Source organism: Pelodiscus sinensis, chromosome 24 (assembly GCF_049634645.1).
Source record: "Pelodiscus sinensis isolate JC-2024 chromosome 24, ASM4963464v1, whole genome shotgun sequence".
NCBI lineage: Eukaryota > Metazoa > Chordata > Testudines > Trionychidae > Pelodiscus > Pelodiscus sinensis.
In genome coordinates, this window is record NC_134734.1 from 11,558,795 (window position 1) to 11,618,113 (window position 59,319).

The 59,319-nt window shown below is 52.4% G+C and overlaps 3 protein-coding genes across 5 annotated transcripts; all 3 read right to left on the bottom strand.

Moving 5' to 3' along the window:
- Nucleotides 1-1,061: 1,061 nt before the first annotated feature.
- Nucleotides 1,062-25,356, bottom strand: FIS1 (fission, mitochondrial 1). The gene is made up of 5 exons (XM_075907206.1): nt 25,200-25,356; nt 3,812-3,944; nt 3,142-3,218; nt 2,157-2,262; nt 1,062-1,796 (listed from the first exon to the last, which is right to left on the bottom strand). The coding sequence occupies exons 1-5, from the start codon at nt 25,353-25,355 to the stop codon at nt 1,699-1,701; spliced, it is 570 nt and encodes a 189-aa protein (XP_075763321.1). The 5' UTR covers nt 25,356; the 3' UTR covers nt 1,062-1,698.
- Nucleotides 25,357-28,413: 3,057 nt separating this feature from the next.
- LOC102444692 (snaclec alboaggregin-A subunit alpha-like) lies at nt 28,414-46,682 on the bottom strand. 3 transcript variants are annotated; one of them, XM_075907200.1, is made up of 6 exons: nt 44,604-46,682; nt 33,942-34,022; nt 32,779-32,897; nt 31,039-31,185; nt 30,161-30,290; nt 28,414-29,772 (listed from the first exon to the last, which is right to left on the bottom strand). In XM_075907200.1, exons 1-6 carry the CDS (start codon nt 44,701-44,703, stop codon nt 29,702-29,704), a joined length of 648 nt encoding a protein of 215 aa, XP_075763315.1. In that variant the 5' UTR covers nt 44,704-46,682; the 3' UTR covers nt 28,414-29,701. The 3 variants fall into 3 exon arrangements, with proteins under 3 accessions (XP_075763315.1, XP_075763316.1, XP_075763317.1); XM_075907201.1 differs by lacking the exon at nt 44,604-46,682 and adding an exon at nt 36,003-36,707; XM_075907202.1 differs by lacking the exon at nt 44,604-46,682 and adding an exon at nt 34,335-35,584.
- A 4,146-nt stretch (nt 46,683-50,828) lies between these two features.
- Nucleotides 50,829-58,578, bottom strand: LOC106732464 (alpha-N-acetylneuraminide alpha-2,8-sialyltransferase-like). Its single transcript, XM_075907182.1, has 9 exons — nt 58,337-58,578; nt 57,510-57,621; nt 57,164-57,271; nt 56,900-56,977; nt 55,541-55,627; nt 54,994-55,138; nt 54,611-54,723; nt 53,618-53,704; nt 50,829-52,720 (listed from the first exon to the last, which is right to left on the bottom strand). The coding sequence occupies exons 1-9, from the start codon at nt 58,485-58,487 to the stop codon at nt 52,258-52,260; spliced, it is 1,344 nt and encodes a 447-aa protein (XP_075763297.1). The 5' UTR covers nt 58,488-58,578; the 3' UTR covers nt 50,829-52,257.
- Nucleotides 58,579-59,319: the final 741 nt, after the last annotated feature.

Consider the following 59,319-nt stretch of genomic DNA (forward strand, 5'->3'; position numbering starts at 1 on the left):
ATGACCTTACAGTGCATTGCACGGACATGCAGAATGCATTTTAAGGGGACGGGGACCGTAAAAACTGCCTGGCTTTCAGCCACTTTGATTTTGCTTTCATCTTTCTTAACAGTTTCTTGCATGGAATTTCTTACCATTTTTACTAGGAAATAAATTCTAGAGGTGAAACTAACCAAGCTCGGAATGACACTTCAGCAGGGTTGGAACCAAGCCTGCTCTCCCCTGATAGCTGGCAGCAGTAGACAGTTGTTATCTCAAGAAGGGGAGAAATCAGAACTCAACTCCGCTGACTCCTGAGGAGAGAGTTGGACACTGGACCCATATATTGCACGAGGCTGATAGGAGAGGAGAATGCTTACGAAAGGTACCCACCCCGCTACCAACAATCCCAGCCCAACGTAAGACCAGCCTGGGAATGCTGGGGGCAAGGGGGAGGAAAAGGCTTTTGCAATGCTTTTCATTTCAGCCGCATCCCAACAATACTGGGGCAAAGCCAGAACCCCCTAGGCTAATCTCCTGCCAAACAGCGAAGGCTGGCGGCAAACAGTGCCTGATTTCTTTTTGCAGCCATCTAGACCCCAGGACGTCCCCTTGCTCCACACCAGCATCAGTGGCAAGAATGAAATCCAATCACTCTGCAGGGCCCAGCTGGCACGGTATGCGTGAGATACCTGCCTGCTGCGTGAAAAGGACCAGCTGTATCTCTGATTGCCATGCACGCGCTTTTGCTGTTCCTGGTCATAGTCCGGGGTTCAAGGAGAGCCGCTTATCGCCGGAGATAGTTATTAGAAGGGAAAAAAAGCTCTGAAATATGGGAAGGGCACAAGGACAGGAGAGGTGGGATGGGCCCATCGCCCGTGGCCTCATGCCTGCACCGAGAAGGGCGCAGCCAGCTTTGAAGGGCCACTCTGATGAGCCTGCTGGAGACTCCATCAACTAGCTACTGTCCACGTCTTTGGGGAGAATGTGCCCTCTTTCCCAGCCACCGCTTTCCCCCCAGCCCACGCTAAGATGGCTGCTCCTCCACCCGGGAGCAGGTCAAAGCAGAGATTCCCTACCTGTCGAATCAAATAATCTTTATTTACATTGCACAAAGGCAGCAGTTAGAGCGGGGGCAGGAAAGTCAGAGCTACCCTGGTGCCCAACCAGCTTTGTTCCCATTCACGACAAAAGAGGGGAGGGAAAGAGCCCCAGGACACTGGGGCCTGAAACAGACGAGAACCGTGGCTTGGTAAGGCGGTGCCGGTGGCTGGACTTCACAGCCTGCACCCTGGCATCTTCCAGGACCAGCAGCAGTAGAAACACCACCCGTTCCCAAGCACTGCCTGCCATGGGGGAAGGTGGGACTGCATGCTGGGCGGATGACGAACAGGCAAACCCCACAGGCGAGGGCCAGCCAGAGTCAGCTGTTCCGCCCTTGCTGTGGGAGACATGGCCGATCAAGAAGTGCCACCTCAGAGACCTTCATCCCCCTCTCTTGGCCAATCCCCTTGTCCCCCAGCTGCCCAAGGGGATGAGCCTCTTTCCACGGACCTGATTACCTATTGCACTGATTAGTCCAGCAGCCTCCCGCCTCTCCCCAGAGCAGTGGGGGAAATCCCAGGGCACCGAGGAACTGCTGCGGAGGGGGAAGGTTAGCGGCTTGAGCATAGTTAGCGCATGGTCTCCAGAAGGGGGCGCCCTGGCTTCACTGGAGGGTTAGGGTTTGGACTTGGAGATGGCCAATCCGATGAGGCCGGCCAGGCCAGCCACGCCCAGTGCCATGCCGCCAACGATCGCCATGCCAACCAGGCCATCTGTGGAGAGAACACAGGACTTAGTCGGGGGAGGGCTGCAAGGGGCAGAGCTTCCACCAGTCACCCTCCTGGTTTGCCTAAGTGCATGCTGGGAAAATCTAGCCAGCTCTGCCGGGATGCCTCAGCAACGATGAAAGCAAGCCAGTAAGGCAATGCATGCTGGGAAGGAGCGAGCTGGGAGGGGCACAGCTGGAATGACCATGGGTGGGGCCGAGAGAAAGACCCAGAGTCTGGATTGCTGGCGGAGAGGAGTGGGGCAGAAGCCACCCGGAGCCAGGCCGGCAGGATCAAGAGAGCAGAGCCTGGGCTGCTGATCCCTCCCTCCATGGGCAGGGGGAGCCTAGGACGGGATGGGCTGACCTTTCTGCATGGCCTTGTTGATGAGCTTCTCCAGCTCCATGGCCTGCGTGTTCTTGGGCTCTGTTTTCAGCAGTCCCCGGATGTATTTCAAGGCCTTCTCGTACTCCTGGGGGGAGGGGGCAATCAGCACCCATGGTGTGCCCTCCCTCCCCCACCAGCCCCTACCCTGGCAGACAGGGCTCTCAATCTCTCCTGCCCAGCCTTAAGGCACCGGCCCCCCCCAATCCTGTCATCCCATAACCCTCCTTTTGCTGAGCCACTTCGAGCATCCTCTCACCCCACCCTGCCTTTCTTCGCTCCTCCCCCACAGCAGTCACAGACACCTCCCCCTGGTCTTATCTCACCTATTGGCGCCTCGGTGTTTACGAACTACGCTGGCAGAGTCCATAAACCTGGACATAACAGGGCCCCGCCCAGCCCCATGCCCAGCCCAGCCGGGGTTTATAGAGTCTTAGTAGCTGCCCTGTGATAAGGCGGGTATGTCACTTGCCCGTTCCCCCGCTGGGATTCAGTGCAAGAGCCAGAGCCTGGCATTCCCCAGCCAGGCAGAATGGTGCCTGGCACAGAGCAGAAGTGACGAGGCTGCATCCATTTCACCCTGATGGGGGCTGTCGTGGCCAGGAAAGTTAATCTGGAAGCGGCTCCCCTCTGGGTGCGGTCAGCCCCACAGCCTGCTCCCTGCCCTACCCTGCATTCTTCTGCTGACCAGGGCACAGTCAGCCCCTCAGCCCATCTCTGAGACACCCCAAGCATCCCCAGTCCCAGCTCCCTGGGGCCCATATACCCACTGCCTCCAGCGCACCCTAGACTGCGCTAGCTCCCAAGAAACCTCGTCGCAGGGCCCTGTGGCCACTGCCCCACACACAGCTCTCTCTAAGCCACCCCAGCCCACTTACACCCTGGTGCTCCCCCCCCCCAGTCCTTCCAACAACCACAGCTGTCTTGACAAAGAGCTCCCAGAGGGCAGCCATGCCCCCTCGCTCACCTTCAGCCGGTAATTGGCCACGGCCAGGTAGAAGATGTAGTCCCGTTGCTCCTCCTTACATCCTTTGGGTACCAGCTCTAAGGCACAGAGTGGAGATGATGTTACCAGTGTTGCTAACCCAGGGGTGGAGGGGGCAGGGATGCAGGGCAGGTAGTGGGAAGACCCGCTTGGGCTTTTCCGGGCTACAATGCAGAGACTGGGAGAACCAGCCGGAACCTTGGAGCGGGGGAGTGGGAGGGGGCCGGGCTGATTCAGAGGAATGCAGAAGGGAGAACAGGGCTCACAAACAGACACCCAGCAACCCACCTAGGACAGATGGACCCACAGCTGCTTGGCTGGTAGAGCCTCGGTGCTGGCCAGTCTAGACCGTCTTACTCTGTGCTTCTCTACGCTAACCTAAGGACCACCCTGCTAGGTGGCACAGATGGTACATTGGCCCCAGAGGAGCGGGCATGTCTTTACAGGGGAAGAGAAGGCAGGGTGAAGCAAACGCTCACTCTTGGGGCGCTGAGGCCACACGACTGCCATTGGAGCACCGGCACGTGGGAGGGGTCCCCCCAGAAGCCTGGACCCTGTAAATCCATGATGTGCTCCGCAGCCGGGGTGGGGAGGGAGCCCAGCAGAGCCGTGGGGGCAGGTCGGGAGCTGGCCAGTGCTGGGTGCCACTCACCCTCCAGCAGAGCCACACCCTTCTTGATGTCATCAGGGTACTTGCTGCGTACAAGGCACCAAGCGTACTCGAACTGCGTCCCCTTGGAGACCGTGCCCCCGCTCAGCTCTGCCTTGTATTTCTTCTCAAACCGCTGTGGGGAGAGGGCAGACAAGAGTGTGGGTAGCTCCTGCGAGCCCTGCCCGCCAGCACCCGGCTCAGGGACAGACACGGGGCAGACAGAGTACAGGACAGGGCCTGGCACATCCCAGGTCCCCTCACCCCAGGCACACACAGGGGAGCGGAGATAGACACTGCCCCTGCTCAGATTCTGGACTCTTGAGTTTTCTCCCTGACTGTAGCAGGGGAGTGTGAGCTGGTGGTTAGAGCAGGAGGGCTGGGAGCCAGGACTCTTGGGTTGTCTCCCCCGCTCTGGGAAAGAAGTGGGGCCAGCTGGAGAAAGAACACAGCAGAGCTCCCAACCCCTCGCTCCTGCTGCTTAGCCATGCCTATTGGCTCCAGCCACCCACCCTGGCTTATCCCAAAGGGCAGCTGGCACCTCCTTTAACCATACCTTGCCCAAATTGCCCCTTGCCTCGCTCCAGTGACAGGATGGGAAGAGGGGGCTGTGACCCTGTCTTTGTGCCATCAGGCCAGGCTCCCTCCCCCTGCTGGGCAAATTCCCAGGGCCCCTCCAGCCCTGGCACGCTCGGTAGCCTGCTCCTGATGTCACCACTCAAACCAGAAAGGGGCATCTTTGGACATGCTGGCTCAGCCTGGCACCCTGTAGCTCTTCAGTTCCAGGTCCCTGGAGCCACAGGACAGGTCAAGGTTATGGGTGCTGGCCATGGTATGCCCTCACCTTGTCACCCTGCCCGTGGCATGGGACCCAGGAGTCCTGGCTCCCTGCCCCCATTCCCCTCCCAGAACCCGAGACAGCACTCTGACCATTCCAGGCTGACAAAGGAGCAGCACCGGTCCCTAGCCAGGAGCATTTCTGTCCCAGAGCCTGACTTCCTCCTGGGCTGGGCCTGCCTCCAAGAGGAACAGGCTCCCACCGATTACTGGGCTCTTATGTCACATTCCACCGGAGCCAAACCACAGAGTCAGCTACTGCACCAGGCACAGCCAAGCCTCAAGCTTCTGGCGCTGGAGCAGAGCGACCCCCGAAAGCCAATGCCACCCCCAGTCGGCCCCGGAGAGCAGCTTCTGCAGCCCATGCCAGATCCCCTCCCACTAGCCTTCAAACTCTCCCTGTTGCCTGAGTTCTGCGGACAGAGCCGCAGGCTAAGTGCCCCCAGGTCATATCCTGCACGTTACCAAGCCCGGAGGGGGTGGTGAGTGCTTTGGAGGGCAGGATTAAGATTCAAAATGTTCTGAGCAAATTGGAGAAATGATCTGAAGAAAATAGGATGAAAATCAAATCAGGACAAATGCAAAGATCTCCACTCAGGGAGGAACCACTCAGTTGCATACATATACAATGGGAAGTGACCATCCAGAGAGTGCTGCAGAAAGGGCTCTAGGAGTCACAGTGGACAAGCTAAGTAGGAGTCAAAAGCGTGACACTGTTACTAAAAAGCAAACGTTCTGGGCTGTATTAGCATGTGCATCATAAGCAAGACACGAGAAGTCATTCTTCCGCTCTACTCTGCACTGACAAGGCCCCAACTGGAGAACTGTGCTCAGTTCTGGGCACCACATTTCCGGAAAGATGTGGAGAAAATCCAGAGAAGAGCAACAAAAATGATAAAAGGGCTAGAAAACATGAGCTATGAGGGAAGATGGAAGAAGTTATCCGGAGAAGACAGAGGGGGGGCATAGTAACAGTTTACAAATACATAAAAGGTTGTTAAAAGGAGGAGGGAGAAAAACATGTTCTTAACTTCTGAGGCTACAACAAGAAGCAATGGGCATACATTGGAACAAGGGAGATTTAGGCTGGACGTTAGGAAAAGCTTCCTGTCAGGATGATTAAGCACTAAAATAAACTGCTCAGGGAAAAGATCAAATCTGTTATTGGAGATGTTTAAGAGCAGGTGAGAAACACCTCTCAGGGATGATCTAGATAATATTTAGTCCTGTCACAAGTGCAGGGTCCTGGACTAGATGACCTTGAAGTCTTTGCCAATCCTAATTCGATAATCATCATTCAAAGCATGCCCTGTGAAGGATATTTGAGGAAAAAAACCCCGTAACTCTCAGATCATTACTACTCTTGCGTGATGTGTACACGCAATGGCATTAAGCCTTTATGCTAGTCATGCCTAAAGTGTTTGCAAACCAGGTATGGTAGGGCGAGTCATTCAATAGGTGCGCCCTCAAGGAAGGTACGTTCAATTGATTTGCTGACCAGCCCGATATTCGGACAAAGACAACGAAGGGCCATATTTACCTATGAGCAGAAACAGGACCATGGGATCTGTGTGTCATCAAAAATGAACACAAGGCACGTTGTCTTTCCTGCATTTCCTCATTCGGTATTGTTAGGGAAGAACAATGCGCCAGATTGATTGAATAAAGTTGGCGGGGATCAATATGACAGAGAGAGACTTAAAGAAAATGCCGTTGGCTCAGCCATGCAAATCTGGATGGGGGTGAACAAGCGGAGCAAAATATCACCTTTCTGAGAACAAATATTTGCTATTGACGTTAAACCTTTTTTTAATTGCATCTATCCATCATTTGTATAGGGGTCAGTCACTATAGAATTTAGTGATAACCAAGCTACTGAACAAGGATTACAGACCCCTATGATTTCCCTCTGACCCTCAGCAATGGGGTTTAGCTACCACTAGCTTGCTGTGTCAAATCTTCTAGAGACTGGGAAAATGTGATTTATTTTTCCCAGCCAGGCATGTGTAGGGGGAAAATCGTCAACTGTAAGACTGCCAAGGCAAGTGATGGGTTCCTCCATCTTTTAGGGTCTTCAGACCAGACCAACCAGATCTAAGCTTGGTAGAAGATGTACCAGTGACTGGGCTCCACAATTGAACAAGCTGTTACACAGGTGGTCGGCCAGGATGATCCAACATAGTTTCTGGCTTGCACATCTATGGACCCACAACGCTTAAAAGCGGCCAGGCAGCTGGCACACTAAGACCACTCCTGCTGCCTCATTGTCTCCCTGCACTGCACTGCTGGTCCACCTAGCTCTTTATTCACACGCCTGGCATAAACCCTGACATAACAAGTGTCTTTCGGGTCTTAGGCGTCAGGGTTAACCATTAAATTCACCGTTAGACCTTCACAGATCAGTCACCCCCAGCACACTGCAGGGTTAGAAAGACTCAAAGCCAGTGAGGTTCTCCGAGCAGTCAGCGACTGTAGACTCAACAGCTCTGAAAGGACATAGCGATTGTGAGCTCCCAGTGCAACACTGCAGCTGTGAGGGCTTGTGTGGGCCTGAGCTGTTTTAATTTTGAATGGGAGCAGAGATGATTTTCCTCCAGGATTTGGGCCTGGTGCAACTGCTGCTGGACTCCTGGCACCACAATTCAAGGAGAATGCGGCTGCCTTGGAGAAGATCAGAGAAAAACCAAGAGAATTATTAAAGGATTCAGGACACCCCTTGTGGCAAGAGCCTCCAGGCGCTTGATCTGTTTAGCTTAGCAGAGGGAAGGTTTGGGGGTTACTTGATCCCCATCTATAAGGCCCTGCTGAGAGATTGGATAATGGACTCTTCAGACTAGCAAACAAAAGGCTCAACACAACCCAAAAGCTGGAAACTGGACAAATTCAAACTGGATGGAAGGAGTGGATTTTTCCCAAGGAGGGGAATATGGGGGATTTCCAATTGCCAGCCAGGTTTCCCATCCAGAGGGACTGCTTTTCCTCTGATCTGCTTTAGTTCAAGTAAGAATTCAAGGCAGCAGTCCAGCTGACATTAGATAGGAGGGCAGACAGGTGGGTATCTGTGGGGCCTTCAGTTCTTGGGAATCATGATTAAGAGAGCCCATAAAGCCGCTTTGAACGGGACAGCCTGCCAGCAGGAGCCAAATAACCGTGTCGAGTGGAGGGGTCAGACTAATTCAGGAAAGAAAGGGGGCATGCCTGCTTGAATTGAGAGCCATGGCTGGGGCTACTTGAGCTCTGTAGCCCTCTTTATCCATGGCCAGCTGCTGGTATGGCCAGCAGGAACCTGTCCTATCTCTTTACTGCAGAGTTAGCCAGGATCTTATTCAGGTGATGTCCTGAACCCCCCACCCCATCCAAACATAAAAACACCTTGAACCTGAGCGAGAGGATTAAAAGCTCTGTTGTCCCTTTCCCTCAGGCTGGTAACCTGCCCACATCACAGTGAGGATGTAGGCTAAGCCATGTGGGAGCTGACAGTCCTCAAACACCATCCCACAATTCCCAGGGAAGGGATCAGGGACTGGCCTCAGCTCTCCCTGGTGCAAACAAGCATGAGATGTGTCTCCTCAAAGTCCTAGCAACACTTATAGGGTGTTACAGCCCCAAAGAGGGCATAGTAAGTCAAGCATGGCTGGTCAAGCATGGCTGCTCGCAGTGTGGTGCCAATCCCCAGGACTAATACTTCAGAGAGACAGGCCCAAAGAATGGGGCCTCCACAGGACTCAGTTGGGAGAACCTGTCCATACACCAGTCCACTTACTCCCTGAACTATTGCAATTTGTCACTCCAGGAGGGCACAGGCTAGACAGTCACTTCTGACCTTGGAAAACCCCTTCCTTCATAGGCCATGAGGGAAAAGGATTGCCAGCACTGTCCCCGCAGCTCTGTATTAAGGCTACAGCTCTAATCTAATCTCATGCTTCAGGTGGTCACCCACAAAGATCAGGAAGGAAGGGCTTCCCCTTGACCATAGGCGTGCACAACACATTTCATTAGGGTGTGCACACCCAAAGAATTTTTTTAAATGCACTTTGACCCCCCCATTAACCACGCCCCTGGCCTCCATTAGCCACGCCCCTGGAGGTAACCCTCTCTGGGCAAGATGGGCACCTGACCAAAAGTAAAAAGTGTTATGTGACCCCCAACCCAAGGACTTTTCCCACCATCCTCCTACCAATAGGGATTAGTTTGGCCCCCACCAACCCTCCCCCCCCATGCAACTATCCTGCAATTGCATTAATCCAATGTGTGTGACATTAATGCGGGGGTGGAGAAGCAGGGGGAGGGGTCGGGGGGAGAGAAGTGTTCCCTCTAAGAGTTTCCTCCCATGAGCAGAATAAATTTTGTGTTGTGCACCAGTACTGAATTCATGTGGCTTGTTTGGATGTGACACTGACACCCAAGTTATTAATAAATATCTACCTTTCCCCTCTGCTGCCATGTCTCCTCCCCTTGCTCCATCAACTCCCTGGGTGCCTGCTGCCCCCCAACCCCTCACCCTTCTCTGCTGTCCTGACTCCTGCCCTTCTCACTGCCCTCGGCCTTCCTGAGACCTGCGCCTCCTCCACCAGCCTCCCCCCGCCCCGTGCCCACTCCTCCTGTAGCCCCACTCTGATCATGTGAGCTACCCCTCCTCATAACACCTCCCTCACCTCTCTCCTCTGGTGCTGGTCCCTCCCCTGCAGGTGTCTGTCCTTCTGCTTCACCCCCAGAATCTTCTGGCACCTGCACCTTCCCTTACCCCTGCACCCTCCTGGTGCCTCCCCCTTCTCTCACTGCCCCTGCCCCCTTTGCCCTTTTTTCCCTGATGCCCATCCCCTCACCACCCTCTGCCCCCGTTCCCCTCATGCCCCTGTGCCCTCACACGACTTGCTCCAACCCCACCATCCTCATGCCTACCCCTTCTGTCAAGCCTTCTCCCAGCACCTCCCCCTCCAATCCCCAATGCCCTTACCCTCTCCTCTTCCAGCATCACCCTGTCCCCCCTCCCACGGACAGCTCCCCTCCTGCCCTTTTCCTCATCGTCTCCACTTCCCCCCCTAGCATTTGTGTCTCCTTTACCCTGTCCCTTTGGTGCCTTCCCCTTTCTTCCCCCTCCATACAAGCCCTTTCCACCCCTTCTCCTTTCTTCCTCCTCCACCCTCCCTCACTGCAAAAGCCCCTTTCTCTTATTCCCCCCCTTACCTTCAGCTTCTGCTTTACAGGGCTGGAGTCAGAGCCAGCCCAAGCTGCAGGGCTGGGGAGGGGCACCCCCGGGGCGTCATATGGTGCTGCAGGGCCGGGCGGAGGCGCCCCCAGGGCACCGCGCGGTGCTGCAGGGCGGGGCACCACGCAGTGCTGCCAGGACAGGCGGGGGCGCCCCCGGGGCACTGTGCTGCCGGGGGCGCCCCCAGGCACCTCAACGGTACCGCGCCATGCGCGCCGTACAGCCGGGGCGGGGGCACTCCCGGGCGCCTCAAGGGCACTGCGCTGTGCTGCCATGGTGTTCCTGGGTGCCTCAAGGGCGCTGTGCCGTGCTGCTGGGCCACGTGGTAGGACTCAGGGCGCAAAAATGGTTCGGGCTAGCCGGCCCGAGACATTAGGGTGTGCCTGGGCACACCCCGTGCACACGCCAATGCCCTCAACCATGCAGAACTGGCCAGCAGGATTCTATAAGGGTTGCTTTTCTCGGACTCCTGTAATGGTCCATGACTGGAGAAAGGACCCTGCACAGGGTGGACCAGTGAAGCCTCTTTCTAGCTCCGGGTTCTTGTTTATAAATTCAGGGTCTAGCCAATCACCAGACTGAGGGTCAAGAAGAAATTTCCCTCAGGTCAGATTGGCAGGGACATTGAGGGTTTTGTCTTCCTCTGCAGCAGGCATGGTGGGCTGCTCACTGGATCATACGGGTGGAGCTCGCCTAGTCAATTCCCTGTCACAGCAAAGGCATCCCAACTCTCTCCTGTGTCTGTCTGGGACACAGAACAACTGAGTCTCCTAAGGATTGAAATGTTTGGTCTTACTAGGGTCACTGGACTCAGCACATGGGTAACAGGTGAAATTCTCTGGCCTGGGCTACCTATGAATTCAGATTAGATTATCTCATGGGCCACTCTAACCTAAAACCTCTATGGGAGCTATAAAGTCTCCCTCCTCACCTTGCCTTCCCATCTCTGAAGCAGCCACCAAACCTGCCCCCTGCATCCTCTTCCCATCCCAGTTGCTAATGTGATCAGCAGTTAAGCTAACCTGATGGCCTTCTGTCCCACAAAGATTTAGGGTGTGTGTGTGTGTGGAATTTCCCCAGCTCATGCTTCACCACTCCCCACCCTCAGCGTAACTGACTGAGGCAGCGCCCAGTCCATATTTGGAAGGCTGCCATCACAATCACAAGCGTGCCCTGCTACTGCAAAACGTGACCCTGCAGATGTGAATGTGACACGTGCGCCTGAAAGGTGAGCCGGGCCTGACTCCTACCCTACCCTCCAACTAACACTGCATTTGATAAACAGAGAGGAGAGGTGGGGCCCAGTCAGTCACAGACGTGAGACAAGGGCTATGAAACACTCTTTTCATTGTAGGCTTCCCCCTCCTCAGTGGAGGAAACTAAACACCCCCTTCTTTTGTTTCAATGCCCCCAGGGTTGCAACACCACCATGCAGGAGCTGGGAAATTATAAGGGCGGGTAAGGATCAACCGGGCTGCAGGCTCCCTGCTTTCCCAGCTAGCCAACCCTGCCTCACCTGCCACTCTCCAAGGAAGGCAGAGTGGCCTAGTGGACGAAGAGCCAGTATACCAGACTACTGGGATCTTTTCTCATTAATGTTGGGTGACCTAGGGCAAGTCATTTCTTCTGCACCTCAGTCTCCCCCACTTGGAAAACAGAGAGGCCCAAATTGACAATCTAACAGTCCCTTGCAAGTCTCTTCACTAGCCTCAGTCATGTGGGCGAGTGAACACAAAAGGGCTCATTAAAGCCTCATTCCCAGGGCATAATGGGCTGGGAACTAAAATGACAGTCCCATTTGGGGCAGAGGGAGCTCCCTGTGCACCCACAGTGTTAGAAATGCACTGCACTATTACAACAGCAATGATGGTGCTGCAGGGGGCCCAGTGTTTGGCTTGTGATAACTACATGATGGGTGAAGTCAACGAGGCACAGAGCTCGGCTTTGGAGCCCAAGGCTGGGGTACAAATGTTAATGGGACAGGGCACCCATTCTGGTCACCTGCAATTCAAGGGAGAGGGAAGGGGAACGGGGAACCAGTCTCAGGAGAGAGTGGAAGAGCTGGGCCAAGCCCAACAGAATGTAGGCTGAGAGGAGCTCTGATTGCTTTTTACACACCTCAAGGAGAGGGAAGGAAGAGCTACCGAAGCTAAAGGACAACATAGGCCCAAGAACAAACGAGGGATGAGCCAGACTCAGTCGAGGCTGGAAATGGAGAAACTGCCTTGAAGCAATCACAAGCAAAGAGGCACAAGAGATGGGGGGCAAGGAGGAAGCTCGGCTAAAGATGGCGCCAGACACTTCCACAGCTGGCAGCAAGAGTAGGACTCTTACTAGGAACACAGGAGGTCCTTTTTCCACTTAAGTCCTACAGTTTCCTAACCCTGGGTGCGCCTGGCAAGGGTCTCTGGCGCCCCCTACTGGCCCTTCACAGCCTGCACAAAACAGAAATTGGTCAAAGAGAAGACAGACACTGCATGGATTCAGCCCACAGATCATGCCCTCCCGTGTCCCCAATTAACTCCTGCTTAACTGGAGCAAATCTTTCAGAAACACACTATCCCTGCCAAACACAGCCAGACACAAGGAAATCAACCTTGACCCTTGGGCGGGTGTTCCAACAGGTAACTCCCCTTGCTGAAACACCAGCATTGATTTCTAGTCTGATTTTCTTTAGTGTCATTGGATCCCATTAGCTCTTTGCCCACCGGAGGCGGTGGGAGGCAGGCACGGATCAGTGTTCGCATTGTGTTCCCCATCAGCACCCAGGCTGGTGAAGCTAACGATCCCATCACGGAGTCAGTGATGAATCCTCATCACTGGCTACCTGAGGTATGGTGCGCATCTGCTAAGAGGAGCCCTTTGCCTACTAACTCGAAGAGCTTGTGATCAGATGAACTTACAGAAAATGAAGTGGAATCAAGTTACTGCTCAACCAACGCTCCCTCATTTTTTCCATCCATGTGAGGAATAAATGTTATGTGCACCAAGGCATGAGCAAAGGTGCCCCACCAGTCGAAACACATGCTGCCAGCAGCTGGTACTCTGCTAATCAGCTGGGTGGCTTCTGAATTTCTCCTGGATCGCCACCCAAGTGCTCAGCTCACAGGGAGCGCACTGCCCTCAATTCATTGGGGAAGCTACATGGGTTGATCTTCTGGAGTCTCCCACTTTCAGACCGACTTTCTAATCCCTCAGTCCTCCGTGGCTCTCCTCTGGCCCCCCTTCAAATGATCCTCCTTCTGGAACTGCAGGCCCTGGAACCAGATATAGGAGTCCAGCAGCTGCTCCGAGAGCTCATTTCTAGCCAATTACTCTCCATCGTATCCAAGCCCTTTTCAGAGTCCCTGCTACTTCATCCTGAAAGTGGGGCCTATACTCTGTTCCTTCCTGTGCAGTCTTCTCTATGCCACTGCCAGGCCAGTGACCCTGATGCTTCCACCAAAGAAGAGAGGGACCTGACTTGACAGAGGCATTTGTGAAGTGGGTAAGAGGATAATGAGAAGGCAGTGTTGCCCTTTGGGAAATAAGATGAAGGCATCATGAAGAACTAGAAGAGCACAGCCTGGGCATTCACTGCCCTCCTCAGCTGGCTGAGTGCTCCAAAGAAGGGTACATAAAACTACAGATGAGCTGCTACCTTGTGGAGACTACCTACACCAACGGCTGGCATATGTAATCTGCCTTCCTAAGAGACTGATGAATGCTTCCCTCAGCCTAGCACTGCCCACACTGGGGGTTAGGCTGGCAGGGCTACTCAGGGGTGGATTTTTAACACCCAAGAGGTGCTGTGGCACTGGCAGACCAGGCACCAGCTCATGCCAAGTCCCCCTAGGCCAGAACACGGGCAGATGCAGAACTGGAAACCAGTCCAGCTCAGCTGTGGGTTCAGGTTATTACAAGAGATATTGAAATGATAAGACTATGTCTAGACTTTACAGCAGTGGTGGGCAACTTGCAGCCCATGTGCTGCACGAGGCCCATTGGGGTTCTCGGTGTAGCCTGTGAGACTTTTTTTTGTGTTGCCCATGTTCAGGATTATCAGAATCTACTGGTTTCCATCTGCGCAGTTTTTCTTCTACCGGTATCACTAAAGTGACACACATGTAAAGCCGGGACATGCGAAGTGAGGTACGTGCTGATTGCTTACAGCACTGAGAGCGCCATGTGCACCCTCAGCCTCCAATCACAACACTGCTCTGGTTCAATTGGCACCCTCCCATCCGCCATCCCCGCAAATTCTAGGACACAAGCCCAGTTAGCAAAACTGCCCTCTCATGGGAGAGGGTCTTGGTTATGACAGTCTTGCGGCCCACTGAAATGAACAAGGGCTACTCATGTGGCCCCCTCATTAGCCTGGGTTGCCCTTTGCTGCTTTACAGAATGCTTGTAGGATGCTGTGTGTGTTGATCCTGCTTACATCTGCACCCTGTGGCATAAGGCAATGTTTAAATATTTGCTCTTTGCCTATAAAAATGTTTGCTACAGACAAAGAACCCCATGGCCAGGGAAGATGCTTTACCAAACGCAAATGTTAGATTGCCGCTAGAGGTGCTATGTTCTCCCTGACAAGAGGGTCTGCAGACAACAGGCAAGTCATGGCAAACAAAAGACTTGCAGCAGGCAGACCTGCACCCCACCCCCTCCCCCTTTAATTGGTTAACCAGTCAAACAGAGTTCAACACTATGTTTAACCAGTTAACCAATTACCTGGGAATTTACATCCCTATTTCCAGCACGGCTTGTATGCTGCGGAAAGAGAACAACAAATGCTGTTAAAGGGAAATTGGTACCTCTACTCCTGGAGTTCTCAACTTTTTTTTGCTGAAAATATTTCAGGCTATGAGGATCCTCACCCCCACCAAAAACGTAATAGGCAATCACTGTACATACTCATGGCATTGCCACCCTTACGTCTGCGCTGCTGGCAGTGGCACTGCCATCGAAACGGAGAAGCTGGAGAGTGGCACTTGCTGGCCAGGATCCCAGCTCCAAAGGCAGAGCTGCCACCAGCCACAGCATAGATGGATGGATGGCCTGGCCAACCTTACCTGTGCACTGGTGCCTGCAGAGCTGGGCCTCAGCCACCGCCCGTCTCTAACCACCCAGATCTGAAGGCAGCACAGAAGTAAGGGTGGCAACACTGTGATCCCCATAAAATAATTTGACCACCTTGCAACTCTTTTGGTCAGGACCCCCAATTTGAGAAATGCTGCTCTGTGCTGCAAAAATCTGTATACTGCTGGTAAAAGCATACAAAAGGCCAAATTCATGTGGGGAGACCAGATTTCATAGACCATGAATTTGGTTGGGCCCACTTACTGGGCATAGCGAGCATTATGAACCGTCACCAAACAATGCATATAACTAGAGGTTAAGTAAGATGTTACTACGTAAGGCTCTTTCAGAGGACCCATAGAGTCCCAAGGCCACAGAGAATGGTTGTTATACCCTAACCTCCCGGAAGGTGTAAAGTTGGATGTTGGAGCCCTACAAACTTGGAAAGGGCCTAAATTAACAGGGTTACACCTTGAGCCCACAAAAAAGTAAAGGTAGGTGCCCCAGAGTTTCTGTAACAGAGAATTTTGTGCAGGTACCAAATGGGTTGGTGAAAGCTAATGATCTTACTATATATTAGAAATGTGCATCTGTCCATCCACCTGTGAGTCTGTTTGTTCAAAAACGCCTCTTAAACAGTAAGAGTAGGACCAGCAAGTTTGGTACGCAGCTTCCTCTTAGCAAAATGTAAAGCAAGGTCAGGGTTTGGCTGTGCCAGGATAATGAGATATGCCTGGAATTTGATTGTTTCTCAAAATGGAAAGGGAGTATGGTAAAAGGAAGCCATACTGCAGAATGAGCACTGGGGGAAGCAAGGATCCAGAGATGGGAAGTGGGACAGCTATAACCCCATTAGGCCAGCAGGGAGCAGGGTTGGAGAAAAGGAAAGCAATACATTATATACTTCAGAGTTTGTCTGTCTCCATCAGGTGGCTGCAGCAGCCATGGATAAGCACTTCTCACAAGGTCCTAACAAATACGTTTTTTAAAGTACATTAGAAGCAGGAAGCCTGCTAAAAAACCTGTGGGTTCCTTAGGTGATCGAGCTATAAAAGGAGCAATCAAGGATGATAAACCCACTGCGGAGAAACTAAATGATTTCTTTGCTTCAGTCTTCAGGGCTGAGGACGTTGGGGAGATTCCCAAATCTGCACCATCCTTTGTGGGTGATGAATCTGAGGAACTGTCCCGGATTGAAGTGTCATTAGAGGAGGTTTTGGAACAAATAGAAAAACTTAATGTTAACAAATCTCCGGGTCCAGATGGCATTCATCCAAGGGTTCTAAAAACTCAAATGGGAAATTGCTGAACTATTATCTGTGGTTTGTAACCTATCCTTTAAATCGGCTTCCGTACCTAATGACTGGAAGGTAGCCAACGTGACACCAATATTTAAAAAGGGCTCTACAGGCGATCCTGGCAATTACAGAACAGTAAGTCTAACTTCAGTACCGGGCAAATTAGTTGAAACAATAGTAAAGAATAAAATTGTGAAGCATGTAGAAGAACATAATTTGTTGGACAAAAGACAACATGGTTTCTGTAAAGGGAAATCCTGTCTTACTAATCTATTAGAGTTCTTTGAAGGGGTTAACAAACATGTGGACAAGGGGGATCCAGTAGATATAGTATACTTTGATTTTCAGAAAGCCTTTGACAAGGTCCCTCACCAAAGTCTCTTGTGTAAATTACATGGCCATGGGATAAGAGGGAAGGTCCTTTCTTGAACTGAGAACTGGTTAAAAGACAGGAAAACAAAGGGTAGGAATAAATGGTAAATTTTCAGAATGGAGAGGGGTAACTAGTGGTGTCACCCAAGGGTCAGTCCTGGGAACAATCCTTTTCAACTTATTCATAAATGATCTGGAGAAAGGGGTAAGCAGTGAGGTGGTAAAGTTTGCAGATGATACGAAACTGTTTAAGATAGTCAGAAGCAGACTATGAGGGACTCCAAGAAGATCTCACCAAACTGAGGGATTGAGCAACAAAATAGCAAATGAAATTTAATGTGGATAAGTGTAAAGTAATGCACATCGGGAAAAATAACCCCAACTATATGTACAGTATGATGGGGGCTAATTTGGCTACGACAAGTCAGGAAAGAGATCTTGGAGTTATCGTGGACAGTTCTCTGAAAACTTCCACACAGTGTGCAGCTGCGGTTAAAAAGGCAAATAGGATGCTAGGAATTATTAAGAAAGGGATAGAAAATAAGACCCAGAATATCTTACTGCCCCTGTATAAAACTATGGTCCGCCCACATCTTGAATACTGTGTACAGGTGTGGTCTCCTCACCTCAAAAAAGATATTTTGGCCTTGGAAAGGGTTCAGAAAAGGGAAAATAAAATGATTAGTGATTTGGAATGGGTCCCATATGAGGAGAGGTTAAAGAGACTGGGTCTTTTAGGTTTAGAAAAAAGGAGACTGAGGGGGGGGATACAATAGAGCTATATAAAATCATGAGTGGTGTGGAGAGGGCCGATAAAGAAAAGTTATTTATTAGTTCTCTAAATAGAAGAACTAGAGGCCGCCAAATGAAATTAATGGGTAGCAGGTTTAAAACTAATAAAAGAAAGTTCTTCTTCACACAGCGTGTAGTCAACCTGTGGAACTCCTTGCCAGAGGAGGCTGTGAAGGCTAGGACTATAATAGAGTTTAAAGAAAAGCTAGATGATTTCATGGAGGTTAGGTCCATAAAAGGCTATTAGCCAGGGGATAAAATGGTGTCCTTGGCCTCTGTTTGTCAGAGGCTGGAGAGGGATGGCAGGAGAGAAATCACTTGATCATTGTCTTCGGTCCATCCTCTCTGGGGCACCTGGGGCTGGCCACTGTCAGCAGACAGGATACTGGGCTAGATGGACCTTTGGTCTGACCCAGTACGGCCGTTCTTATGTCCTAAGCCGCTGCGGTGAGAGAGGACAGGGATTGTCCTCTCTCCCCAGAGAAGCCTGTGTACTGAATCTGCCCCACCCCAGAGCAACAATTTAAATAAAGAAAAACAAAACTTATCTGAGTTAAAGACCTGAGCAACGCCGGGTGAGTCTTAGCACATACAGTTCTTTTACGGCTTGTGCCTTGCTTCTAGACAGCCTGCCCCATCACCAGCACTCAGGGTTTTGAGCTGCTCCAGGCAGCACACTGATAGTTATGCTGAGGTCTGTTCCCAGTGCAGATTTCAGAGCTACTTGGACCGTAAGGGTCATGAAATCTAACCTCTGACTTATAGGATGATCAGACATCCTAGCCTTACAACAGAGATGAGCATCACACCCCTCATATCACACCCCACTTGCACCACTTCAACATGCTACATCAGCATTGCCAGAAGAATTCTGTCTCTGAACACTTTTTGAGTAGACAAAGCCATTGGCTCAGAGCCTGTAATTTACCAGCCCCACTGGCTTGTGGTGCAAACAACGAGCCCTTTGCTTCTTACGGTTGTTTGCTCCAGAGTCCCCAGGCACAGACAACAGCGTCAGTCACATTTCCCAGATGTGTGGCACAGTTCAACCAGCACAAGGAAAAACAATTACGTCCACCAACGGTGTTTTCCTTGTAGTTTGAAATAAAGTTTCTGGCCCTGCTGATTACTGACCTTGTGGTTACTGGTCCCAAAAGTTCTACCAACATTCCACGGCTAATCCCAGTGCACACAGATACCTGCCCTCTGGAGATCATGAAGTGGGGAGGGATAAGGAGGAATTCTAAGCTGGAAGAGGAAGTATAGTCCAGGAGTTAGATCAGAGATATGGGTTCAAGTCCTTCACCATAAAAAACCCTGCAATATCTTAGGCAAGTCAGGAGGTGCCATGCTTCAGTTTCCCCCATCTACACAATGGGGAAAAAAGAGCACTGCACTACCTCTCAGAGAGGATCAATGAAGTCAAGATAGTGAGGCACCTTACTAAACTCCATGCAGAACTGGGGCATCCTGACTCTCCACAAGCTCAGATCTTGCTTCCTTCTACCATCAGCCCACAAGACAAGTCAATAAGACTTCTCAAGGGAGGGAGGGGAGCAGTTGGATGATCGGGGCTGACTGAGGATCATATATTCTGGTCCCAGACCTGCTTAGGATGTTCCGATCCCAGACAGCTGCTTGGGCTCAATGTCTCCATAGCAGGGATGTAAAATCCCATTTAATTGGTTAACTGGTTAAACTTAAGTTAACCAATTAAAGGGGTGTAGATGGAGGCCCCCCCCTGCATGCTGAGGCTGGGCTAGAGCACTCCTTGCCCCTACAACAGGCAGGGGCTACTCCAGCCCCTACCTGCTGGTTGTCCAGGCTCCAGATGCCTGAGCAGCCCCCTGCCTGTGAGGCTCCTCATGGGGCTGGAATAGTCACATGCCCATTGCAGGTGGGGAGCTGCTCCAGTCTCCAATGGTTAACGTCACTCCTCAAGGGTGATGCTTACCGGTTAACATTTCACATCCCTACTCTAGAACCCCACCAACATGCTGGGCTAATGAACTGCTCTGCCTCACACACTCCCCCAGTGCAGATGCAGCCCCCAATGCTCCGCAACCTCAGTTTGAGACACCTCAGGGATGCTGAAGAGGAGAGCTGCTGCTTCTCCTCTTCCCCAGCTACCAAGCCAGCACTAAATGTACACCTATGCAGCGGAGATGAACCTTTGCTCAGCTATCATTATTCACCCAGTAGGGCTAGAAATATCTGAAGCTGCTCTCCAGCCCTGCCCACATGGCTCCTTCCCAGGGCAGAGAGAAACAGATGTAGCTGCAGTGACACCAACTGGTTTCCACCCTGTGACAGGGCATCTGTCCCACACTGTCCCTTTAAGGGTAAAAACCCAGCCGTGAGAGAGGGCTCAGAGCAAAGCCCAGAGCTGTGGCAGATAGCCAATTAGAGCCCAGCTGGGGCTACATAAATAAGGGCTCCACAAGGAAAAAAAGAGAGTCTTGCTCTAGCTGGGGAGCAGGAGGGACCTGGCTGTCAGGGAAGCTGGGGTCTTCCTGAGACCGCAATGCTGGGGAAAGGCAGGAAGAGCTAGGAATGCCAAGGCTGTAGGGGCTGAGGCAAGGCCTGAGTGTACTTGGGCTGCAGGGAGACAGTCAGGCTAGGAGGCGGCAGCTGGTGCACACCCCCTTGCCAATGATGAGTGGCCCTTTCAGACTGCAGTTTGCCCCTGAGGCCTGGCAGTGGGTCACTAAGGCAAGGTGGGAATAGGGGTTCCCGGGGGGGGGGAGGACCCCAGAGTACAGATACTGATAAACACCCCCTCCCCCTATAGCGGACTGGAGTGGGCACTGCCAGAGGACACTGTGGTCTCAGAGCAACGCGGGTCAGGAATGGAGAGCAGGGAGTGAGGACACAGACACCATCTAGGGGGGGCACCCTGCAGGCCAATGAGCTAATTCCCAGGGCTACTGGCTGGAGGCACTGTGGTGACATGCCCATTTAGCTCAGCAGTGTAAAGCACTCTGCCCAGTCACAGCTGGAAGGGAAGCAATATTCTAAATTCATTAGGCCTGACCTAGAATATGGTCATGAAAGGTCTAGAAAACATGATCCGTGAGACAAGATTGAAAACATTAGGTTTGTTTAGTCTGGAGAAGAGAAGGCAGGAGGGATATGACAACAGTCTTCAAGTACCTACAAAGTTGTTACAAGGAGGAGGGAGAAAAATTGTTCTTCTTAACCTCTGAAACTAGGACAAGAAGCAATGGACTTAAATTGCAGCAATGGCTGTTTAGATTGGATATTAGGAACAGCTTCCTACCAGGGTGGTTAAGCACTGGAATAAATTGCCAAGGGAGATTGTGAAATCGTCATCAAACATCCATGCAGATGTTTACAAGCAGGTTAGACAACACCTGTCAGGGATGGCCTAGATGTTGCTTAGTCCTGCCATAAGTACAGGGGGATGGACCAGATGACTTCTTGGGGTCCCTTCCAGTCCTATTATTGATTCCCTCATATCTGACATTGGTGCAAGCATTACTGGATCCTGAATCCAGTGTCAGGGCCCTCCATTCCAGAAGGACAGGGTGTTCAAAGAAGAGCCCCATGAATGACTCAAGGGTTAGAAGCAGCACGTGTCCAGGAGCATTTGAGCTATAGCTACATACATGGAAAGATAAATTTGATAATAGAAGACTCTTCTTCAGAGAGTCGAAAGGGATTATCTAGTCCAGGGGTGGGCTATAAGCCAAAGTTGGTTCTTCAGGGTTAGCCACGGCAGGCTACAGGTGCTTTATTTATCTGTGTCCACAGATACGGGCACTTGCAGCTCCTGTTGGCCACAGATTGCCTGGCCTTTTGGAGCTATGGGAAGTGGCATAGACGAGGACATCGCTCCCTGGCACTCATTTGCTGGGATCGACAACCCACAGCCAATGAGAGGTGCAATCACCTGTATCTGCACATAAGCAGGTAAATAAAACTCCAGCAGCCTGCCAGGGGCTAATCCTGCCAAACTAAATCCAGCCCACGGGCCCGCTTATCTAGTGCAAGCTCCTGCCCAACAGGTCATCGGACTCCCCAAACTAATTCCAGGTTGAACTAGAGCAGCAATGTCATCTTGATTTAAGAAGCCGCCACAGACTGAGAAGTTTTCCCAATGGTGAATCTCTCACCCTGGCAAAAATTCACAGCTTCTTTCCTGTCTGAATTGGACCAGCCTCAACTATCAGCTTCTTAGACCTTCTCTGGTAAGTCTGCTTGCTTCCCTTCTACCCATACTTATCAGGAAGAAGTCCGACTATTAAAGCCCTGCAAATCCAAAGATATCGGCTTTATAGTGGTGGGGACCCACATTCATGGATGTGGATGCAGATATCCTCAGCTCATTTTGGCAGATATGGATCCAGATAAAATTTTGTATCTAGGACCCTGCAAATTCACAGACATCCACTTTATATCCATGGATAGCTATGGCTCATTTTTGTGGATACAGATTTTGTACCCACGCAGGTCTTTACCGGTAACAGGCTCTTCAGCCTACCATTAAAAAGGCCTAACAAGATTTAACAGCTGGGAATGGGTGATTGGGAGGAATCACTTGATGGTTACCTGTTCTGTTCATTTCCTATGGGGCACCTGGCATTCAACCACTGTTAGCTGACAGGATCCTGGGCTAGCTGGACCTTTGGTTTTACCTAGTATGGCCATTCTTATGATGCATTCAGAGTAGAACTAAAGCACATTCCCTCTCCCCCTCCCCATCAATCGGAACCCCTTCCCAATGGCTGTGATGGATTCTCCATCACCAGAGACTTCACGATCCACATGGGGTGTTTTCTCTTAAGTGTCCACTCTAGTTCAAACAGGAATTCATCATTCAGGCCTGTGTTGCTTCTAGCCTTGGAATCTCAGAATTAGCGACATGAAATAATCAATATTAGATGTCACCCTAGAAGACAGCATCAGCTGCATTTAAGACAGAGTAATCCCTACTCTATTTCAGACAGCCATGCAGCACTGCTTTCCCTTCACTCTGGCCTCCATAAACATCTTTGTGAAACCACAGATGCTTAAGTCAGGAAAAGAACCTTTCCCAGCCTCCTCAATCTCATAATGAAGGGAACAGAGAGCTATTCCATTTATAAAAGAGCTAATTACTGACTGACTCAGAAGCAGGCCGTGTGCAAGACTCAGAGCTGGCAACTTTAAGTAATCAGAACCCCCTTGGGAAAGCAGTCCATCCCTTGACATCTTCCAAATCAGACTTTCTAGAAGATGTTTTAGTCATACACAAGTTCTTGGACTCAATCCAAGGGAGAACTGGGCAAAAACTGTCAGTGTTTCTCAACCTTTTTGATACCAGTGACTAGCCTACTGCCTTCCTAAACTGTGTCAGGGGAATATGATGGACTGGTGCCAGTCCACGGATCAGCCATTGAGAAACATAGGATTAGATGACCCAAGGTCCCTCTGGATCTACATGCAAGTCTTTCCACTGGGTTGCAGTCAGCTTTCAATGCCAGTGTAGGGCCTTTGCCGTAATCCTCAAAGCTATCAATGGATCAAAACCCAAAGTCCAAGAGCCCTTTATGAAAAGAGACCTATTGCTTGAAAATCAACTGCAGCCAAAATGACACCTCTTTCTACGCAATTAACTAACTCCCAGACAAGTAAAACAAAGCCATTTCCCAAATTACCAACTATTTCTGAAACATAGTATGGGGAGGGGGTAATTTCTTAAAAAACCCACAACCAAAGAGCCTCCTCTAACCAGAGCTTTGACTTCACAAAGGAAGAATGCACCAGACACACCATCAAGTGCACTAGGGTCTTGGCCGATATCCAGACATTATGGTGACTGTTAGCAGAAGAGACCTCTAAAATAGGTGGAAAAGGCCTATGCCATCTAGACAAAATCCAGTGGAAATGAAGATTATAGGGGTTTTCTAACAGGGCAGCAACTTTGCAGGTGTGGTCCCTAGAAAGGGAGAGAGAAACAGAGTGATTTTTTTTGCTTGTGGTAAGGCCAAATTTATAACAAGGATCACAAAAAGAACTAGCTACGTTCCTAGAGGAGGGTCCATCGATGGCTATTAGCCAAAGGATGCAACCCCATGCTGCAAATGTCCCTAAACCTCTGATGGCCGGAAGTTGGGACAAGATGACAGGGGATGGACCATTCAATAAATCTCCCTGTCCTGTTCATTCTCTCTGAAGCACCTGGCACCTGCCGCAGTCTGAACACAGGACACTGGGCTAGCTGGACTATTGGTCTGGTCCAGCGTGGCTGTTCTGATGTTCGGTTGAACAGCTCTTCCAGAAAGGCAGCCAAGCAGGGTCTGAATACACAAATTTGTTACAATAGATAATCAGTCTAATTGAAAACACCAGTGCTTATTTTTTGGGGGGGTTGGTGGGATTAAGTCCATTTCACCCCACACCAGCCACACCCATCTGAGACATAGCTAACACATACAGATGTGGAGTCTCACTTTGTACAGGCTACTCTCTCACTTCGGGGCCCTTTCCAAGCTGTTCATGCTGATAGCGAGGGAAAAGCCTCTGCAAAGCCCCAGAGTTTTACACAGGGCTCTGCTTTCCTGATCCCCACCCCAATATAACCATCCCTGAAGCCACATATACCGCATGTCCTTTCCCACACAAATACTAGGGCAGGTCGTTTACATAGCTTAAGATATCCCAAGAAGGGAGCAAGAGCCCCATCCATCCCTTCCTTCTCCCTGCCCCTCACACTGTTAGAGGCATCTGACTTGCAGCAAGGTATTCATGGGGAGGGGGGAGGAGCAAAAAGGTAGAACAGCCCAGAATTTTGCTTTTAGGAAGCGCTCCCTACAGCCTAAAGGCCAAGGACATCAGGCATATGCAGGAGGGAAAAGTGGTAAAACCCAAACTTACATGCACTTGCTCCATAGTATAGTCGTTTAACCAACTAGCAAAAGCTTATCGGTTAATGCAATAGACTATACACATTCCCCTTCCAACCCCCCACCGGTAAACTGTTTAGAAGGCTGGCCAGCAGCCCAGCTCAGTTCTGGCTCATGCCGGGTCCAGGAACTTAGACCCCCTCCCCCAGACAGAAGCTGCTGCCACCCTGTGCTGCTGCCCTTGTAACAGAGGCAAACAATTTAAAGGGTTATGGGAAGCAGATACAACTGCCAGTAAGGCCTGGGGAGAGGGATGGGGAGGGAGCAGAAACTCCAGAAGGGAGAGAGCCATAGGGGAGTGGCCATAGAGCAGAGGGACTCCTTGAGCAGGACCATGGGATAGTCTTGGAGAGTGAAATAAACTAAAGGTTCAGGATGGGATTACACGCTGGGGCAGATAGGTTCCAGGTGACGGGATCCTGATAGGATGGGGGCCTGAAAGAGAGCAGGTCCCTATGAGGGGTGGTTGCCAGGTCGAAGGGGGCTGAGCCTGGGGAAGATCTGGGGCCTAGGCTAAAGTCTCAGGACAGAGGATCTTGGGAGGGGGGGATGCCTACAAGGTGGAGCTCAGGCCCCAGAGGTGGGGAGCTTTGGGCGGGGGGGGGGAAAGGGGGCTGGACTTGATGACCTCCTGAGATCTCTTCCAACCCAAGGATTCTGGGGGGGAGGGGTGAAGAGTGCAGGGCAGTATTTCCCGAGGGGGAGGGGGACACGGCCCTGGAAGGCCCAGGTCAGTGAGGGAGTGGGCCAGGACGCAATGGGAGGGGGGGTGGAAGGGGACACTGGGCAGGAGACCCTGGGGGAGGGGCGGGATGTTGACTAGGGGACCCTCGACGGAGTGGGGGGCGGGGCTGAGGTTTGGGGGAACGCGGGGGGGGGGGGAGAATAGGGACTCTCCAGGGGGCGGGGCCTCTCACCAGCAGGTCCTCCACCGCCACCACTTCGCTCAACACCGACTCCATGGCGCCCCCGCCCCCCGGCACTGACCCGCCGCGCGCCCCGGAACGGGAAACACACCACACAGGGTCCCGCCCACTCATACGCCCCGCCCCCCCCTCCCGGCAGCTGCGCATGCGCCGCCTGGCCCCGAGACGGGAGGGGCAGGGAGGGAAGGGCTTGTTTGTCCCAAAGCGACAGCAGTCGCGGCCCCTCAGTTCCCGCCCAATCCTGTTCCAATGGCGGTGGGAGAGGCGATTACGCCTGCGTAGCGCGGGGCTAGGCCGAGCAGGGAGCTGCGCATGCGTACGGGATTGGCGGCGTTCGAGTCCGCTTAGTGACGTTGGGACTGGTCACGCCCTCATGGGCGGGCCCTTCTTCACCATGGCAACGAGACGCTGCGGCAGGGACCCCTCCCTCGTGTGGAGGCGTGTCCAGAATCTCATTCTCATAACAGCAAACCTGCCAGTCTAAGGGGGCAGTAAGGCTCCCTGGCTGCCCATCCTGGGCGATGAGCCCCCTTGGGGGAGGCAGACACTCAAAGGGTATCTCCAAGAAACTGTTTGAAAGTGGGGTGTAGAAGTGAAACACCCCCCACCCCTCATACTTCCCTGGAAACAAGGGTGGTAACACCCCTCCTTCCCCCCCCCACACCCAGTCCCTCCTCCCACATTAGACACATCAGACCAAGAGGAACTGCCTCCACCCTACCACATACACAAAAAAGGCAGGCGCCAGTTCAGGCCCATTTTTTCCCCTACTGTCCTGATATCCATATCTGCTGCTCTGTTCGTCAGATCCCTTTCCCCAAAGGGCACAGAGAACCCAGGAGTCCTGGCTCCCAGCTCTAACCCTCCTGCCCCCTCTCCTCTCCTAGAGCTGAGAAGAGACCCCAGGAGACAGTCCTGGCTCCCACCCTACTCCAAACTGCCACATCCCACTCCCCTCCCAGGCAAGGTGATGAGATGGAAAAGAGAGCCAGGACTCCCCTGCCAACACTGTGGAGATATGTTTACTTCAGACTTTGCATGCAGCACAGTGGGGCCCAGATTTCCAGGGCACAAGCTGGGCGCATAGTTCCCAACAGGGTGCGCGCTTGTGCGGCATGCAGGAAGAATTTAAGACATGCCCACCTCATTAGCAGAGCCACGCAGCAGCTCCTTCCAGCCTCTTGTCTCCCCCCCCCCCCATCCGTCGCAACAAGCCCTGGCCTCCTCTTTGGCTCCCCCATCCTTGTTCCTGGCCTCTTGGCCCCCCCTATTCCTTCCCTCTCCAGCTGCAGCCAACCCCGGCCACCTCCTCCCCTCGGCCCTCTCAGCCCCCCTCTGGCCACGGGAGGAAGGCCCAGGCTGAGACAGAGGGCAGTGGTAGCAGCAGCTTCTCACTGCACTGGTGGCCCCTGACGCTCTGGTACCCAGCAGGTAACTGCCGCCTCTGGTTGCTCCGGCCAGGCACACTGGGGCCTCCATGTGCCTGGAGCATCTGCCTGGAACCCTCCCTTCCTCCTGCCCCGCAAGATTAACGCACCAGCTAGGATTGCCAGTGTCCGGTTTTGAACCAGACAGTTCGGTATTTGAGCTTTCTGTCCAGGAAACAATTTGAGAAATACTGAACATATAAATGTCCGGTATTTTCTAATTAAATACGTTTTATTATTATCATGAGTATCAGTACGTAGTTGCGTACTGCCTGGCTGGTAGATGTGCCCACGCTGCGCGAGTGTGTCTACCAGCCAGGCAGTAGGCAAATATGCAGTGGAGGGCGGGGAGAGGAAGGGGGGCTGGGGCAAGATGGAACATGCCTGTGCGCCCCGCTAGTACCGGACAGGCAGCGCCCCGGGATCTGCATGTGCCCGAGCCAGCCCCTCTTCCCACAGGCCAGTCCACTCCACCCCGCTCTTCCCCCCGGCCAGTCCTGCTCCCCCCAACCCTGTCCTGGCCAGCCCTACTCCCCGCTGGCCATTCCCCCCCTCCCGATCTCCCCCAGTCATAGCCACTCCCCCCGACCCCCTCCAGACCAGCCCTGCTTCCCACCAGCCGGTTCCCCCCCCGATATCCCCCGCCAGCCCTGCTCCCCCTCACCTCCTCCCAACCAGCCCTGCTCCCCACTGGCCAGTTCCCCCCGATCTCTCCTGCCAGCCCCACTCCCCCTGACCCCCTCCTGACCAGCTTTGCTCCCCACCGGCCAGTTCCCCCCCAATCTCTCCTACCAGCCCCGCTCCCCCCGCGGCCGGGTCCGCCCCCCGCATCTGAGATCAAGTGTGTCCGATATTTTTGTCAAAACCATCTGGCAATGCTAGCACCGGCTTCCTGCAAGTGGGGGGGGGGGGGGGAGAAAACCCCAACCCGCCACGCTGGAGGCATCTGGTGGAGAAGCGCACGCGCTGCTGTGGGGAGGGCTGGGGGCTCCTTCCCCTCAACTGAAGCGCTAATCTTGGGAGGGTTCCAGGTAGGAACTCCAGGCATGTGGTGGCCCCAGTGTGCCTGGCCCAAGCAGCTGGAGGTGGCAGTTCCCCTGGGTCCTGCCAGCACAGCAAGGAGCCATTGCTGCTGCCCCCTGGTTCTCCTTCAGGGAAGCCGGGGGCCAGCAGGAAGTCCAAGGGGGGAGTGCGGAGAACAACCCTGAGCCATGGCCGCATTTTCCCTTTCTGGGGACTCTATTGGGGTTGGGGGGCAGGGTGATGTAGAGTGACGTGATGGCGTCATTCTGTTGCCCTGTAGGAAGAACTTTCTTTAATATATAGAGAGAAAATATGCAGAAGGATTTAATTCCTCAATCTTTCCACGGAGCTGATGTGCACCAGCTTTGATGAATGTACGATTTGTGATTTGTAAACCACTGAAATATTTAAAACAAACCCTGTTTCCTAGATAACTGTTAGATGGTGGCCGAGGTAATGAATGGTCTGTGAGCTCTATCACATCCGAGTCTTTAACTGCTAGGACAGAGTCCCTTCGCAGCGGGCAGCCAGGGAGGCTGACGGGTGCTCCAAGGTGGTGCAGAGAGAGCTCGTTACACCTGAGACTTCAACTGCTAGGACAAAAGTCCCTTCACAGCGGGCAGCCAGGGAGGCTGACAGGCACCCCAAGAGTCTGCCCTGTGGAGGCGGCACGACTCAACGCTCAGCTCTTACTGCGTTTACCCCTGACCAGCTATGGTTCTTTTTTATTGTGTTTGGTTCTGTTACAGCAACAGGAGGAGTCAAGTTAAAGCTTAAACAGTTACTATTTTATTGTTACAAGGCAAGCTTAGCTGTTAAATGTTACTGCTGTGTTACAGATAACGCAGCCACTACAAAAGACAACACAGAAAATACAATGAAAAGTCACTTAAAGGTACCATGAAACCCTTTTGGTTCTCTGAGCTCTTATTGAATGCGCACAAACAGACACCTAGCAGACACCCCTGCAATCCTTACTCCAGCAAAGCCAGCGTTTCTCTCAATACCAACGGGAAGCAGTCGATATGAGACGAAGGCGTCCCTAAAGTCTCAGGGGTCCAAAACCACCTGACCAGCAGGTATATGGATGGATCTCCAATTAGAGTGGAGCACAGGGCCCCACTTTATACCCCTGTGGTCATGTAGACGCTTCTCTTATCATTAAAATGCCAATTAAGTTGGAACGTCTTTGTGACGCCCATTCCCACAGGGGGTCCGAAGCTTAATTTGCACCTGTGAGGTGGAGGTAACTAAATCATTAGGGCCAGACAGTCTTTCTGATGGGGTGGCAGATTCCTCTTCTGTGTGTGTAGGCGTATCAATACTGGTACCAGCCAAGGGCAGCTCAAGGCCCCGATCGCCTGCTGGCCCAATCCCCCCTGTTATCTGGTTCCTGTCTAGCAGGGCCATTGTTATTCCAGCACCTCTGGAGGCCCTGGAGCCTTTGAAGACAGAGTTTCGCTCTCAAGGATTCTCTCTCTCAAGGATGTCAGAGAGAGGAGGGGAGAGGGGGGCGGGGTTTCTGTCTGGCTACAATAACAGGGAGCAATATGTGCACATAGTGCTCAGAAATGAGCCCATTAAATAACATACACTTTATGCTTGAAATGCAAGATTACAGTGATAACTATTTCGTTTCATGTATCAATTATAATCATAAACTATTTTCTTTGTTATATCAAGAAAATGGACAATTTTGTTTTATGCCTCAAAGGAACGGATACATGTAAGATACCAAATGGCTACTGAACATTTTGCAGTATATATATATATAATATTTAAAATGTTATAGAAGATATTTATAGTCACTGGCAGACGCCACGGTGGAACACATCTGCACAAGCGCACATGACCTCAGTATTGGTGCACATAACAAAACTCACTCCGGTCATGGATGGAAAATCTCAGTGGGAACAGTGGTTGGGGGCAGATTCACCCCAGTTTTGAGCAAATCCAGGGGGGCAGTGTGCAGCCACCACACATCAACCAGTGGGGCAGCATAGCCAAACCCAGCTGGTACCTCCAAGATGGCCTTCAAGCCCTTCAGTCCAGCGAGCGTTTGCAGACGGACATGAACTCCAAGGAATTTTCATAGTTATCCCAAGTGATAGCATCTGTAGGGAAGTGAGAATCAGTGAGAATAGGCGGGGAGCCAGGATTCCTGGGTTCTTTTCCCACCTCTAGAGGAGTGGGGTCTGGTGGTGGTTAGATCTGGGGAACTAGGAGCCAGGATTTCTGGTTTCTCTTCCCACCTCTGGGAGGGGAGGGAAGTGGGGGCTGATGGTTAGAGCAGGGGGGCTGGGAGCCAAGACTCCTGGGTTCTATCCTCATTCCTCTCAGGGACTAAGAGGGCTGGCTGTCACACCCCTTCCATCGGGAAGTGTAGTCCCTGGGGCAGGGTGTCCATGTGCCCTCACTTTCAGCATCAGGAAATCACACTGGACATGAGCAGAGTGGGGGCCAATGGAGGGGCCTGGCCTGCTCCTGCCTAGCCTCCATTACCTTTGTCAAAGTTCCCAGAGGCCACAACATTTTCTCCAGTGATACTGTCTGGTTTGCCTGTCCCAAAGTTGCTATAATCCCATGCCGAGCCATCAGTCCAGCGCCAGGGGGCCTTGTCCTGTGTCTGGCCCTAGGGGGACAAAGAGGTATTGAGACAAGTTAGAACAGGTCACTAACTAGGCCAGCCCGTATCTGATGGCTGAGCTAGCATATATGAATGACTGAGGAACAGCAAATCCACAGTGTTCTTTGGGAAAGTTGCTGCCATCTGACCTTTATTCTCAGACCTGCATCTTCTGTGGGGAAGAGCCAGCTGCTCTGCAATCTCCCACTGCATGGAAGTACCTATACGCCACGATCCACTCCATATGAAGACCAGAATTTGCATCCCAAGTTTTCTCACCAGAAAAACCCAGCTGGAGGAACCCCCTTGTTTTAGGACATTGCCAGTGGGGATTTCATTTTGGGAGAGAAAAAATATTGGGGGGGGGGGGGGGGGGGAATTTGATTCCGCAATGTGTTGATCTTGTGATTCAGTTTCCTTGCATTTAAGGCCAGAAGTCCCACCATTAGCCTGTGTGGAATGAGGCAGGCAGGGCAGTCACACAGACTGGTGCCAGTTCCCTGGAGAGTGGGGGCTCAGGAAAGGATCGAGGGAGCAGAGCAGACAAAGAAATCAGCATGAGGCTAATGTGCAAAGTGGGGTGTAGTGGGGGGGCAGTGTCCAGGTACAGGGGATGAGCTGAGTCCGAAACCCTACACAGGCTGCTGGGTCCATGCTTCAAAAAGGCAGTTGACAGGGAAGTGCCACGGAGCTGAACCAAGGGCTGGAGGTGGGACATGAGATCTGGTGGGAGAGCAGTGGCAGAGCCCCTCACCTGGGAGTCGCGGTGGGCCCCGAGCCAATAGCCTTCCTTTTTCTTGTCATTGTTGGGGGTGCCCATCAGGTAGTAGATGAAGTTGTTCTCCTCTGCGCTGTGCACGGATGCCAGGTGGGCACCCTCCACCAGATCCTTGCACTCTGTCTTGGGGGGATGACAGATGCCAGGTGCCGGGGGAGCACAGCCTGACCTCTCACTACCCCAACAAGTCCCTGCCCCCCATTTCTCCCCACACCTCAACCCCCATTTCCTGCACTCCCCATCTGAGATCACCCTTCCTCCCCCACATCTCAGCCTTCCCTTTCCTCCACTCCCCGCCCCAGAGATTGCCCATCCTCCCCCACATCACACCCCCTCTTCCTCCACTCCCCACCCCAGATATCGCCCCCCTTCCACCACAGAGGATGTATTCCAGAGACTTGATCTACGACAGCAGTTAATTCCATCTCTGCTACAAGCCTGCACTAAGAACTCGGATTCGTTTAACAACAGTTAACAGCATTTCTTTCATTCTTTTCCTGCATAGACCTTTCTAAGTTAGATTCTAAAGGACTGGCCCAGTGTGCTCTTTCAGCATAGTATAAATTGACCTGGGACTGTGGCTGGTCCTTTGGGATCGGAAGGACCTGTTTGGATTTGGTGATATTGATTTTCATATCCTCTCCTCTGTGCAAGGAGGAGTGCTGGTTGTGGGACAGGAGAAGGGGTGAGTGGGAAGGGTGTTAAGGGGATTGCTTGGGTGCTTTCTGGTTAGACCATGTGGTGAGATAGTTCTCTTTGTGACTGGTTTGGTGCCTTAGGGTATGTCTACATTACCCTCCTAGTTCGAACTAGGAGGGTAGTGTAGACATACCCTTTTAGTAGAGGCTCCCCAGTCTTGGGCTGCAAGTAGCCCTTTCTCTAAAAATTCATCCTGATTTGACCCTCTCAGTGGTGTCCCCAGAAACCTCCTGTACTGCAGCTGGGCACACTCCTGAACTAGGACAAAGAGGTTCAAGGGATGGGGTTCGGGGCTGACCCAGATGGCCCATGCTGTGACTTTCTGTTCTCTGGGCTAACTGAGCACATCCTCAGAGGGGGATCCGTGTAAATCTGTAATGCAAAAACAAGGAGTCCTGTGGCACCTTAAAGGCTAATGGATTGATTTGGGAATAACCCACTTTGTTAGATTTGTACCCACGAAAGCTGATGCCCCAATCAATCTGTTAGTTTTAAAGGAGTCACAGGATTCCTCATTTTTGAGGACTTTCTACAGTGGCTGCAGCTGACTGAGAATCCCGGGTGTGATGTTGCCGGCTGGGGGTCCCTGCAGATGTAGACCGGGGTGTGTGTTGTTCTCTGCGATGGGATAAGTCTCCCTCTGGGGTCTGTCCCACAGGGACTCTCTGAACTAGCTCCTGGGGGGGAAGCAGGAGGTTGCGGGCCCAGGGTTCAGCTTACAGAGGTAGAAAATCTATGGGTCTTATCCTGGGGAAGAGGGAGACCCTGGGAAGGGGGGGGTCCTTGTGGCTCTGTGACACTCACCACCCTTGCCCCCCTCACAGTCTCCTCCCCTCCACTCCAGCCCCCACTGCACCACCCGTGCCCCTAATGTCACCCTAGCTCTTACCTCCAATACCCACCCCCCATTACAGGTTATCATGTCCCTAATCGCACTTCAGCTATCATAGCCCTCCCCTTTCCCTGAGGGCAGGCCAAGCCAGATGGCTTGGGACCTCGGACCCCGGCGGGACACACCTCGGCTTTCTCCCAGGTTTTGGTGGTCATCACCGGGTAGTAGCAGGAATCACGGTACTGGTACCAGTCGGGAGGGCAACACCCCTGAGTACACGGACAGGAGCGGACATCGGAGGATGCTACAAGGAGGGAAAGGACATCTGAGGCAATGCTGGGAGGGTTTTAGGCTCAGGGATTAGAGTCACCAAGCCCCCCACCCAAGAATGGGAGCCCTGGGATCCTGACCTGGTCCCCACCCAGGTGCCTGTGCACACCTATAAGCAGCATTTCTTGCAAGCTGAGCACTTGGGTGGCCACCCAGGAGCAATTCCAATGCCATCCAGCTAATTAGCAGAGTGCACACAGCTCGGTTTTGTGTTTCTCCTGGTGGTGCACATTCTCACATGTCGTGGCGCACACAGAAAAATTTATTTTGCACATGGATGGAAAAAATCCACATGGGTTGAAAAGATTAGAGGGAACATTGCCTATGAGTCAGGTTTATTGACCAGGCTACATCTCCCGTGAGGCGCTGCGGTAAAATCACCCGTGACAACCCCCAAAGATCAAAACCTTGTGCTGTGAAAAGAAGGGGGCATTTTTCTCTGACCCCCCTCCCTCCAAATTTGGGCTGCAGTCTCTCCCAAAGTGACAAGTTTGGGGTCAAAACACCACAACTGAATTTGTGGGAGTTTCTAGCCCCAGACATGAGAGCTTGCAAAAGTCCCTCCCATTTAACAAGGTTTTGGCTGAAAATGTGAGAAGTTTAAGAAATTGTAAATCCACCCCCCGTTTGATGCTTTTGACCCCAAATTCAATAGTTTGGAGAAATTTTATCAATGTGGTTAAAATTTTCCAGGATAAAGCCCCCAATTATCCAGTGGTTTTGTGAAGAGTCGACTGTCCACCTTGGGGGCTAGGCTGAGATGGATGTTTGACCCTCCACTTGCTCCATTCACAGCAAGAGCCCTTCACCCTACAGCTTCGTTCCTTCCAGATGCTTTCGGTCCCCTTCAGAATCCAGAGCAACCCAAAGATCCTATTGTATCAGGGAACCTGCTCTTCTCTGGGCTCTGGGCTCCAGCAGCAAGGAGTTCCCCAGGCCAATGGCCCCAGGACAATATACCCTTCCCCCAAACCAGTTCCAAGGAGACACCCACCCTCCCCAGCTTCTCCACCCTTACCCACTGGAACGGTGAGTCGGACTAGCAGAGAGGCAAGGAAGGGACGGAGGCATCCGGGCAGCCAGCGAAGTATCACCATGTCTGAAAAGAAGGGGGGAAGGGGTCACAGGAGGGAAGGGAAATGAGGCCAATCCCCTGTCACAGGGCCCTGCTTAGGCAGACTGCTATCAGTGGGGCTCAGTACAAGCTGTGCTCTCTAACCATTAGCCTCCACTCCCTAGAGCCAGGGAGAGAACCCAAGAGTCCTGGATCCCACTCTGATCACAAGCCCCCACCTCCATCCCAGAGCTGGGAATAGAACCCAGGACAGGAGTCCTGGCTCCCAGCCCCTCTCTAACCCACCAGACCCCACTCTCTTCCCAGTCCAGGAGCCCAGGCCATGCTACCCCTTACTCAGCCAGGCGTCTCCAGCAGCTGCGATGGGGGCAGCAGTGCCCTGTGTGGGTTCTCCGTTGGTCAAGCTGCTGCCCAAAGCTGCTGCCTTTTATCTGATTGCACCAGCTGGAGCAGCTGTGTTTGTCCTGGCTCATCAGGTTCCTAGGACAATGGGAAGAGATGAAGATTGAAAGGCCCTGTCTTCTCCCGGCATCAGGTGACACATGGCTTATGCGGGCTCAGCTGCACCTGGATGGAGGGACTCAGGTATCGGGAGTGACTCTGGATTGACTCCGGGGGAACTGATCTCATATTCCGGCCCTGAGTCCTGTCCCTGCCTTGGAGCAGCACCAGGTGAACTGAGACTGGAACAACCCGCCACATTCTTGGCTTTGGGCGTTCATTATTACACAGACTGAACCCTGTCTCTCTGGCTCTGTGTGTGTGTGTGTGTGTGTGTGTGTGATTAGAGCAAAGGTTGGATCCAAGGTACATTCCCTTTTCTTCACCCACAAAACAAATATGTCCCTGGAAATGTCTCCGGCATACCTCCCCTTCCACTCCCATTTCCTGGCAGGCTTGGTGCCTTTGTCCCAAGTCAAATTATTGTCGCAGTCTCAGGAGTTTGGGGTCAAAGAATTAGACAAAAAAATCCCAGGAACCACAGTCTTCCCAGAATCCCTGGATGTGGTCGGAGACATACAAGTTCTCTTGCACAGTAGCAGGGAGTTCCCCACGCTAATGGCACATGGTGGAACCTCACACACACACACAAACTGACATATGCCCAGCCATGCAGAGTTCAACTGGGTTCAACAATTGTGTCCTGGCAGGGCGTGTGTGTGGGACAATGGGGAGGTGCACAGAGCCCCTGGCATGCGTGGATGGCAGGGGGTAGAGGCCCTGGAAAGGGCCGGGAGGACAGGGGCCCATGGCTCTCCACTTTCTACTAGCTGTAAGGTAGCGAGAAGAGAGCAAGAGGCAAGATCATGGGGGGCGGGGAGAAGAAGCCAGGCATAAGATGGGCCTCAGGAAAAGAAGCACGGAAAGGGTGTGGGCGGGGCCTCAGGATAGTGTGAGAGGGCGGGGCACTAGTGGCTCCCATTGCTTCTGGCAGGGGACACCCAGGGAGTATGGGGGAGAAAATGGAAGGATCCACTCGCTCGGAAGCACACACAGAGACACGTGTTCTCTCGCGCACACACACAAACCGACACACAGCCAGAGACACAGGGTTCTGCCCGTCTAACAATGAACGCCCAAACCCAAGAATGTGGTGGGTGGTTTGGGTCTCAGTTCACCTGGAGTCACCCCAGGGCAGGGACAGGACTGGCAGCTGGAATGTGAGATCAGTTCCCCCAATAGCAAACTGGAGTCATTTCCGATACCTGATCCTCTCGAGCCAGGTATAGGCTGCACATCACCTGACGCCCCGAGAAGAGAAGGCCTTTCGGTCTCTGTCTCTTCCCATTGTCCCTGAGCTGGGCAAACACAGCTGCTCCAGCTGATGCAGACAGATAAAAGGTAACAGCTCTGGGCATCACCCTGACCAACGGAGAACCCACACTGCCCCCATTGCATAAACTCCCTTGCCCCTAAAGGGTGCCGGGATGCGGGGGAGGAAAGCTCAGGGCTGTGGCAGTCCCTGACTAGAGGGGGCACCCCCAGCCAGCCCCTTTCACCTACCTGGTGATTTGTTTCTCTTCTGTATGGTTTTATGAGAAGCATTCCCATTCCAGGCACATCCCATTTTCCTGAGGCAACCAAACCCTTGCTTTAAGTCACTGGTGGGGAACCTCTTTCGGTCAGGGGTCACTGACCCACAGAAAAATCAGTTGGGGGCCACACACAAGTGAGAAGAAAAAAATTCCAACCTTTACTGAGAAGGAGAAAAACACTCCACACATTCCCCTCACACACCAGGGCCTGCTTAATAGATTTTGTGTGCTCCAGTCCCACGGGGGCAGCAGAGGGGCACCCGAGCTAGCGCAGGCTCCCCAACTCTGAGAGGAAGGGGAGCCCTGAGCCTCAAGGGCCATGTGATGGGCTCGCCAAAGCCTGCTCTGAAGTCAGGGACCACCCAGGTGACCAGCCAGCCGAGAAGCAGCCGCGGGCAAGGCAGCGGGAGCACGGCTGGCGGGTTTTAGGACCGCACTTCCGTCACGACACCCTGTGACGTCCGACGGCGGGCTGTTTAAACCGGGCCCAGGAGAGAGTCAAGGGGAGTGGGGGGTTGGACCCTTGCCGTGACAGGCAAGGAGCCTCCCCGACGCCCCGGCTGGAAGGGCTTCCGAGGAGCCCGGGAGGTAGCGATCCCACCCGTCCGGAACCAGAAGCTGAAACGATGGTAGGACCCGGGGGACTTCCCCACTAACGGGGTCAGGCAGAGGGGGTTAGGAAGCAACCCGGTCTAGGACCCACTCAGGATTTCTGAAGCAGGGCCAAGGGCCCCGGAGACCCTGCGGTCTCATAAGCTGAACAGGCGGAGGGCTCGCTGGGCTTCGTCCTTGGCCTAGCGGACGGGAGCTCGCACCCATAGGGACGCCCCAGAGAAAAACAGAGACAGGCGGAGGGGGATCACTGGGCTCCGCCCAGGCCAGGGTGGGTGTTCGTGCCCCAGGATCTGTAACAGGCCAGATACAGGCAAGCAGAGGGTTGCATCCGGCCCCTGGACCTTACCCTGGCTTTAACTTATGACAGGAGGAAGCTGCATATAAAATTTGGTGTTCCTACTGTCAAAGTCAGACACAGGATTCACAAGTTTGTCAGGCCACTCTGTTTATTAGCAAAGCCGCTCTGCTAATACACCCCGAAAATGTGAGCACTATACAAGGTTCAAACCCCTTGATTTATACAGACAAAAGAAAGCAAAATTAACAAGAGTACAAAAGGGGCAAAACTTCACATGATTCCCATGAGACTAGTTATGTATCTTCATTTCCATATCAAGCATCAGCAATCTCCTGTCCATATCTCGCTGGTCATCTCGATTACTTTCTGTCTAACACCTAATGTTCCTTTTCCTGCTATCCCAGACACACCTGGCTCCACTCTGCTCCATCCTGCATACCTACAAACAACATTAACATAATCTTCTCTTTCCTGTTCAGGGACAAACAGTATTCCTTGAACTTATTTTATTATTACAGTATAATTCATCTTTTTCTTACAATATAATTCTTTCTACTCTCACACTACCATTTAGGAGGAGTTCTTGAACAGACAGACAGACAAACTCTCTCAAGTACATCGTGGATTTCACATTGTCTGCATGCACAGCTGTGCCCCACAGTTAAAATGAGTGAGAGCACAGCTTCAAAAGAGTACCACCTAGATTTGCTGCCTGGGGCAGGGCCTGGTCGTTCCTCATTTTCAGTAGTCCAGTTTTGGCCAGTCACAGCTGAGTCGGTGTTGCTTGCCACTTAGGGTGTGTCTAGACTACACCTCTCTGTCGACAGAGAAATGTAGATTAGGCACTTCGAAATTGCTAATGAAGCAGGGATTTAAACATCCCGTGCCTCATTAGTGTAAACATGGCCGCTTTTGTTTCCAAAAAGAGGGTTTAAAAAAAAAAAGCAGTCTAGACACGGATCTGTCGAAAATAAAGCCTTTTTCGACACAGATCCTGTAAACCTCATTTTTTTAGGAATACAGGATCTGTCAAAAAAGGCTTTATTTTCAACAGATCCGCATCTAGCCTGCCTGTTTTTTTGAAACAATTCTGTTTAGAAAAAAAGAGGTGGCCATGTTTATGCTAATGAGGCATGGGATATTTAAATCCCTGCTTCATTAGTAATTTCGATGTGCTTGATTTGCACCCCTCTGTCGACAGAGGGATGCAGTCTAGATGTAGCCCTAGTGAAGGCCAATCAGTAACCCGCAACAGCAGTTCTGCCATGTGATGAGCCATGGTCCCAAATACACCGTGCCCATGAAGGATTTATATTGTGTTGGACCTGAGAACCTCGGTAAGAGGTTTTAACAAGATTGTAAAAAGGAGAATCGTAAGAACTTGTAAGATTAAGGTTTTTATTTTTACAATTGTTTATTTTGCATGCCAAGTAAATACAAGTAAAATTTCATTCTAGTTGACTCATTTTTCTCACTATTGAATACAGGGAGGAGTGCCAAAATCATAGATCATCTAGGGCGCCAAAAATCCTTGGGCCAACCCTGCTGATACATACACAACAGGACCTGGGTGACTGAGCAAGATTCTGTTCAGTATCTGAGACCAAAAAAGTGAGAAAAAAGATTCATTTCAGGGTGACCTGGGAGTTCCGGTGTGTTGCTTGCTGAAACAAAGCCATAAAAAATGCTGTATTTTGCCCCCAAAAGATTGTGTTGAATTTTTATGTCTTTTGAAAAAAAAATCCCCAAAAGGTAAATCAAGGCACAACAAAACCATTTGGTGTTTTCAGAAGTCCCTTTCATTTGTGTTTATTCTTTCTGGCCAGCAATAATCTCTTGAGTTCAACTCAAAACCATGCAGAATTTTGGGTGCCCCCAAATTGCATCTTTTTGTTTTGGTTTGGGTTTCTTTGCAAATGATAGTCTCTGAAAATAACTTACTTGGTTCTGTTCACACACACACAAACAAATCTCATACAAACACACAGGGGGCAGAGTCCATTCACTCCAGCAGGGCAGAGTCCATTCCCTCCAGCAGCAGCCTGCCCCCTGCTCCCCCCCCCCCCCGAGAGGATATGTCTACACCAGTGGTCCCCAACCTTTAGAGGCTCCCGGGCGCCCGGGGAGCGGGGCCACTCATGCGCCGGGCACCTGGGGGCGGGGCCGCACGTCCGGGGGCATGCCAGGAGACAGGGATGCCTTTGCACCCGGCGCCAACGCCGGCATGTGCCCCAGGGCCGGAGCTGGGGCTGCCTGAGCGCCTTGTGCCATGGGCCCGGGGCTGGCACCAGCGCTGCCACCCGAGCCGCGCGCCTGGGGCCGGCGCCTCCTGTGCGCCGCGTGCCGGGGGCAGGGCCGGCCCAGGTTGTTGGCGGGTGTGGGCGCCATGGCGCCCGCGGGCACCATGTTGGGGACCACTGGTCTACACTATATTCCTCTTTCAAGAGAGGAATGCAAATGCAGCGGAGTGAAATTGCAAATGAAGCTCAGATTTGAATTTCCCGTGCTTCGTTTGCATAATCGCATCCTAAGGGCAGTGTGACGTAGTGGGGGTAACTTGCTAGACCTGTGGTGACCTCTGCTGTCTGTAACACAAGTCATTACGCAAAGGGGGCTCCAAACCTGTCTGACCAGCTACCCCCAATTGGGAGAAACAAAGGAAGGTGGAATGCCGCCCCTGGCTGGGGGGCAGGACGGAAAAGAGTTAGTTAGTTTTTGGTCTGGGAGCATGGAGGAAGCAGCCTCAGCAACAGACTGGGGGGTTTTAGAAGCCGAGACCCCCCCCTCCAAATCAAGGGGGGCTGAGGCATCCTAGGCCTGCCCTGTAACCTGATGACATCTGTGCTGTGCTGTATTCTGGAGAGGCAATAAACTCCCTCTGTCCTACCGGCTGGTGGAGTCTGTTCGTGCCATTTCAGGGGTGCAGGAGGCGGGGGACCCCAACGCACCATCACACTGGTGCCAGGGGTGGGATGCACTGCACCCCGTGGATGGAGCTTCCAGCGGTGAGCGACAAGGCGCAGTAGAAGCAAGAGCCCTGGAGCCAGGCATGCTGGGGACAGAGCGAAGCGGTTCCTGGGAATCGTGGGCACTGCAGCACTAGACTGGTGAGTCTGCACTGAGGGAACCAGTAGGCAGATGGCCTACGCCCGACTCTTGAAGGCAGAGCTAGTGAAGCTGTGTAGAGAGAGGGGCTTGCCTGTGCAGAAAGCAACTAAGGCCCAGCTGATTGCCCGGCTGGAAGAGAATGACCAGCCACGGGGCCAGGATCCTGTCCCCAGAGGGAGCAGCCAGACCCCTCCTGAGAGCGTGTCAGGCTCTGAAAGGAGGCGGAGCACTGGAGCCTGTAGGAGAGACGGGACAGCTTTCCCCGGGAGGCCTGCAAGCTGTAGCCCATCTAGGGCAGGAGCCAGCTCAGCAGAGCTGTGGCAGCTGGAGATCCAGCTGCAGATGAAGGAATTGGAAGTACAGGACCGAGAGAAGCAGCGACAACATGAGTTGGCCATGGCAGAGCGGAGAACTGGCGGGGCCCCGGCTGAGCCAAGTGCGGATGGGCCCCAAGGTCCCAGGGCTACCAGCCGCTTGGAGAGGCTCGTGGTGGCCCAATTGAAGGACATGGGCAACATAGACGGGTTCCTCAACTCCTTTGAGAGGGCCTGTGGACTGCAACGGGTCCCCCCAGCTGACTGGTTGCAGGAGCTCATCCCCGCACTGAACCAGGAGGCGGCCGGAGTGCTCAGTCAGCTGGAGGACCTACAGCCAGGGGATTACAACCGAGTCAAGGAGGCCCTGCTGCACAAGTTCTGACTGACCCCCGAGATGTACAGGAAGAGGTTCCGGGGGGTGCAGAAGGAGCCACGGGAGACCTATGTGGACCTGGCCTCCCGCCTGGTGCAATACTGCCGCAAGTGGGTGTCTGGAGTTGGAGCCCAGACCGCAGAGGAGCTGCTCAAGCTGGTCATGATGGAGCAGTTCTATGAAGCGTGCCCACCCAAACTGAGGCTGTGGCTCAAGGACCGGAGACCAGAGACCCCCCCCCAGGAGGCCGGGAGGCTGGCGGATGAGTTCACGGAGAGCCGGTCCGGGTGTGAACGGGAGTCCCGGAGAGAAAGGGAATCGCGCAGAGACCAGATCTCGGCTGAGCGACGGAGAGAGTCATCTATGAGGCGAGCCCAAGAGACGAGTCGTCTGCGCCCCCGACAACCAGCCAGGGCCTGGACAGAGACAGCCCAAAGGGGCCCGCAGGGACTAACTTGCCAGCGCTGTGGGCAAAAAGGCCACAAGAGGGCTCAGTGCACCAGGTCCCAGGACCGGGGACTTTCCAGGGTTAACTGGCTGGGGCTGGAGGAAGGGCAGGCTGCCCCAGAGGCAGGGGCTGGCAGACAAACTTCAGCTCAGAGAGAGGGGAAGGATGCTCAGTGCACCTCCCCTGGGAGGTCTGACCCTCGGGAGGCAAATTTCTCCGTGTACCGGGTGGGAGCAGGGTGGCCCCTGCGGAGCGAGTGCCTCATACCCCTGGAGGTGGATGGTAGGAAGGTGACAGGTTTCTGGGACACGGGGGTGGAGGTGACACTGGCCCGATCTGACATAGTGGCCCCAGACCGGATACTACCCCACATGCAGCTGACCCTGAAGGGCACAGACAGGTCCCCGTTAAAAGTGCCTGTAGCCAGGGTGCATCTGAAATGGGGGGACAAGGAAGGTCTCAAGGAAGTGGGGGTGCACCCGCACTTGCCCACCGAGGTTCTGATGGGGAATGACCTAGAGGAGCGGCCCCATGAATCCCAGCGGGCTCTAGTCACCACCCAGAGCCAGAGCCAACGAGGGGCTGGCAACCTGGATCCAGGGGAGGCCTCCCGACAGGGTCCTCAAGGTACCATCACGGTGGACACGGGGTCCAGCCAGGCTGGGACCCCGGACCTAGGCAAAGGTGGGGAACAGGTCCCAATCCCTGCCTCAGCAGCTGAATTCCAGGCTGAGGTGCAGGCAGACCCCTCCTTGCAGAGGCTGAGGGACCAGGCTGGCCTCCGTGCAGCTCAGCCCCTGGGAGGAGGTGGCCAGGAGAGATTACTGTGGGAGCAGGGGTCCCTGTTCCGGGAATGGCTTCCCCCCAGGAAGGTGAGGGCATGGGGGGTCCAGCGGCAGCTGGTAGTCCACCAAAAGCATCGCCTCAAGCTGCTGTATTTGGCCCACGACATCCCCTTTGGGGGCCACCGGGGGATCCGGAGCACTCGGCTGAGGCTGCTCCAACACTTCTACTGGCCTGGGATATTTGCGGCCGTGCAGCGATATTGCCGGTCCTGTGACTCCTGCCAGAGGGGTGGGAAGGCCCAAGACAGGAAGAAAGCGGCTTGGGGGTCCCTACCCATATGGAGGAGCCTCTGGGCTCGCTGAGAGAGTTATGGGAGGGGAAGACCCCCATGGATGGAGCGTCGGAGGTGGAAGATGCCCTGGCTGTCCAGAGAAGGCTCGCTGGGCTCATGGCCCCGGCCCGAGAGACCCTGGCCAGAGATCAAGGCCAGCAGAAGGGTGGGTGTGACCACAGAGGACAGGCCTGTGCCAGTCGCCCTGGAGCGGGGCAGCGAGTGGACAGAGGGAAGCCAATTCATGTGGGGCCTCGCCGCGACCGGCCCGAGTCAAGGGGAGCACCCATGTGCCCAGGGCGGGTTCCCACGCAGAGGACCCGAACTTCCCTAGGTCACGAGCGGAGTGACCCTACTCAGTTCATTCTCGGAGGGGGGAGAACTGTGACGTAGTGGGGGTAACTTGCTAGAGCTGTGGCAACCTCTGCTGTCTGTAACACGAGTCATTATGCAAAGGGGGCTCCAAACCTGTCTGACCAGCTACCCCCCCATGGGGAGAAACAAAGGAAGGTGGAATGCCACCCCTGGCTGGGGGGCAGGGCGGAAGAGAGTTACTTAGTTTTCGGTCTGGGAGCATGGAGGAAGCAGCCTCAGCAACAGGCTGGGGGGTTTAGAAGCCGAGACCCCCCCAAATCAAGGGGGGGCTGAGGCATCCTAGGCCTGCCCAGTAACCTGATGACATCTGTGCTGTGCTGTATTCTGGAGAGGCAATAAACTCCCTCTGTCCTACCGGCTGGTGGAGTCTGTTCGTGCCATTTCGGGGGTGCAGGAGGCGAGGGACCCCAATGCGCCATCACAGGCAGACACACACACACACACACACTCCTCCCCACATTGCACACTCACACTAATGAGCAGTTGGTACAGTTCGGGCTGGGGGAGGCAGACCCCCAGTCCCACCTACAGCCCCGCCCCCTCTGCTCAGGGCCCAGCCCCCGATGGGGAGGGGAGGATGCAGGACAGCATGACGAGCATGTCTCAGCCTCCCTGGTGCACCGGGGAGGGGAAGAGAGAGAAGGGGAGTGTGCATGCAGCGTGGCTCATGGAGCCCTAGGAGAGGGGAGGAGAGGGGAGGGGAGGTGGTGACGTGGTTCCAGCTTCTCTGTCCCAGAGCACAAGGAAGGGGGGCACTGGGGCAGCAACACTCCACCCTCAGAACACCTATGGGAGGTGGGGGCAGAGTGTGGCTGGGCCAGGCTGGTGGTTTGGGAAGGCAGTGTCTCATTTTTTGAGGAATAAGGGCTCTTGCGCAAAAGGGGTATTTTGTGCAAAATGGCCCCGTCTACTCTGCAGTTTTTTGCCCAAAAACCTCTTCCGCAAAAAGGATCGGAAGAGAATATGCAAATGAGAGCACAAGATATGCTAATGAGCGCTCCATTTGCTTTTCCTCCTGCAAAAATGTGGCAGTGTAGACGTAGCCTGCGAGCCAAAATAACTAAGTGCAGAGAGCCACGCACCCCTCCCCCAAAGCCAGGCACCCTGCCCCTCCCCTGCTATAAACCAATGCCGCTTTGGTCCTGTCGAAGCAAAAGCCTCAGGGTATGTCTACACTACCACCCTAGTTCGAACTAGGGTGGTTAATGTAGGCAACCGAAGTTGCAAATGAAGCCTGGGATTTGAATTTCCCGGGCTTCATTTGCATCTTGCTGGGCGCTGCCATCTTGCCGTGTAGCTGCGGGCACGGAGTCCGAACTAGCGGGGATTTAAAAATGGCGGCACCCAGCAAGATGCAAATGAAGCCCGGGAAATTCAAATCCTGGGCTTCATTTGCAACTTTGGTTGCCTACATTAACCACCCTAGTTCGAATTAGGGTGGTAGTGTAGACATACCCTCACTCAGTTTTAGGCGGCTAAACAGACAGCTTTATTGATCAATATAGCAAAGTGAGCCAAACGTGGTCCCAGCAGAGCCGGGCCCAGTAAGACTGTTAATACAATCAATCCTAGTATCTTTATATCCTTAGCCAAACAGTCTTATGTCAGGGCATCCAATTACAGAAATCCTCAATTAAACTTGGAAAAACAAAGCTTTACCAGCAAGATGGTGGACAGGTACGAGGGAGTACATCTCCTGTCCCAAGCAGCCCAATTAACACATACCAATAGCCCATCTTGTAGGCCTCTTCTCACGGGGTGACAGAAAGTTCACTCTGGTTTAGGTGCTAAAGAGAAAAGCTGAAATGGTTTCTGTTATACAAGATGGCTTCTAGTTAAATATGAAATGGTTTCTACACTCCCCCAGAGCCAGGCACTCCCATCTCACCCGCGCTCTAACCCAATTCCTGGGTCTCACCAGAGCTGCTGCATCCATGCGCTTTTCCCTCCAGGTGCTGGGGTGCGTGCACAGAGTGGCCATGAGCAGTCCGGGCATGCCGTAACCTTAAGAGCCGCATTTTTTTGGAGCAAAGAGCCACAGGTTGACCACCCACGTTCTAGATCCCTTTCTGTAGCACTCTTTCCTAGACAGTCCCTTCCCATTCTGTGCTCTCTGCAGGCCTGCACCTGCCCCTTGGAAAGCTCCGGGAAGTATCTGACAGCTGAGTGAGCTGCTCCATTTGGGGAATAAACAAAGAGCAAATCATTGGTCTGCTCCTGTTCGGCTGCCGCAGGGGGAGGGCTGACTGCTGTGACAGAGCGACTGCTGTGACATTCCTGAGCATGGAGAGCTCCCAGAGCTACGACAAAGCAGGCAGTGGAGCCCAATGGGCACAACCATGCTCAGGCACCCTCCTCTGCACTGTCCACCTCTGTGGGTGCCCAGGCTGAATGGTCAGGTGGTCTGGCCTCCTGCATAGTGCTGTCTGGGAGCCAGGACTCCTGGGTTCTCTACCTGGCTCTTAGACGGGGGTGGGTAGAGCAGGGGGTATGGGAGCTAGGACAGCTGGGCCTTTCCCTGACTGTGGGGGCTAGTGGTTAAAGGGGGAGGGGAAGCTGGGAGCTAGGATTTATGGGTTCTAGACCTGATTAATCTGTGACCAGTTAGGCTTCTTCCCTATAAAAGCAAGAGGAAGACCAAGGACAGGGTAGGCCCACTGCTTAGTGAGGAGGGAGAAGCAGTAACAGGAAACTTGGAAATGGCAGAGATGCTCGATGACTTCTTTGTTTCGGTCTTCACCGAGAAGTCTGGAGGTGTGCCTAACGTAGTGAATACAAGCAGAGAGAGGGTAAGTTTAGAAGATAGGATACACAAAGAACAAGTTAAAAATCACTTAGGAAAGTTAGATGTCAGCAAGTCACCAGGTCCTGATGAAATGCATCCCAGGATACTCAAGGAGCTGATAGAGGAGGTATCTCAGCCTTTAACTATGATTTTTGAAAAATCATGGCAGACAGGGGAGATTCCAGAAGACTGGAAAAGGGCAAATATTGTGCCCATCTATAAAAAGGGGAATAAGAACAACCCAGGAAACTACAGACCGGTCAGTTTAACGTCTGTCCCAGGGAAGATAATGGAGCAGGTAATTAAGGAAATCATATGCAAACACTTGGAAGGTAATAAAGTGATAGGGAATAGCCAGCATGGGTTTGTGAAGAACAAGTCATGCCAAACTAATCTGATAGCTTTCTTTGATAGGATAACGAGCCTTGTGGATAAGGGAGAAGCGGTGGATGTCATATACCCAGACTTTAGTAAGGCATTTGATACGGTCTCACATGATATTCTTATTGATAAACTAGGCAAATATAACTTAGATAGGGCCACGATAAGGTGGGTGCATAATTGGCTGGATAACCGTAGTCAGAGAGTTGTTGTTAACGGTGCTAAATACTGCTGGAAAGGGATAACAAGTGGAGTTCCGCAAGGGTCTGTTTTGGGACCCGTACTGTTCAATATCTTCATCAATGATGTAGATATTGGGATAGAGTACGCTTATTAAGTTTGCAGATGATACCAAACTGGGTGGGGTTGCAACTTCTTTGGAGGATAGGGACATAATTCAAAATGACCTTAGCAAGTTAGAGAAATGGTCAGAGGTAAACAGGATGAGGTTTAATAAAGAGAAATGCAAAGTGCTCCACTTAGGAAGGAACAATCAGTTCCATACATACAAGATGGGAAGCGACTGTCTAGGAAGGAGCATGGCGGAAAGGAATCTAGGGGTCATAGTGGACCACAAGTTGAATATAAGTCAACAGAGTGATGCTGTTGCACAAAAAGAAAATATGATTCTAGGTTGTATCAACAGGGGGGTTGTAAGCAAAACTCGTGAAGTCATTCTGCCGCTCTACTCTGCACTAGTTAGGCCTCAGCTGGAGTACTGTGTCCAGTTCTGGGCGCCACATTTCAAGAAAGATGTGGAGAAATTGGAAAGGGTACAGAGAAGAGTGACAAGAATGATTAAAGGTTTAGAGAACATGACCTATGAAGCCAGGCTTCATGAACTGGACTTGTTTAGTTTGGAAAAAAGAAGATTAAGGGGGGACATGATAGCGGTTTTCAAATATCTAAAAGGGTGTCACAAGGAGGAAGGAGAAAATGTGTTCCTCTTGGTTACTGAGGACAGGACAAGGAGTAATGGGCTTAAAGTGCAGCAGGGGAGGTTTAGATTGGACATTAGGAAAAAATTCCTAACTGTCAGGGTGGTCAAATATTGGAATAAATTGCCAAGGGAGGTGGTGGAATCTCCCTCTCTGGAGATATTTAAGAACAGGTTAGATAGACATCTGTCAGGGATGGTGTAGACGGAGCTTGGTCCTGCCTTGAGGGCGGGGGGCTGGACTCGATGACCTCTCGAGGTCCCTTCCAGTCCTATTATTCTATGATTCTATGATCAGCCCTGCGACTGTCCTGCAACCCAACAACCCCAGAAATGCCATGCAAAAATCTGCAAGGAAGAGGAAATGGGAAAACATTGAAAAACTCCACCCTAAAAGAGCAAAACGTCCCCAACAGGGTTCTCGCCATAAAGAAAGGGGTTCTCTTGGAAAAGAAAAAGTGACAAAAGAGGACAGGGCAATAAGTGAGGTGGGGGGGCGCAAATGAAGAAGTGTTAGGCAGAAATGCAGGGCAGGGAAGCAAGAAAAGGCAAGCAAGCAGAAGAAGCTGACAAACGGCAGTCCGGGGGGAGGGCCCCTTTAAGCACGCGTCTCAGACAGCTTCAAGCTGCAGCACCCGGGAGCAAGTGCTGATTTAATGCCCTGCATGAACTGGTTCCAGGTGGCCTTCAATGCGAGATAGCATCCAAGCAGTGTGGACGCTATCTTTTGAAATAGCAAATTGCTTTTTTGTTGCTCTTTTTGCATGTGGATGCTCTTTAGAAATAAGCTTTTCCAGAAGTTTGCTTCTGGAAAAGATTATGCTGAAAGAGGCTTGCAGTGTAGATGTACCCAAGGAACGCAAAACAACCCCAAAAGGGTTCTCGCCAGGGCTCGCTTTAGGAAGTTTGGGGCCCAATTCGAACAATTTCAACAGGGCCCCACAGCAATTTTGGTTGAGAAAAAAAAACAGCACTCAAAATCCCCAGTTACCACCCTCGCAAAGCCCCGGAGGTAGCTAACACCCTCACCCCCACCTCCTGCAGCGCAGGCAGATGCTGCACTTCTCCTCCAGGACCGACGCCCCCTCCCGCAGTGCACCCGGCACACTTGCGGGTTCAGGGGGAATCAGACAAATCGGCCTAAGGCCGGCCCTGGTTCTCGCCATAAGCAAAATGGTTCTCTTGGAAAAGAACACGTGACAAAACAGGACAGGGCAAGTGAGGCAGGGGAGCAAATGAAGAAGTGTCTGGTGGAAATGCAGGGCAGGAAAGCGAGAAAACAAATGATCCCACGTGGAAAACGAGAGGCAAAAAGAACAGGAAGCCTCAAAATGTTTCTGGCTGAAAAATAATCAAAACGTAAAACCATTTCTGCTAAGATGTGTTTGTTGGGGAGGGGGAGTGAGGACAACTGAACCAATTCCCCTGGTAAAATTTTGTCTGTAAGGTGAAAAATGGGGGATATTTGCACCCCGACACCCATATTCCCATACCATACCTAAAGTTAAAATTTCCAGCTAACTCACTAACACACGGACACATGCACAAAAAGTCAAGGTTTTTGGCTACAAAATGCCGAAAAAGGTATTTGGAAGGGGAGGGGCGACTTGAAAAATTCCAGCCAACAACCTATCTAGCCTCCACATGATAATGTCTGGCTTCATTGTGCACCCCTACCCCCAAAAGTCCTAAGAACATAAGAACGGCCTCACTGGGTCAGACCAAGGGTCCATCCAGCCCAGGACCCTATCTGCCGACAGTGGCCAATGTCAGGTGTCCCAGAGGGAGTGAATCGAACAGGTAATGATCAAGTGATCCCTCTCCTGCCATCCATCTACCCTCTGACAAACAGAAGCTAGGGACACCATTCCTTACCCATACTGGCTAAAGGCTATTAATGGACTTAATTTCCATGAATTTATCTAGTTCTCTTTTAAACCCTGGTATAGTCCTAGCCTTCACAGCCTCCTCAGGCAAGGAGTTCCACAGGTTGACTACACGCTGTGTGAAGAAGAACTTCCTTTTATTTGTTTTAAACCTGCTGCCCATTAATTTCATTTGGTGGCCCCTAGTTCTTATATTATGGGAACAAGTAAATCACTTTTCCTTATTCACTTTCTCCAAACCACTCATGATTTTATAGACCTCTATCATATCCCTCCTTAGTTTCCTCTTTTCCATGCTGAAAAGTCCTAATCTTTTTAATCTCTCCTCATATGGGACCCCATTCAAACCCCTAATCATTTTAGTTGCCCTTCTCTGAATCTTTTCTAATGCTACTATATATTTTTTGAGATGAGGAGACCACATCTGTACATAGTATTCAAGATGTGGGCGTACCATGGATTTATATAAGGGCAATAAGGTATTCTCCATCTTATTCACTGTCCCTTTTTTAATGATTCCTAACATCCTGTTTGCTTTTTTGACTGCTGCTGCACACTGCGTGGACGTCTTCAGAGAACTATCCACGATTACTCCAAGATCTCTTTCCTGATTAGTTGTAGCTAAATTAGCCCCCATCATATTGTATGTATAGTTGGGGTTATTTTTTCCAATGTGCATTACTTTTCATTTATCTACATTAAATTTCATTTGCCATTTTTTTGTCCAATCACTTGGTTTTGTGAGATCTTTTTGAAGTGCTTTACAGTCTGCTTTGGTCTTAACTACCTTGAGCAATTTAGTATCGTCTGCAAACTTTGCCACCTCACTGTTTACCCCTTTCTCCAGATCTTATATGAATAAGTTGAATAGGATTGGTCCTAGGACTGACCCTTGGGGAACATAGTTAATGGTTCCACAATTTCACATTTGAGTTCTTTCAGAACTCTTGGGTGAATGCCATCTGGTCCCGGTGACTTGTTACTGTTAAGTTTATCAATTAATTCCAAAACCTCCTCTAATGACACTTCAATCTGTGACAAGTCCTCAGCTTTGTCACCTACAAAGGACGGGTCAGGTTTGGGAATCTCCCCAACATCCTCAGCCATGGAGACCAAAGCAAAGAATTAATTTAGTTTCTCTGCAATGATTTCATCATCTTTAAGAGCTCCTTTTGTATCTTGATCGTCCAGGGGCCCCACTGGGGTTGTTTAGTAGGCTTTCTGCTTCTGATGTACTTAAAAAACATTTGTTATTACCTTTTGAGGTTTTGGCTAGTTGTTTTTAAGACTCCTTTTTGGCTTTTCTTATTATATTTTTACACTTAATTTGGCAGTGTTTATGCTCCTTTCTATTTACCTCACTAGGATTTGACTTCCACTTTTTAAAAGATGCTTTTTTATCTCTCACTGATTCTTTTACATAGTTATTGAGCCACAGTGGCTCTTTTTTAGTTCTTCTACTGTGTTTTTAATTTGGGGTATACGTTTAAGTTGGGCCTTTATTATGGTGTCTTTGAAAAGTGTCCATGCAGCTTGCAGGGATTTTACTTTTGTCACTGTACCTTTTAATTTCTGTTTAACTAACCTCCTCATTTTTGCATAGTTCCCCTTTTTGAAATTAAATACCACAGCACTGGACTGCTGAGGTGTTCTTCCCACCACAGGAATGTTAAACGTTATTATACATTTTTATAAAGGAATAAAGTGCGGCCTACTGGCCGCTCGGAGCACCTAGCCGAGTGCAGATCACGGCTGCTCACGGCCGGCCGAGCTGCTCTACGCTGGGCGCGCTGCGCATCTGAGGAAGAAATGTGTGGCGACGGCGACAACGGCAACTCTAGGTCCCAGCTATTAGGTTGGGGAGGGCTGGGAGTGCCTGGCTCTGGGGGAGGGGGAAGGCATTAGGTTGGGGAGGGCTGGCTCTGGAGGAGGGGTTAGGTTGGGGGGGGGCTGGGAGTGCCTGGCTCTGGGGGAGGGAGGAGGCATTGGGTTAGAGAGGGGGGCAGTGCTCTGGGGAAGCGGAGGGGGATTGGGTTAGAATGGGGATATGGGAGTACCTGGCTCTGGGGGGGAGGTAGTGGTTATTTTGTTAATATTTTATTTTTTATTTATTTAATCCCAAATACAATCACAAAATGTATATTAATTTTATACCAATAAATATATGTCAATTTTTTGCAATTGCATGAATATTATATGTTTATGCAAAATCTCAAACTTACAAAGTATCTGAAATTTTCACAGAAGCTTGTTCTATTTGATTAACCACAGTCTATACTTGTTTTTATTTCAACAAAACAAGTTATGTATCACATAAAAAATGAAAAAATACCTTACATTTATATTTAAATTAAAAATTATTTTATATGAGCAAATAACAATTTTACACATCAAATTATTGTATTATATTAAAACAAGACCTGAAAACATATTATAAAATATACTTAAAACAATCTATAATAATAAATAATTATGACTTTCCAATAGAAGTACATTTTCTGTGATGGCCCTGAAAGCTATCAGTTTTCATTTGTGCGGCCCCAGTAGGCTTCAATTTGACATGCCTGTCCTAGATTGCTGGGTTTTTTTTTCAAGATAAGCATGTGAAACTCAACAACTTTCCCCCAGTGCATGCTCCTCGGGATTGGAAGCCTGCCCCTTTCTAAGGACGGACGCTGCCTCTGGGTCTTTGGGGTGATTGATGTTGGCCAGCAGCAGTAAAAGGCTGGTATCATAGGCCCAGAGGACTGGAAGGGACCCTATGGGTCATTATGTTTAGTCCACAACTCGCCTCGCCCATAGGCTTCAAGTGATCCGGGTCATTACAGTTATAGTCAACTGCAAAAGCCACCAGGGACCAAACTTGCCGGGTGAAAAGACCCTAAAAAAAACCTTCCACCCGCAGCCTGGTGCTGACCCATGATTAAATAAACACAGTCAAGGGTGGGGAAGGAGTTTACAAGTCACCCAGCACTGGGGCAGCTCCTGGGGAATGATGACTCATGATTAATGACTAAGCAAGAAAGGAAGAGTCCAGGAAAGAGCACTCCATGGACCACCTGGAATGAAAACTGCTGGCCAATGAGCTCTAATTAGTGGAACCCAGCTGGTGTCTCACTCATTGCATATAAGGACCTTCAGGGTGAAACACCCACCCCAGGCTGCCAACTGAGGATGAGTGACCAACAGACCATGATCATTAGAGAACAATGAAGAGATGATGACTTACGCATGGCAATAAAGGAACTGCCCTAATTCAATGGCTCTGAGCAGGCCAGCCGACAAGGGACAGCTAAGGAAATGGGATAATGAAATAATGAGTAAAGGAGGTCAGAGTACTAATTATTAATGAACTTTGCCCATCTCAGATCACTAATCAGAAGCCAATTAATGCATGGAAATTAACAAATGCCTAATGAATCAGTCTTTGCTAACTAAGGGGGGAAGGGAGGGAGATGGAATTGAGGGGCGCAGGGACTCATTTCAGATCCCCATGATGAGACCTGCAGCTAATCCGTGCTCCTGAGGTAATTCCAGCCACGCTGTCGCCTCTGCATCTGGTGCACGGCCACAGGCCGGGCCCTCACCTGCAGCGCCCGACGTGCAGCCGCAGCGCCCCTTGCAGGTGCAAGCCCAGGTAGCGGATGAACTCATCGGGCATGTTGTGAACATTCGGCGTTGGGAGCCGGTTGTCGTAGTAATGGTGGAAGAGCGGCCGCCCGTCAGGGTCGTTGTCAAAGGGCCAGAAGCCGTAGAGGGTGAGGTGCCGGCACAGCTCCAGGGCGACGTTCACCAGTATGAAGCCAGAGGAGAGGCGGCTGACGTTGAGGCCGCGGCTCCGCCAGTGCCTGTCCAGCCCCGCCAGGTACTTGGGGTTCATGAAGAGGACGTGTGTTGGGGAGTGGAATTCCTGCAGAGCGTAGAATGCCCGGAGCGAGACCTGCATGTAGCCAGTGAAGCTGAAGGCCGGGATGAGGAGCAGGGGGGCCCTATAGGCTCCCACCGCCTCAACAAAAGGACCACGGTGGTGATTTAGGCTCCTGAACCTGCAGGCAGGGAGAGATTCCCCCATGAACCATGGTCCCAGCCCTGTTCCTGCGGCCACCGCATCGCTCAGTCTCCTCTGTCCCATCCCCGGCGGAGCCTATAGCCAACTGGAGAGCTGGGGGCTGGCACTGAGCCAAGAAGTGTGCCTTTGTAGCCAAGAAGGCTAATGGCATATTACCATTAGGAGGAGCATTGCCAGCAGATCTCGAGAAGTGATTATGCCCCTTTATTTGGCTCTGGTGAGGCCACATCTGGAACACTGTCCAGTTTTGGGCCCCCACTATAGAAAGGATGTGGATGCATTGGAGAGGGTCCAGCAGAGGGCAACCAAAATGATTAGAGGGCTCGAACACATGATCTATGAGGAGAGGCTGAGGGAGTTGGGTCTGTTTAGTCTGCAGAAGAGAAGAGTGGGGGGGGATTTGATAGCAGCCTTTAACGTCCTGAAGGGAGGTTCCAAAGAGGATGGAGAAAGGCTGTTCTCAGTGGTGACAGATGGCAGAACAAGGAGCGATGGTCTCAAGTTACAGTGGGGGAGATCTAGGTTGGATATTAGGAAAAACTCTTTCACTAGGAGGGGGTGAAGCGTTGGGATGGGAGATGGTGGAATCTCCCTCCCTAGAGGTTTTTAAGTCTCAAGCCCTGGCTGGGTTGATTTAGTTGAGATTGGTCCTGCCTTGGACTTGATGATCTCCTGAGTATCTTCCAGCTTTATGATTCCTTTACCCTAAATCCCTGGGGAGCCCAAGGCTGACTGGAGAGCTGTGGGGGCCTGGTATCTAATCCCATCCTCCCTCCCCTGTAGGTTTGAGTCCTGACACCTCCCTTCCCACCCCACAGGTAACAATTCCCTGCCCCCATATTCCAATAGGGACTCCTCTCCCGCCCCCTGGTACCGGGCATGCAGGATGCTGGGGTTCATGGTGACAGCGCTTGATTTGGTGCCCACGTCCTCAGCAAAGCCCAAGGGAGGCATGTTGAACCTGGGAAAAAGGCAGCAGCGTGAGTGTGGGGGAGGGGGGGCTCTGAGGGACCAGCGGTCTCCTCAGCTACTGGGGGTTCCCATGGCTCCCCTGTTCTCTCCTCAGAGTGCATCATGCAGGGGCTCTTCATACAGCGCAGCAGTGTCCCTGCTCCCCTTGATCCCTGAATCCCCCACCCCCTGGTCCCTGTCCCCCACCTCTGATCCCTGCATCCCCCAATCCCCAAATCTCCCAATTCCTGTCCCCCCCATCCATGAACCCTCCCCCCCCACAGTTCCCTCTGAGCTGTGCGCCTGCGTGGCCACGCATAACAAATTCTCCACCCCCCACCTCCTCTGCAGAGCCCCGCGGTGGGTTCCTGCTCTGGAGGAGCCGCGTGGCTGGTCAAGGCTCTGCCTCCTGCTCTCACATGTCACTGCCCCACCCCCAGCACCAGATGGGGTCCTCCAGCAGCCTCGCGGGGAGCAGCCTGGGATAGCCCCTACCCTGCACACACAGGCTGCCCAGGGAACAGCGCTCCTGGGGTGGGGGACAGGGGGAGGTATCACCTTCTCCCTACAAGGTGGGTGGGGGGTGACTTGAGGGAGTCTCTTGGGGAGCACAGCCACAATGGCACCCATCCGCACAAGCCCACATGACCTCAATATTGGCACACAAGCCAAAACTCACTCCGCTCAGGGCTGGAAAATCTTAGCAGGAACACTGCTCCCCACCCCTGGTCCCTGCATCCCCCCAATCCCTGCCCCCACCCCAAACCCTGAATCTCCCACCCCCGATCCCTGCACCCTGACCCATGAACCCCACACTCCGATCCCTGCACCACTCACCCCCTGATCCGTGCACCTCCCACCCTGTAGAGACCACTCCAGCCAGTATAGCTGATCCCCCTCCTCCCCTCACCATTACCTGATGATGAACTGGGCATGGTCAATTTCAGAGCCACAGCTGCTGTTGCGGAGGATTCCTCCGCTCCCCACCACAGCGCAGCGCTCATAGGGTGCATTGTGAAATGGGGAGTCCTGCTCGGGAAGGGACCTGGGTCAGCAGCCATCAACCATGCACAGACCCTACACACAGAGCCTCCCTCCGGATGCCAAGATGCAGCCACCTCTGGGGCAGGGTAACTGGTGACACAGAGACCCACCCGCCTGGCGCTGAGATGCGACCACCACTGGGGTGGGGCATCTGGCTACACAGACTCCCCCCCCAGCACTGAGATGCAGCCAGCTCTGGGATGGAGCACCCAGCACTGAGCCCCTGCCAGCCATCCGCAGCCCAGCACCCCCTACCTGAGGCAGCATCTCCTGCAGCTCCTCCTTCACCTGCAGCTTCTTGGCCTGCTGCCCGTCGTAGATGATATGGGAGCCCAGTAGGGTGTTGGTGAAGGTCAGCACCAGGTTGGCGGAGGCATTACAGCAGCGGCCCAACTCCTCCCTGCGCGGGGGAGAGAGGTGCCATGGGAAGGGTGGGACAAAGGGGTTTGGGGCATGGTGGGATGGGGAGTGGAGCAGGGCCATGTGGAGATGGGAAGTGGTTTGTGTCCTTTCCGCAGGACTCTGTCCCTCGGACCCCCTTCCCAGGGGTGGAGGGAAAGACACAAGGGCTACATCCACGCTGACGGCTTGCGCAAGAGCAATTGTGGCTTCAGAGCTTTCTAGCACAAGAGAGCGTCCACACTGCCATAGACTCTCTTGCGCAAAAGCACATGCCAGTGTAGACGTGCTCTTGTGGAAGACTTTTGCGCAAGAACTCTTCCACAAAACAGTTCCGGCACAAGAAGCTGCCAGTGTAGACATAGCCAAGGAGTGGGGGATGGAGCAGTGGAGGTGGGAGTACCTGTACTGGTCCAGGACACTGGCATTATGTGCCCAGGGACAGCTCTGCAGCAGTTGCAGCTGCCTAAGAGGCCAGCCCTTATCTGACCTGGGGAGGAGAAGGAGAATCACTGACTTGTCCATCATCGTTGAAGACACCCCCCTCCCACTGTGCCTCAATTTCCCCCATATTAACTGCTCAATATAGTTAAGACCAAAGCAGACTGTGAAGAGCTTCAAAAGGATCTCACCAAACTAAGTGATTGGGCAACAAAATGGCAAATGACATTTAATGTTGATAAATGTAAAGTAATACACATTGGAAAAAATCTCAATTATACATACAATATAATGCGGACTAATTTAGCTACAATTACTCAAGAAAGAGATCTTGGAATCACTGTGGTTAGTTCTCTGAAAACATCCACTCAGTGTGCAGTGGCTGTCAAAAAATGTTAGGAATCATTAAAAAAGGGATAGAGGATAAGACAGAAAATATCTTATTGCCTCTATATAAAACCATGGTACGCCAACATCTTGAATACTGAGGACAGATGTGGTCACCTCATCTCACAAAAGATACACTGGCATTGGAAAAGGTTCAGAAAAAGGCAACAAAAATGATTAGGGGTTTGGAACAGGTTCATATGAAGAGAGATTAAAAAGACTTGGACTTTTCAGTTTTGAAAAGAGGAGACCAAGGGGGGATATGACTGAGGTCTATAAAATTATGACTGGCATAGAAAAAGTAAATAAGGAAAAGTTATGTACTTGTTCCCACAATATAAGAACTAGGGGTCAACAAATAAATTTAATAGGTAGCAGGTTTAAAACAAACAAAAAGAAGTTTTTCTTCACTCAGCGCACAGTAAACCTGTGGAACTCCTTGCAAGAGGATGTTGTGAAGACTAGGAATTTAACAGGGTTCAAGAAAGAGCTAGATAAATTCATAAAGGTTAGGTCCATCAATGGCTATTAGCCAGGATGGGTAGGAATGGTGTCCCTAGCCTCTGCTTTTCAGAGGCTGGAAATGAATGACAGGAGAGGGATCACGTGATGATTACCTGTTCAGTTCCCTCCCTCTGGGGCATCTGGCATTGGCCTCTGTCAGCAGACAGGATACTGGGCTAGATGGACCTTCAGTCTGACCCAGTGTGGCCAATTCTTATATCCTTGTGTTTTGCATGGCTGCCCAGGGCCAGCTGGGAGACAGGGGAAGGGACCTGGCCCATCAACAAGGAAGCAGGCCCCAGGGTGGGCATGCTCAGTGGGTCTCTCCGAGAGCCTGGGCCAACGCAGGAGGAGGGGGAAGTTTAGCCTCCATCCTGTGAGTCGGTCATGCCCCCTCCCCGAGCATCCTGCCCTCCCACACCACACTTGCCTCACAGGGAAGGCCCCCTTGGTCAAGTTCCGACCCAGAGCCTGGCACTGCGTTGCGTCCATCACCAGGGCATCGGGGCTGGAAAGCAAGATAAGGCGTTAACTCAAGACAGGAAATACCCCCGGGGGCACTTCCTTTTCTCCCTGCTCCAAGCCTCTATCCCTCCCCCTCCCACAGCTCCACAAACATCCCCCTCCTAGCCCTGTCAGCACTTCATTCTCTGCCCCATGGGATCCCCCTCCCCTCTGCCCCTTCCCTACCCACCTGGAGTTTCCCACACGGGCCGGGAGAGAGCAGGGCCAGCGGATCCCTGGCTCAGACGCAGCGACAGTACCAGCAAAAGTGGGCGACTCCACCGGCAGGGGGGAATGGCTGTGGCGAACACAGGGAGATTAACACCAGCTGAAGGAGAGAGCTCAGGCATCCTGGCTTCTGCCCACCACCCCTCCACGCTCTAACCAGTAGCCCCCACTACCCTCTTAAAGCCAGGGAGAGAACCCAGGCACCCTTGCTTCCATCCCCACCATGCTGTCACCCACTAGCCCCCACTCCGCTCCCGGAACAGGGAGAGCGCCCAGAAGTCCTGGCTCCCAGCCGCCCACTCACTCACCTCTGAAGCCTCCACATGACAGAGAGGCTGAAGCTGACAGTAACGGCCACACACAGTGCCAGCACCCAGCGACATCTCAGCAGCACACTCAGGGGCCCCATCCTGGCGTGGGCTGTGGGGAGAGCAGGCCAAGTGAGATGCAATGCAGGCAGGGAAATCCACTGGGCACAGGCACCCGGGGTGTCCCTCCTCTCCGCCCTGCCCACGGCCGGTTGTGGGTGCCCAGGCTAAAGGGGCCATGGGTCAGGGAGTCCGGCCTCTTGACTAGCTGGGAGCCAGGATGCCTGGGTTCTCGCCCCACCTCTGGGAGGGAAGTGGGGTCTACTGGTTAGAGCGGGTGTGAGAGGCTAGGAGCAGGTAGAGGAAGCTGGGAGCGGAGCATAGCCCTGGGAGATACCTCCCTGCAGCAAAGAAATCCTGAGGGGCCATGGGGCTGTGGATAGAAATAAACTGACAAACCACCCCTTTCATAGGGGCATCACCCCGGCAGGAGCCCAGGGACGCATTTCTCATCCTGGTGGCTGGGCCCCACAACCAGGGCACCAGGTTGCACGAAGGGGTCAGTCACATGGTGCCTCCTGCCCCATAGGGCAGCCTGAGTTGGGCTCCCTACTCTGACCACTGGGAGCTCTGGGGTCCTGGCACTGCTTTGGTGTAGCAGAGCTGGAAACTGGGAAGGAGCTGCCACCGGGCAGAGAACCCAGGAGTCCTGGCCCCTGCCCTCCCCCGCTCTAATGCACCAGCCCTCACTGCCCTCCCACAGCTGAGCAGAAAACCCAGGAGTCCTGGCCCCTTCCCCCTGCTCTAATGCACCAGCCCTCACTCACCTCGCCAAGCCGGGCAGAGAACCCAGGAGCCCTGGGAGCTTGATGAGCCGGGCCTTCCTGTAGTGCCTCTCTCCCAGCTCCCCCTGCAGCCTGAGTGGGAACAACCAGGCCACGTGCCCTGGGCTGGCAGGGGGCAGCTGGAAGTTTGCATAAGGAACCGTTCATTTGTCAATAAAAATACTTGCTCAAAAGTTGATACCGTGAATCCCTTTCCCTGCTCTCCTCTCCCCGCCCCCTCCGTCCTCTTCCCTTCTGTAAGGGGAAAGGGAAATGGGAGCGACAGAATACACTCACCACCACCCTTCTGGCATGGTTTGTGCCTGGGGGTCAATGCACAGGCAGTGAGTTTGTGTGTGTGTGCACATGTAAATGCACACAGATGTCATTGCACGGGCAGACATGCACGCACTGTTGGGTTTTTTAACGGGCCGGCAGGGAATCTAAGGGTATATGAGTCTACACTATGCAGCTTTTAGCTGACTCCACCCTGCCACTAAGTCAGTGTGTGTGAATACTGACAGTTGGCACCTCTGCCAATAAAAGCGGGTTTCAGGGGGGTTTTTTCAAATCACACATGAATGACAAGTTTTCTCCAGTCTCAGCAGGGTTGCCATGTTAGTCTGTAACTTTAAAAATGAGTAGTCCTGTGGCACCTTAGGGTATGTCTACACTACAAAGTTAATTCGAACTAACGGACGTTAGTTCGAATTAACTTTCATAGGCGCTACACTAGCCCTCCGTTAGTTCGAACTTAATTCGAACTAGTGGAGCGCTTAGTTCGAACTAGGTAAACCTCATTCTACGAGGACTAAGCCTAGTTCGAACTTACTAGTTCGAATTAAGGGGTGTGTAGCCCCTTAATTCGAACTAGTGGGAGGCTAGCCCTCCCCAGCTTTCCCTGGTGGCCACTCTGGCCAACACCAGGGAAACTCTATTGCCCCCCTCCCGGCCCTGGACTCCTTAAAGGGGCACGGGCTGGCTAC

Excerpts from the sequence above, each read along its gene's own strand:
- FIS1 (XM_075907206.1), bottom strand. The coding sequence starts at position 25,355 with ATGCGCAGCTGCCGGGAGGGGGGGGCGGGGCGTATGAGTGGGCGGGAC. Across the intron at positions 2,263-3,141 it reads TGGCCAATTACCGGCTGAAG|GAGTACGAGAAGGCCTTGAA; the intron begins GTGAGCGAGGGG and ends CCCTCCCCCCAG. Across the intron at positions 1,797-2,156 it reads CAACAAGGCCATGCAGAAAG|ATGGCCTGGTTGGCATGGCG; the intron begins GTCAGCCCATCC and ends TTCTCTCCACAG.
- LOC102444692 (XM_075907200.1), bottom strand. The coding sequence starts at position 44,703 with ATGCGGCTCTTAAGGTTACGGCATGCCCGGACTGCTCATGGCCACTCT. Across the intron at positions 34,023-44,603 it reads GCATGGATGCAGCAGCTCTG|ACATGGTGATACTTCGCTGG; the intron begins GTGAGACCCAGG and ends CCTTCTTTTCAG. Across the intron at positions 29,773-30,160 it reads CTCTGGGAACTTTGACAAAG|ATGCTATCACTTGGGATAAC; the intron begins GTAATGGAGGCT and ends ACTTCCCTACAG.
- LOC106732464 (XM_075907182.1), bottom strand. The coding sequence starts at position 58,487 with ATGCAAACTTCCAGCTGCCCCCTGCCAGCCCAGGGCACGTGGCCTGGT. Across the intron at positions 57,622-58,336 it reads TCTCTGCCCGGCTTGGCGAG|CCCACGCCAGGATGGGGCCC; the intron begins GTGAGTGAGGGC and ends CTCTCCCCACAG. Across the intron at positions 56,978-57,163 it reads GCCCGTGTGGGAAACTCCAG|CCCCGATGCCCTGGTGATGG; the intron begins GTGGGTAGGGAA and ends CTTGCTTTCCAG.